The 54727-nt window shown below is 38.4% G+C and overlaps 5 protein-coding genes across 5 annotated transcripts; all 5 read right to left on the bottom strand.

Annotated features, from left to right (window-relative positions):
* Window positions 1-10187: 10187 nt before the first annotated feature.
* Window positions 10188-11075, bottom strand: LOC148721392 (dopamine receptor 1-like). Its single transcript, XM_088736159.1, has one exon. It carries the CDS (start codon window positions 11073-11075, stop codon window positions 10188-10190), a length of 888 nt encoding a protein of 295 aa, XP_088592285.1.
* A 5914-nt stretch (window positions 11076-16989) lies between these two features.
* Window positions 16990-20057, bottom strand: LOC148721391 (adenosine receptor A3-like). Its single transcript, XM_088736496.1, has one exon. The coding sequence runs from the start codon at window positions 18536-18538 to the stop codon at window positions 17633-17635; it is 906 nt and encodes a 301-aa protein (XP_088592622.1). The 5' UTR covers window positions 18539-20057; the 3' UTR covers window positions 16990-17632.
* A 341-nt stretch (window positions 20058-20398) lies between these two features.
* Window positions 20399-24577, bottom strand: LOC148721390 (sorting nexin-14-like). The gene is made up of 10 exons (XM_088736158.1): window positions 24503-24577; window positions 23729-24017; window positions 23525-23581; window positions 23129-23222; window positions 22299-22369; window positions 22050-22080; window positions 21845-21909; window positions 21586-21677; window positions 20949-21005; window positions 20399-20707 (listed from the first exon to the last, which is right to left on the bottom strand). The coding sequence occupies exons 1-10, from the start codon at window positions 24575-24577 to the stop codon at window positions 20666-20668; spliced, it is 873 nt and encodes a 290-aa protein (XP_088592284.1). The 3' UTR covers window positions 20399-20665.
* A 12234-nt stretch (window positions 24578-36811) lies between these two features.
* Window positions 36812-38300, bottom strand: LOC148721389 (adenosine receptor A2b-like). The gene has a single exon (XM_088736729.1). The coding sequence runs from the start codon at window positions 38226-38228 to the stop codon at window positions 37353-37355; it is 876 nt and encodes a 291-aa protein (XP_088592855.1). The 5' UTR covers window positions 38229-38300; the 3' UTR covers window positions 36812-37352.
* A 5491-nt stretch (window positions 38301-43791) lies between these two features.
* On the bottom strand, window positions 43792-45028 carry LOC148721388 (melanocyte-stimulating hormone receptor-like). Its single transcript, XM_088736728.1, has one exon. It carries the CDS (start codon window positions 44887-44889, stop codon window positions 43948-43950), a length of 942 nt encoding a protein of 313 aa, XP_088592854.1. The 5' UTR covers window positions 44890-45028; the 3' UTR covers window positions 43792-43947.
* Between the last annotated feature and the right edge of the window lie 9699 nt (window positions 45029-54727).

The following is a 54727-nucleotide window of genomic DNA, read 5'->3' as shown; positions in this document are numbered from 1 at the left end:
TTAGTGTAATAGAAAAATCCGAGCCATTTCATCTTTACATGCTCACTTTGTAAGTTGGGAATTAAAAGGAAATGAATGCCTAATTACCACTGAAAAAGAGGATAGATCACGCAGGTGGCCCAAGCGTGCTATGTGTGACTTTTGGGTCTTACAGCCAATAACATCACGACAAAACCAACCGATCATTTCACACGAACTGTAATAAGAACATTCTACTGACAACAATCATTCATTTCTTTTGAGTCTTACAGCCAATAACATCACGGCAAAACCAACCGATCATTTCACACGAACTGTAATAAGAACATTCTACTGACAACAATCATTCACTTGACTCTGATGATGACTTCCGCACAGGTTGTCGAAACGTCAGTCACTACCACCGACAACAGTCCTTCTCAGGACTACACTCACTCGGACGATCAGACTACACTTTCACATGTTACCCCCGGGTTCAAACCATTTACTGCATTTTGGATGTAAAGTTTATTAACGGCAATAACTAACATATTAGGATCGAATTTCAAGCATACGTGTGGGCCGTTAAAAAAAGAAAAAATTTAAAAAAATAAGAAAAGTTTAAAAGGATAATAAAAGCGAGGAATAAAACATGTGCAGTCTCCTTACCTTTTTTCCGTACCTGCTTTGTTGCCAACGGTCGTTTTGACGCTGTTTTGGCGACTTTCTTTGTAACGCGTGTGGTGCTACCGGTCAACTGCGTACAAAAAAACTCAAGGCTGGAAACTTCAACCGGTCCCGAACACCAATCATCGCCACTCGAAGGCCGACAAATTGCACAAAAGTCGACCGATCTCTCTCAAATTTCCACCCGTGAGAGCGCTTATTTATTACCCCGTCTTTCCAGCGGCAAAAGTTTAGTTTACCGATATGATAAAGCTGACATTAATGGTCTAAGAAATACATTCTCTCACATTTTATGGGATTCCTACATATCCTGTGAGGATATTGACTCAGGTACGGCGAATTTCCAAGATCTTGTTCTCGCGGCAGTCAATCAACATGTACCAAAGATGAAGCTTAGACGCAAGCCAAGACCTCCATGGATAGATAAAGAGGTCTTAAAGTTAGTGAGGAAAAAGAAAGTCTTGTGGAAGCGTTTAAGGGCCAATGCTTCTCTTGAGGTGACAACAAAGTTTAAACTTCTTAGGAAACAGACCAAACGTCTTATCTCCTTTAAGTATTTCCAGTACTTAAAGTCTCTATCGGATAAGCTGAAGACTAATCCAAGGAAGTTTTGGTCTTTTCATTCTCTTAAGTCCAAGAGCAAGAGACTGCCAGAAGTAATAACTTACTCTGGCAAAGCCAGGTCTGCCAAAGATCCTGTGGAAAAAGCTTCCCTGTTCAATGAATTCTTCAGCTCCGTTTTCTCTACAAAAACATCAAACTCTGGCAGCTCTCATGTTGATGTGATTAATCCTAACTTATTGATGGATGTATTCACTTCGTACAGTGAAGTTAAGAATATCCTCTGCAACTTGGACATTAATAAAGCAACTGGAGTAGACGGCATTCCTGCGAGGATATTGAGGGAATGTGCAGAGGAGCTATCTTACCCATTGGTTCTACTGTTTAACTTGTCGTTCAGGTGTGGGAGAGTTCCTTCTTCATGGAAAAGAGCTAATGTCACTCCTGTGTTTAAATCAGATGCTAAAGATGTGGTAGAGAATTATCGATCTATATCCCTGTTATCGATTCCAAGTAAATGCCAAGAGAAGATTGTATATAATGCTATATATTCTCATGTGGCCCCTTACCTGACAGATTGGCAACATGGTTTCATAAGGGGTCGCTCGTGTGCTACCCAGTTGGTATTAACACACCATCAGTGGACAAAGGCCTTGGATGATGGACTACAGGTGGATGTCGTGTTCTTAGATTTTTCTAAGGCATTTGACAGAGTATCACATGATATACTTCTTCTGAAGTTGTGTAATTTCGGCATCTCTGGTAGCCTACTAAGATGGTGCGAGGATTACTTGACCCACAGAGAGCAAAGGGTTGTTATTGAAGGACAGAGTTCTACCTGGTCTGTTATCCCATCTGGTGTACCACAGGGCTCCCTACTAGGGCCATTATTTTTTGTAATATTTATTAGTGATTTGCCTGATGTGGTTATGCCTGGAAACACAATCGCACTGTACGCAGATGATTGTAAAACATCAAGACTGATAAACTGTACACCAGACCAACATGATTTTCAATCTGACCTGAATAATCTACACATCTGGAGTCAGCGAAATCTAATGGATTTTAATGTAAAGAAATGCAAATTGATGCGTATCACGAAAAAAAGTATGCCTTTTCGTTCTGACCTTAAGCTGAATGAGAGCTCTCTGGAAGAAACATCTGAATTCTGTGATCTTGGATTAGTTACTAGTAACAAGTTGTCCTGGAATGCTCATGTTGACAAGATATCAAGCAAGGCTAACAAGATTCTTGGCCTTATTAAAAGGACATGCAAGGGTCTGAAAGATGTTAACATGTTAAGAAGGCTGTACTGTGCCTTGGTAAGGTCCCAATTGGAATACTGTACTATTGTCTGGTCACCCTTCACGGCTAGAAACATTAATAAATTGGAAAGGATTCAGCGAAGAGCCACCAAGTTTATTCTAAAAACTGATGATGATTACAACACTCGTAAAGAAAAACTGAACCTGTTATCTCTAGAGGACAGACGCTTCTTTTTTGATGTACTATTTTTTTATAGAGTTCTTAATGGGTATATTAATTTAGATATATCCTCTTATATCCAATTTTATTCACTTTCGGAAAGATACTCGTTGAGGGGTAAGGATGAACTTAAATTAAAAAAGAACTACGCGAGGACTGATACTTTTAGGTTTTGCTATTTTAATAGGATTGTCCACATGTGGAATGGGCTGCCACTATCGGTCCGTCAGGCTCCAAGTGTTTTTTGTTTTAAAAGGGGTGTAAGGGATTATTTGACTGCAAGATTTGATTGATTTTAGTTTGGATTTGTTTTTTTGTTAAAGGTGGTCTGCCGTGCATGGGGATTTATCTCTTTTGCGGACCATCCTTATGGCACCTTTCTTTTTACTCTTTTGTATTATTATCTATTAATGTAAGTAAGTAAGTAAGTAAGTAAGTAAGTAAGTTATATGTGTCATTAAATTGTAATAAATAAAAAAATAATAAAAAATAAATAAAATTCCGCTGCATCGATCCGAGAGCCGCTCCGTTTTACCACCCATTCTGGCTAAATCGCTTTGTAGGTACGCGTATCCTTTTGCCCTTACTGCGGGATTCAAATATCAAAGCGCATCACAGCTAGCCTAAGCTCTGTCACAGGCTCTTTCACAGCGAATAATTAAAGAGTTTGTACAGTGGTTTAAGTGGACTTGCTTTTGAGCTCCGTAAATGTAAAGTTGTGTGAAATAATCAAAGAAATAAAGTCTTACCTTCGTAGAGAGTAGTCTGTGTTGTTCTCCTCGCAATTTTGAGGCTGTTTTGATGTGTTTTAGCTTGACGCCCTAAATTACCGTGCATAAAATACGGGAAGGTCGGAAACTTCTGTTGACACATGCTCGCCAAAATCGCTCGAAAACAACACTTAAATACTTTCCCTCGAATCAAAACTCGGCAGCACGAAAGCCAAATAGTTGCCCTTTAAGTCCACCAAAACAAATCCCACAAAAGTCGGTTTGTCGAGCAACCAACCCAGCGAGAATTTTAAATTAACGGCCGTTCTGAATTCTTCTAATGCGTGGAAGGAACTTCTTGTGCAGCTGAGAGACCGTTAATGCGCGGTCAACCTGGACCCTAGTCAAATCTCTCTCAACGGGTCCTCCCCATAGTCTTCTAACACCAACTCTTCACACATACTAAGGTAACCCAGGTAAACTCATCGACTTGACTAGATCGTCGGTACTGTCCATCTTCACTGTTTTCAATGGATTTTTACAAATATCCTCTTACCCGGGGTACCTTGTTAGACGGACTATGGGTAGGACCCATGACGCTGAGATGTGAAGCGGTGCACAGAGTACATATCATGACCAGTAGTGGGGTGGATGCCAAGGTATCGCCGTCTGCCGTGTTTTGCTTGGACCGAATGACAATAAGTAGGATATATAATGGCTGAGCTAACAAACCAGCGATAAAGTCAGAAACTGCTTGCAAAACACTATTTGCAGAAAGTATTTGCAAACAAGCCGAGATTAAATTTTTTCATTTCATGGGCTTGAAATCTTTAAGAAAACATTAAAATCCAGCTGAAATGGGATGTGTTTTGCAAAATTTGGCCAAAAAGTGAAAAGTGCGAGCTCTTGTAGAGCTCAACTCAGGCTTAAAAACAAGTCGGGTGCGAGTGATCAGTGAACCAGTCTGTCAGCCAGTCATACGCCAGTCAGTAAGCAATAAGTCCTTCAGTGAACCAGTCAGTTAACCAGATAGTCAACCAGTCACTCAGCTGGTCAGGTACCAGTGAGTCAGTGAGTCAGTGAGTCAGTGAGTCAGTGAGTCAGTGAGTCAGTGAGTCAGTGAGTCAGTGAGTCAGTGAGTCAGTCAGTGAGTCAGTCAGTCAGCCAGTCAGTTCCCCAGTCAGTTAGCCAATCAGTCACCACTCGGTCAGTAAATCAGTTAGCCAATCAGATAGCCTTGAGGTGCCGGTGAGACACTCAACCAATTAGTCAGACAGTCAGTCGCCATTAACTTAATCAGTCAGTCAGCCAGTCAGTCAACAAGTCAGTCAGCTAGTCAGGTACCAGTGAGTCAGTCAGCCAGTATAAGACAACCGGTCAATTAGCCAGTCGCCAGTCGCTAGCCAGTCAGGCACCAGTGTATTAACCAGTCAGTGAACAGTCCGTCAGCAAGGCAGGCAACCAGTCAGTCAAGGACTTTGAAAGGAGCCGGTAAGGATGAAGTTGTCCTTATCGGGTGAAGTCTTGGACTGATGGCGGTGAAGGATTTGAAGGCGTTCAAGACAAGATTAACGATGTACGAGACTTCCATTCTGTGGTCGTAAAGAAAACTGCTGTGAGCGTTGCCACAGAGATGGTCCGCTTTAATGATGAACAGCTGCTCACAGAAATTATTCCTAAGAATTCGTTTTGTTTGCTTGATACTAAAATTACCGCACCCTTTTATCTGCTGATACCACGTCAAGTCGATGCCTTTTTTCTATCCTCACAAAATCAAGATCAACAGGAGAAGCTTCTGTAATTTTTCCATCGCTGATATCTTGTAATATTTCAATGACTGTTTTTCTTCTTTCTTTTTGAATGAAGTTTGTCAAATTCAATTTGTAAAATACGTGCCGGATTTTCATTATATTTCATTAGCATAGCGGTGAGGTGAAAACCGAATTTAGACTTCAGAGTCGGAATAAAATGTTGGACTGAAATTTTCGAAAGTTAGGAATACATTCAACTGTCTTTTTCATTTCATTTTCATGAGTTTGTGGGAAAACTTACTCATGAGAAAAAGAGAATAATTCTGAACTGTTTTATTTTCCCTAAAATCATATTATTCATCGCAGCCGATTGTGAGTAGTAATAAATTCAATCAAGGGCGGGTTCACCTACCCTTCTTAAAATTAGCTTTTTCCAATGAATAAACAATCGCCGCCCGAAAACCATTAAGAAAGCTTTAGTAAAGAGTGTACTGAGAGAAGAAGTGCACTTTGGCTTAAGGTAACAACTATACTTTTATTTTATTCTGTTTGTATATCTGTATGAGTGGCCAAAGACGAGGAAGAAAACTTTCAAACTCATAATTATTATTTCTGCTTTAATTAAGTTTGCTCCATTAAAGACCTGTTGTGACGTTTTTAACATAATTTATGTTTTGGTTCATTGACATCTCTGTCGATTGCAGTATAAAAGTCTTTTTTAAAAATCTGATCGCGGCAGCTTTATTCAGTTAAATTATGAACGTTTAGTCAGACATTGGACTTATTCTGTACATTAACGTTTTAGGTGTTTTTTTTATTAAAAAAATTATGTTGGGTGTTCATTTTTGGGTAAAATAGTTGGGTGATCAATTTTAGTTCGGTTTCTTCTACGATGAAAGAGTTTTACTGACTAGACAAGCGTCGCGGTATTTATTCAGAGTAGAAGGATTAATTGGTCTCCGAATGCATTTATGATATACGTATGTGAAGTAGATTTATGATGGCTCCACACGTCGAGACCGATTTTTCAGCGGAAATAATCAACCTTACTTTTCTGCCCCTAGGAAACACTTATGGCAGGGACAGTCACACTCAGACGATAGTGATCTGAGCGCACATTCTACTGAGAACACGCGGGTAGTGCGTGTGTTATACGGCGGGTTTTTTATTCTGCGATTCAGTTTTCCATGAAAGTAAATGACTCATATTTTGAGTAGGGGATAATTTCTTCTTCCATAATATATAGGGGCTTTCGATAGAGGCTCTGTTCAGCTGTGAGAAAATAAACAAAATACCGTTTTTACTTCAAAATATTTAATAATTTTTTTTGTGATCTTAGAAACAGGCTTGTAAGGATGAAAGGGTAGTCTTTGCATTTTCCTAGCTCAGTATATATCGCGCTCTACTTTTATGTATCGAGCACTGTAAAACGGAAAAATCGGAAATGCAGACTTCTTAATAGTATTTTTGTGTGGGAAGAGGGTTGTTTGGTATAATAAGCTGTGGGCTGTGTAGGCGGAGGGTTGGCTTGAATGACAATAAACTGCGGGTATGTTTGGTCAATTTAAGGAGGCTCGAAAGGGTTATTTTGACCGCGCGGAGAATGAATTCCAAGATACACGCAAGCAAATTACTCGCGAGAGTAATAAGCGATGACGCGCGCGATCAGATCCGCGGCCGAGTTGTAAACAAACATGGCCGCCATGAGCGTTTCAAAATTTCCGGGTACCTCTATTGTTTCCATCGGAAGTGGTTGTTTGAGAAACAAAAATGGAAAGTTTACTTCTTGAAAGTAGGTAGGAAAATGTTTTGATGGCAGGACTTTTGCCGAAAGTGGTCAAAAAAGTTTATTTAATGAGCTAAAAGAGGATGGTGAAGTCAACACCTCATCAATAAAGTCGCGACGAGCGTATTCGGTACGTCTTACTTTGTTCCGCGAAAAATTTAAGTGGATACTTCTGAGTGCAACGATTTGTTTTGCATTGGATTTGATTCGTATTAAAATGAAATGACCAAGAACTTTCCTAGGCAACTCACCGGAAGATGAAAAGCAAAATGAAATCATTGTTGGATCCAGGATGGTAAACATTGAAAGTATGTTTTATGAACGGAAATGAAGAAGTGTAAATGGTGCCATTAAAAAAAAAAAAAAGCATAATTTTCAGTAAACAAGAGATCGTTAAAATGTAGATGAGACTTTAATTCTAATTCAACCAGAAACGGTAAAATTAAAATAAAATATTCATCTTAAACTTGTGAGAAAGATTGTTGATATTTCACTCGATAAACTGTAAATTACAACTACGAAAATGCAAACTCGCATTTGTTAAGAAAGCATTGCAAATTTTTTTTTTTGTTTTCCAATTAAAACGGAATAATGAAAATTCACGGCCATGACAGTGGCAAAGAGAAAAAAAGGAAAATGAAGCCAAGGCTTGTTCATACCCCTAGTAACTTGAAAAATATAGAAAGTCGCGAAATCTGTGACGACCAACAAATTACTGTTGTATGTGAAACCCTGATTTCCGCTTAGTTTTACGTTCATGACAATCTGGAAGACGTCAAAGCAAATTCTTTTAACTCCAAATTGTTTTCACTCCTCCACTTCAAATTGCACACAAACAATTATAGGGTCCATCATGGTAAATGTGCATCGCCGAATGAGGCCTTCGATCAAGCCATCTTCTCGGAACAACGACAGGATACCATCCAGACGTCTGATGGAAAGCTTCATCTTTCGACAAACATGGTCCAGAAGCTGGCAGAGGCTGGTTTGTCTCATGTTACACTACAATCTGTGTACGAGAAACTCAACATTAACGGTCTCAATGTTGTACTGGCATTGGCACCACCTTCAAAATCAACTTGTCATCATATATCGAATTCCGCTAGAGAATTCTCTCCGGAACGTTCTTACATTTCCAACTGTCGTAACGGTAAGCAGTCTGAGTCTCAAATGATGACTTATTTTTCAGGAATGTGTAAAATCATGAAACAATGTGAATCCATCTTCAGGATGTACGATTTTTTCCACGCTGAGGGCATTCACCGATTAATCGCGCGGACATGGACTCATCCTCGCGAAAATGAGCCCTGGAGTCAGCGGTATCGTTTAAAGCGCGTGACCAGATATAAAAGTGTGAGCTAAAATTGTAAAAACCGGAAATAAAGCTTGCTAAGTTGATGAAGTAATATCTCGAAAATTAGTTCGGTGACCTACCCTGATTTTTTGTGTACAAATTATTTTCATCATTACGCATTCCTGAAGGAAATTTTAAAAAAATTTATCAAGTGGAAATTTTTTACATTTTAAAACAGCATTTTCCTATATAATTCAAGTTCTACTAGTTACTTTTTTTTTTTATGTTACTTATACAGATCGAGAATGTGATGATGTTAAATAAATTTGAAAGAAAAAAACTAGGTCACCGACTTGGTTATTTAGATATCTTTCAAAAACTGAGTTTTAGAAGGTCTTTTAGCACTACTGTACTGTTGCCATGGCAACAGATGATGCCTGACGAGCCACCTTAACAGATTGCTTAACATAGTGTTAAGCACATGTCAAGTCATTATCCCGATGATAAGTTTGACAGTCCTGATATTTTTTATTGATTGGCACTTCCTGTTAATTGTGGAAAACCCTTTCGAGCCTCCTTAAACCGAAATATTTTGTAAGCATGCGTGCCATTCACAAAATCTAAAAACAAACAAAACAAAGGGGTGCATTACTCATAACTGAAGAAATTTGAACCAACTATGATCACTAAGTCCTCTGGGGTACTTAAAACCGAATAACATTTTCAAGGCCCGTCTAAACGCACGCAACATTTCAACGCAACATTGTTGGATCGTGCGATAAAAAATGTTGTGAAGAACCTGGCCAAACGAGAGCAATATTTTGCAACATCCAAAAATGTTGCACCAAAAATTTGACCGCTTGAAACAACACCAACCAACAATTTAATGCGGTGGCCAGAGGTGTGGAACACGTTGCGCTCAACAACGTTGCAAGATCTTGCGTTGAAATTTTGATAGCGTTTGGCCGAGCCTAAGTTTCATGATGATTTTTATTTTTACATAATCGATGCCAAATAAACACTTTTATAAATACAAATTTTGTAGGCATTATCCGGTTAGTGGGTTTCCTCTTATTTGTTTATGTCCAATAACTGCTGCGAGAACTATGAGACGTGTTTATCGAATGTCATTTGGATTCGTTTGGGAAGGAAGGGTCAGATAATAAATTCTGGATCTTTATTTGTTTCAAGATTTGTAAACCCGAAGTGTAAAACAACCGTTAAAAAAGCGTAAAATGAAAATATAAAAGCTTCCACTCGAGGAAAAGCGACAGAATTTGAATAAAAAAAAAACACTTTCCCTGAATTCATTTCGCCAGAGAGTTGTCGGCGTCTACTGTGGAAGCAACTAAAAGGTCAATTCAAAGTTTAATTATATGGTTTTTGGCTGAGCGACAACGCTGTATCAGTCAAAAGTTCTTTGTCTTTCCATCGATGCAAAATTATTGAGCCATGAAAATTGAGGTGTTTTTTGTTTGATTTTTTTTTTATGTGATAGCTCTCTAATATATTGTAGTACTAGAAAAAGTAGATAGCTGAAGCTCTCTATTCTAATTCCAATTATCACCATGCTTAAAATTTGTATTCAAATTACATAGAACTTTCCTTTTAAGATATGTACAATAGCAACCGACACGCTTTGATGTGTGCCTTTTCATGTTGCATCTAAATTAGGCTATCATAAATACAAAGCACTTATTTTCTGTGCCAATGTCATTAGCAGAGGAGCAACAGCAAAAATTGCACCAATATTCTCGTTTAGACAGGCTCCCTACGGTGATTTTGTCCTTATTACTAGAGATCAATTTTGAATATTACAAGTAAACCATTTTATTACTACTTTATGCAGGCTGTTAGTTCAAAAAGCTTATCAAGTTGTGTTATTGTATCCACTCACATAATAACTGTCAGGTGCAATAGCCATAGGAGTTCGACTTGTTATTTTTCTGTGTCGCTCACTTTCCGCACGGGTGTAAATTTTTGAGAGTGTTAATGATGATGTGTCGAATGTGCCTCATACTCCAACAGTAAATAACGGGGTTTAGCGATGAATTCATACACACAAGAGTCCAACTGTAAAACCTAAAAGTTTTCAAAGCAACGCTAGGCTCGTTATTGGCAGTAGCAGCAATATTAGTGCAGTATTCAGGCAAATTACAGACCATGTACACAAGATACACGTAAAATGCAGTAATAGCAATTTTCCTCATCCTTGCGGTTTGTTCCATGTCACTGTCATCCTGCTCGGCTCGCCGCACTCGCAAGGACTGAATTTCCCTCGTGTGGCGTCGTAGAGCAAAATAAATGCTGCAGTAAACTAATCCTGTGCACACAAAACAGAACCCAAGGACAACAGGAAGGAAAATCAGAAGGGAGGGAGGCATCCAAAAATTGCCAGATACTCCAAGAAATACACTGAACATCCAGATTGATATCACAGCCAAAACAGAGTGTCTGTGAGTGTTAAGCTCCTGATATCTGAGATGAAGATGTACAGCCAGGAATCTGTTCATGCTGAGGGCGAAAACACTGAGAATTGAAACTATGGAGAGGGTATCCGCCATGGCAAGCATGGCTTTATTTGTTGATTCGTCAATAGGATCGGCGCTTTTCAACCCTCTAACTAAAAGCACGACGTAATAAGGTTGTACAAATATACCAACACCAAGATCTGAGATAGCAAGACTCAGTAGAAATGTCCTTAACGGCCTCGGTAGCGACGAGGTTTTTCTCATTGCGTAAATTGTTATGATGTTCAATGTGATGGCGGTGTAGGATAACAATGCGTTGAGCACACAATTGGCGACCATCGATGAACGATAGGGACCCTCAGCGCTTGTCATTGTTTAGGACGCAGATGAAGACCGAACGCGTGGATAGTAGAACAGGAGACTAGCAGTGGACAAAATGGTAACTTCTCGAGAGCGAAAGCAGCTTTAAATTATCTATGACTTCCCAGCGATCTTGACTGATAATTTTGATATTAATTGCCATCTACCAAACCATTTGGGGGCCTACCTCCCATGATCCTGCAAATATAAATTTGGGAAAACCTTTTTCTCGTAATATGCCCTCCGAGTACGATGTTTATAAAGCAAGGGAGAAGGCCAGTTGATGAAGACTCTGAGATTCTTTATTTCTCGCTTGTTTTCGTTTTATATCAACACCCGAAAATGAAAAGAAAATCGAATTGCCTTTTGAATTTACATAATAATGACAACAAAGTCAGTTTGAATTCTCTTACGCGGAAGTATTTCTAGGGTTGAATTTTCATTGAAAACCCATTCTGTTTTTAAACAATGATAATCGATCACTATACGCGATAAATTTGCTGAAACCGGCAGTTTGAAAAGCGAGATTCACTGACTTTGATGGTCAGATGGTCTATGCAAATTTGTTATGCCCCGATAATCGATAATTTTACACGATGAATTTACTGAAAATCGATGACAGTTTCAAAAGCGGATTCATTGACTCTGATGGTCAGATGGTCTATACAAATTTGTTATGCCACGTTTATTCCAAGTTAGAACAAAAGTCAAAATCAATTAGACAATAAGGGTACCTTTGTCCTGATCCCTAAACTGATCACACGGAGGCTTTTTCAAGTGCAACGATGTTCCATTTTGGCTGTAGAAATTTTCAGAAGAGTTTATAATAGCTTGATGTGCATGAACAATATTTCCGCGTAAGATCACTGAAACTTAAAGATGTTCTGACAGATGGTTTAAATGTTTTGAGTTGTAAAGTCATATATAACTCAGTTTTGATTGATCTCCACAGTGAAATTTATTATGATTTTTAGGTAGTTTGGTCTGGTGGTCCGGCTCCAGGGTTGAGAAAGTTTATACAAAGTCTTTCACGGAGTATGCAAGACTATGTCATGTTAAACGTCACTCTTGTGTATAAAAAAAACAGTATATCGTTGTGATCTCGTTCACTTGTGGCTTTGGAGCTTCTGAATTGTTTTCCTCTTCACAGGACCCAATAAATATCTTCAAATATGGAACTTTCTAGCAAAATAATTAATTTTAGAAACTTTTCAACGTCGTTAAGGTATCACACTACTTTTAATTTGAATTTACTCGAGCTCAAATTAATTGACCATCTTCGCAGATAAAGATATCTGAAACAATTAGCTTTTTTTCAGTGACTGAGCAAGTGTAATTTATCGCATCTTGCGGTTTCTAATTGACCTGTAAAGTGGGCGGAGTTTTCTAATCTTGCCCGCGTTAGTGTGTTGCTAGCACATCCAAGCTTAAAAAAATATCAATCTTCGCAAATTCACCAGTATTGAGAAGACTATATGCAATAAAACGCCGACCAATATCATTATTTTGTTTTGTTGGAGATGAAAGAATGCAAACAATCATAAGTTTCAATGGACATAAAGGAGGGTGCAAAAGATTAACATCTTGTTCAGAAATTGATGAACAATCAGTCGTTTTTTTTGGCATGTCGGAACATCAGAGGAGACCTAAACGGAGGCATTAGCATAATAGCCTCAGAATTAGTAAATTTTGTCTTGAAACAGAGTGTATTGAGTTTGACGCCTTGTACCATACCCAAATTCTGCCAAAACTACTTTGTTTCATTAAAACCCGCCAAGGTTTAAGAGTTTCTGGATTTTAACTGCGTATTGTTCTTTTTAAAGACAGAATGGCCCTTAAATGTAATAGCCTGTCGACTGAATTCATATTAAAAAATCGATAACATTCACCGTGAGTGTGTGCTTAAGCCTCGTAGTGTGTTTCTCGTACAGACACGCTACCCAATCTTAGATGATTGTTTTTTTTTCTTCCTTTTTCTTGTGTTGTTTTGAGAGTTTCCGGGTTTTAACTGCGTATTGTTCTTTTTAAAGACAGAATGGCCCTTAAGTGTAATAGCCTGTCGACTGAATTCATATTAAAAGATCGATAACGTTCACCGTGAATGTGTACTTAAGCCTCGTAGTGTGTTTCTCGTACAGACATGCTTCCCACTCTTAGATGATTGTTTTTTTTTCTTCCTTTTTCTTGCATATTAAAAATGTAAGGTTTACCTACGAGTATCAGCCCCTGATCAGTTCGTCAGCATAATAATTATCAACTATGATGATTCTCTGATCGATCCGCTTGAGCAGTTGTATTTAAATGAGAACGTGACTCTTCCCTGTATTTTGTCCGATCAGTGGGTTGACAAAATTCTGAAGGTTATTCTACAAGAAAAAGGTCAATTAGGCGCCGTACCACATAACCGTTGACTATTTTCAGTAGGTAATACGGAAATGCCTGGGTTAGTTAAGAAATAGCACAAGATCACGATGATAATCACAAAGATTTACAATTCATTGGCCCTCCAACTAAAAAAATTATATAATAAATACAAGATACAAATGTAAAAAACCATGTAAAGAATGATATAAACCACTAAAGATATGGTCGATGCTCTTTAAGACAACTGATTTCAAGTCTACAAGGAATTAAGCTCAATGAATGTATTAAAACTAACCAAAGGTCATTTCTAGTTGACAAAGCTCCGAAACAAGTAGAATTTCCAAGTTGTGGATTGTTGCATTATCTCAGCAAGTAGTAACTTCCTGCCGCCTTTAGTGTAACAATTGAATTTTGGACAAGAACCACTCGTAAGTATACTGCATCAAAAAGAAAGGACATGCCTTTTATTTCTTTACCCATGCTCGTGGCTAATGGGGGAAGTAAAATTATTCTCAAACACAGCCGTTGATTTTAACTGGCCCGTCGAATAATATAATTGAAGTGTAGGCGATTGTGGTTTCCTCCGCAAAACATATTCCATCTTCTGGTTAGCACACAAATATGAATGAATTTGCGTATTGCTTTAAGAACTTTTGATTACATCAGTTGTTGTCGGTCGCAAAAGTACTTGCATGGACGGAATAATTTGATGGATATGCCAGAGATCTGGAAAAATAATCCTTTCGGATCCGGGTTGTAGTGATTGCCGAGTTGCATGATGTGATATTTTATGCCTGAGTTTAGTTTCTATTCATATACGTTATGTTTGTGTAATGCCTTTAAGATTATTACCTCTCAGTTTTCCCAGTGGCCATGGTGGGGAAGTTAAAAGAGTTACTAACAATATAATTACATGATAAATAGTGAAAATTTTTAAATAAGCTATAGTTAGAACTTAGTGTGACTCTCATTACAACCAATGCAAGGTCAGAAGGGCGACGAGGCACCAAATTATGGCAAAACTTCTTATCCAGCTCGGTTGCCATAGGATCATTAGTTATACTGTGTAAATACTCACCTTCCAAATTTGGTTCCAAATCTAAGAAATTCTTAAGGCGTTTGAAAACAGCGACTGATAAGAGGGCCGCACGAGTTTGATATCAGCGAGTTAAAATCAGTAAATTGAGAATATGAATCCTGCTTTTCAAAATTTCGAGTCGTAAGTTTACGACTTAGATCTGTTAGCAGCATTCAAATTAGAATGTAATTACCTTGGCTAGAAAACGGATGGCAATATTGAAAGTGGATGGCTTCTAGTTTTCTACTAATAATACATGTCACCTTTGACAAAAGGGTTTACCATGTCTATTGACAAGCAATCTGTCAAAATCAACACCCACTCAACTTCCTTGAACTTCATCGAAATTGGTAGATTGTTTATAAAAGCTCATCCTAAAAAGAGTATAAAACAGATATTTCTGGGTCACATAAATTTCCGTTCGATGCAAGCCGCAAAACTACCTTTCAAGGTCCATGAAGTATTATTAAAAATGAATATTGGGTACTTTTGAGGTGTTACCTCTAAAAAAACAGATCCGGGCTATTTTGTGATTAATTTCATACGTAACTGCTCCAAGACACTCCTCGGCATTTTCAATACAGCTACAATTTTCAATTGGACATATTCTGCAAGGTTTCATTATCAATATTGATTATTGTTTTTTTAACTGTTACCGAACAAAGGCTTGAAATCGCCTTTCATGACTGAGTCTGTTGACGAATGTTTGACACTTAGAAATTTCTGTCATTTCACTGCTGTTCAGTTGACTTTCCTCAAACAGATCACATGCTCCCTTCTATGGCAGTCTTCTAGAGAGTGTAAACTCAATTATTAGTCGTTCTGATATTGAAATGTCGTAATCATCCAGTGAAGAGGAATTTAATTTCTTCGAAGCTTCAACGCTTTTTTCCACCTCTAGTACACGATAGAGAAACTTAGCAGTTCAAAATTTCGATAAAGAACTCCTCCAATCGAATACAGATGAATCGAATTTCTATTTTTAGTGTAAAAAAAAAAGCGATGTGAGGTCTTGGTTTTACAGTACGACGCTTTGCTTCCGAATTAGACCATGTCACAAACAATACTGCTGACCTGCGGCAGGCATCACCTGTAATCAGTGGGTGGGAATGCTACTGAGATTTCGATTGAGAGCTTCAAAAATGTTACCGGAATCGACTGCTGATGAGCAATCATTCAAAAGTGCTGTTTGAGTGACGAGCTATAGTAATGATAAGATCGAACTTGAACCATTCAACAAATTAAGCCAAAAATCTAGCATATTTTGAATACAAAACTTTCTAGATTAGGTTCTGTGCATTTTTTCAAACGTTGGGTATTCAATATAAATCCTCAACTAGATTTGTAAGTTGTTCTCTGTGTGAAGAGGCTATGTGTTCCTCTGGGGGACCCTCAGGGGGTGACCGATGACGTTAACAGCTATTGTTTTTGTTTTATTAGATATTTTTGTTTACCGATAAGTTAGCCAGAAATTGATTCAAACGAACGCCAATTACTTAGCTAGAGGGTCTTTAATCAGATAACTCCAAAAACGAAAAAGAAAAACAAGCCTATTTTAAACTTTGAAATAGGAATATGACACGTAAAGACGATAAATTAGGAGCATCTCCTGCTTAACATGGTCACTTAAAGGTGTTGATTTCATATTTTGCTGAAAGATTATTTTCGTAAGTACACTGAGTGATTCTGTGAGAGTATTGAAAAGATAAATAGATATTCGTTTATACACCTATGAATTTTTGTCTCATTTTAGTTTCGACTGAATTACTTATACCTTATCCTCTCGTATACCAAAATAATAATTCACTTCCACTTCGGTGAACAAATGTTAACTAGTTCCAGTCAACGTCAAAGATATAATTTCTAATTTTTTATTTTTCATTTTATTCTTTTTTTTTTTTTTTGTAGTGAAATAAGTCTTTTAGCAGCTTGTTGCTAAATGTTTGTTTGTTTCGCTCAATAGTCTATTACCCCTCCCCCCACAGGGTATCACCCTAATGATCCACTAATAGACGATATGGGTTAAGCTGAGTCTCTGAGATATTACCGTTACTTCATGTTTTACGAGAAATCATGTCATTTGTTATTAAAAATTTACATAAAAAAAGGATCACAGAAGTTCAAGGAGTTCGAACTTTTGACAGCACGAGCGCTCGTTTTGCAATTTGCACTGCCGTTACGACTAAGAATTCGTTTTACATGAAAAAGACACTCGTTTGCAGCCAATCAGAAGCGCGTAATTTTTTCATGTGTATTATTACACTATGAACTCAACTGAATGTGTCTATACAGTCGAACCTCGATTATCCGGACCTCGATTATCCGGACCTCGATTATCTGGACAATTCGATTATCCGGACCTCAATTATCCGGACCTCGATTATCCGGACCTTGATTATCCGGACCTCGATTATCCGGACAATTCGATTATCCGGAGTTTTTTCTCTGGTCCCAGTTTTGATGAATATTAGTTAGTTGTGACCTTGAAAACTTAGAGTCGCAAAAAGCCCACTAATCCTTTCAAAAGGCTGTTAAAACAGCGTATTATCCTGTGCGCTTTTCAAAATTCGCAAGTGCGACGAGACAAAGAAATATTCTGATGCGTTATTTGTTGATACATACAGGCTGTGTAGCTATCACAATTAAAATGATGTTTTCTTTGCTGTATACCTTTTGTTTACATTTCTATCTTATTAATTTTCATATTTTCGATTATCCGGACTATTTACCACACTGAAGCAAAAAATTATTTGTTTATTCTGTCAGTACACCGACAATTAATCAGATATTGAACTCTCGACGCGCGATTTTGCCTTATCTGCTGCTCGAAGGTGAATATCACTTGTTAAACACTTTTCAACCAACCAATCAGTGCGTGCGAGAAGCTCTATTTACCTGTGTGGTATATTGAGACCTAGATTACAGTTCCACTCCGCTAGGCCGACATGTAACCAATGAGACCATGATTTTTACCGATGTTTGTATTTCTAACTACCTGAAAGGTTTGAATACATCAGCGAATGGTTGACATATATCAGGATAAACTTCATGAAGAACTAACAAACTTCAAATTAAAATCAAAATGTTACAGCTTCACTTTCTCTTTGTGAAACCTCTCCATGTTCCATCAGCTGTGAATTCCATAAACATTCCGTAATATATTTCGAAGTATGTCCACTATAGTGTGTCGAATATGTTTTATCCTTAAGCAGTAAATAACAGGATTAACAGAAGAATTTGCAAACACAAGAGTAAAAGTGAACAAATCCAAACCTTCTAAAAACATGTTTGGTTCACTCCGTAACACATTCAGGATGGCATTACAATAGTCTGGAAAGTAACAGATCATAAATACCACATATACATAGAATGGGCTAAGAGCAGATTTCTTCAGCCTCGAGAAATGAAGGTACATTTCGCCATTTTGATTCTGACCAGCTTGCCCTAGGTGTAGAGCTCGCATTTGGATTTCAAGGCGTCGTACAGTGTCATACATTCTGACATAAAAAAGTGTCACACTAACAAAACAGCAACTGAAGATGGTAATTTCCAATAAGTCAATTACAAAGTCACTCGATAGCCACAACAAAGGTGAAGAAAGAAATGTGCTCAAAAGCCAGATTGAAATGACCAAACCAACGACACGTTTGTGAGTCACAAGTTCTTGATATCTGAGATGAAGATGAACAGCCAGGAATCTGTCTAAACTTAGAGCTATGAGACCCAGAAACGAAGCGTAATAAAATACACTCGTGATCACGTCGAAGATCTCGTTAAGTAGATTGTCTTCCATGTCTTTGATCCACTTTAAAAGAACTGCGATATAAAGAGGTTGAGCCAGCAAACCAACTCCAAGATCAGAAACTGCAAGACTCAGCAGTAATGTTTTCAGAGGCTTCGGTAACGACGGCGTTCTTCTCAGTGCGTGGATAGTTAAACTGTTCAACATGATTGTGGCATACGACGAGAAGGCATTAAGAATGCAGTTCACAACGTAAGATAAATATATTGGGTCTTCACCTTCTGTCATCATTTAATGGAGTTATTTAAAGTGCACAAATCGGTTCTTGTTGCTTTATCCTTTAGATAATGAAATTTCGTTTTCTCTCCCGCTCACAGCTAATACAAATTTGCATAAGAGCCAAACTTATTTTCAACACAACTACACTGGGTGCCGATTATCTGTTCACGAAAGAAAAAAGTTCCCGACGCTCAGGCTTCAAAGTAAAACCTTTTAAGAGATCTTGAAGGAAATAAAATCTGAGGTAATCGGTGAGTTACCAATGCAAATATACACTTGATAGGTAAGTAAATGTGCTATATACGTTGTGGGTAAACTACTGATTTCTGATTGGTTTAAGTGAGTTCGATTTGGTCTGGAAAAATAACAATTTCCGAAAGTAATGAAACCTATTTGAAAATTGCTGAAGACCCGTTGTGTGTTTGTTAGATAACCTTAATTATTATCCAACTATACTTCGTAGAGTACAAATAACGCCATAGACGAGCACAAATATCACGCGGTATTTGTACTGTAGAGTACCGGTTAAACAGGTTTTCTCACATCGGGCAAGCGAAGAATTGAACTGTAGTTACAAAAAAAAATTTGGCGGACAATTTGAATCACATTTCTGACGACGAAGAGTCAGAATGGCTAGGAAATATACATCCAAGTTTATTAGATGAACCAAACAAAGAAAAACAGCTAGACGACCTGGAAATTTCCTTTATTTATTGAAGAAAAAAAAATACAGCAACACGTCAACGCGCCAATTCCGTTCCGCTTCGCATACTATTGTCACGCACTCCCCGTAAATAAATATCCGCGAAATTCGCCCGCACTGAAATAACAGTTTGGCGTGTTGGATAATAAATAACTTATTAGACGTTTTGTTGTGTAGTATCGCTGAGTATTTTTACTCTTTATTTGTATTTTGACTCGCCCTACGGGCTCGTCAAAATACGGCACAACTCGTAAAAATACTCAGCAATACTACACAACAAAACGTCTAATAAGATATAGGTATTTTTTTCATCATTTGAACTTCCTTGCTCCATGTGCATTATTTCTTTATAATTGGTGGTAAAGCATCTGGCGAGTTGTTATAAATGCGGGAGGTTGACTGATTTATTTATCCAGGTCTATGTTTTTTTTTCTTCTCACTCCCGAGGAACAAGACTGATATGTTTATAATCCTGAAGACCCTTTGCCATGTTTAATATTTATTTGTGCTAGATGATTAGCGGTGTGCTCCTGGCTCCTTTGACTTTCTAGTGGCGGGAGCAAAACTTTGATCAACCAGAAAGAAAAACATCAAGACAAAGAGATTAATTTAAGGTCAGCCCAAATTCTCTTAATGATATATTTCTCCTCCAGAAGGAAAACTTACAATATGTGCCTCGAGAAGGGTTAACGTAATTGCCTGCTCTTATCTCCTGCAGAACGAGGCCGAGTTAAATAAGCGAGGCAAACATATACAGTGTTATATTTAGAACAACCTTTTGTCTCCATGCCGATCATCTCAGCATTTCAGAACCCATTTTCACCTGAATTCAGCATTTCTATCAAAATCAGAGGTTATGGCAACCGACGATGAATAGAGGGAGCTCTTATATTGTGTGTCAATGTAAAGTTAAAATATCATAGGAAAGGTATGCTGTCTTCGCTGTTTAACTATGCAACAATACACCAGTAACAACAAGTTAATACCTTCCTGTAATGGTGGACGACCACACTGCCATATGTTTCATGATTAAAAACGAAAAGAATAAAATAGTTGCATTTTCGTTAAAACAAATAAAAGAAAACATTATTGTGGATGTTACTTTCGCATGTCAATTTATTTTGCTTACACAGTGACTGATCACAAAAAAAGAGACAGAAGCAATCACAAATTTTTCAAAAAATAATTTTATTAATTTAGTGATTCAATCTTTCCAGTATTTTGTGGAAAACTTTTAAATAAAAGAAACATACAAATTACCACATTTTTATCATAGCTTTTGATGACTAAATTTCATTTCTGTTACGTAAATATCTATACAGTTTAAAAGTTACTCGTCCGAATGAAATTCTTTCCTCTTTTCTTGACTCAGAAGAGAAACTTTGTCTCAGTTTGTCTTGCATTCACTGATTTTCCCTTTTTTAACATATTTTGATTCATTTGCGACTTGGGAGCTCTTCTGCTGGAAACAACTCACTCTGCGGAAAACGAAATGCGACAATTCTAAGAATTTAGCGAACTGGTTACTAACTGATAAGTTTTATGCTTCCGTCAGCGTAGAGAAATAAAAATCTTTGTCTTTGCATACGCGAAAATTGTGTCACGTTGAATGTGAATAAATTATAGTTCTAGACCAAAACGTACGGGCTATCTAAGCTTAAGATGTTAGCTTGATGCAGAAAAGAAAGAAAGATACCGGGGAAAGAGCAAGTGTCATACCTCCTTTAGCTCTGGAAAAATCTCACCCATCAAACAATCCAGGAGAACGTACGTCAGCTAAGAGACAAACGAAAAGCTACATCATGATTAGGATACTCGGGTTCATAAACAAGTCAGCTCCTGAATCGTCTCTTATATTCACTTTGAACCATCTGCCTTGATTTGGAACCTTTGTTTGTTCTCTGGCTTTTCATTGAATGATGTAATTCTTCATCCTTACATTCATAAATTGACTTCCTTGTCTCATATAAGGTGAAAATTAAAAAGACAAAAACAATATTCAACACAAAGCAACGAAAATATATCAGGAAACAAACACGGCTGTAAATATTTTCGAAACTAGCCTTGCACCGCAATTATTCATAAGTTTCAAGCGTTCGGTTGTAGAAAACGTTGTTAGATAAGTCATGCTCAAATATTCCGCAGTTTATTTTCCGTCGCTCTCTTATCAGCCTGCTTTATTTTATTTCTTTTTTTTGGGCAAAAAGGAGTTGATAAAATGAGTGAACATCTGGAACAAACTACTTTAAAAGCATGACGTGGCGCAAAATACCTATCATTCCGGAACGTTGAGAAACTACTTTATTACATTAACCAAACGACTCCTTCATTTGAAAGCTCATATGAACACACCAACCTGTTTGTTCAACCTGGGCTGCTGAAGGAGCTCAAACAATGAACTAATCCCAGCTTTATGTCTATCAGCTCCAACAACACGCACGGCCATATCTGTAGACAAGTAATAAACATTGTGCACTTAAGCTAAGTTTAACACTATTGCGCTGCAGCATGTAGGTGATTCAGGTGCAATTTGGGTGGAGTAAGGGTAGAGGTGTGTTTTTTGTCCAAAGCCACCCCCTATGGTGGGTGGCCTCCTGGTATGTTAACTCACAAACCTGGTATGAACTCGAGTATTTCCTTCAGAGTCTTTTCACGTCTTTCTAACTTCTGTGTATCCGTTCTAGGAAAAAGAAAGAGAAGTCAATCATACCAACGAAAAAACGTAGTAGTACATAGGAAATTAAAATAAATACCAAGTAATTAAATTGGCATGCAATGAAACTAGTTTAAAAAATGGCATTTTAAGACATTTTATTTTACCGTGGGGGATCTTCATCAAAGAAAAGTGCATCTACGAGAGAAGAAAAAAAATGTCATAGGCGTGCCTCTGAGTAAGTAAAATAATTCAAATTAAAAATTTTTAAAAGTAAATTTTCTTCCTCTTGGCTTTGTATCTTTCACCAGGTTTTGATGGCAGTCGAGACTTCATTTGCGTTCGTGATGAGCTTATATCACATGAAAACAATTCCAAAAATATCAGATGGATCTACACCAGCAGTTCTCTGTCACCTCTTAGTAAATGTATTATCATAACCAGGCGATGTTCATTCGTCAACAAATCCACTTTACCAGCTAAATATCTGCGATACGAAAAAAGGGACGTAAGGTTGGCAATGGGGACGAAAGTGACCAGATTTCGCTGGTATTGAAATATTCGCTTTTTGGTGGGAAACATCTCTTTCAATATAACTCTATTTGTTTGAGAGAAGAGAGAGAGTTGAGGGAGAGTTGGCTCATTCTGTAGAAGTAGAAGTAGACATCTATATTTATACAGGATAGCCCCTTCAGTGTAGTAAACAATGGTATCAACGGGGGTCCTGTTACCCACCCATCCCACCCTAGGGGAGGACATCCATCACACAGTAATCTCGTGCGTGGGAAATTAACGTCTCTTGCCCCTAACCCTGCAGGAGACGGGACCTCCATTTATTCGTCCCTATCCGAGAAGACTAGAATATCTAATCATTTCTTGATGTTATAGAAAGGTAGAATATTCTTCTCAATTATTTTAAGACCCTGAGTGTTGGTCCGGCCGGGGCTCGAACCCTCGACCTCCCGCACAAATAGTCCAGCGCTGTATCCATTGAGCTAACCGGGAGGCTGTATTGTTTTGAACTCACTGTACATGGAAACATGAACATTCAATTTCTGTCTGGGCCAGTATGTTGTGTTCTTAAGCAAGACACTTTACTCTCACAGAACCTCTCTCCTCCCCCGAGGAGTATGACTAGTTACCGTGGAACTGTGGGAGAAATCGAAATGGCCTCTAGCAGTTATGCCGATCAGTCTCATTTACAGAATTACTTGATATCCTGCCTAAAGTTAAGTTTTATGGGCACCTGTCAGCGTAAACATCTAGAGTCTCTTGAAATGCGACTTTTCCACAAACTAACAAGCTGTATAACCAGGCTGGAACATTGAATAGACGTTGCGCTGTAAGAAAAAAAAGATGACGATACATAGCTTGACTGGTGAAAATTCACCAGAAAAGTTTGTCAATATCGCTGCAGCAGCGACATCAATCTTCGTTGGCTGTTTTGGCTAATTCTTCGTGAGCTACAGAGCCAATAATTACAGATAACTTGCGACTTGACTTATTTCAAGAAACCGAACTAAAAAGCACGCGCAGTGGTTTGGCACTTTGGCAATCTATGGCTAAATTCGCCCAACCATTAGTAAGGCAATGAATCACTTCACTTTGTACACGCTCAAAGAACGAATTTCATATGACTTACCGAGGAACAAGATGTAATCGGTGACACCGGTCACTGGTATCTGCGGCTTCCCTGATGCTACATAACAACAAAGATTTCGATGATTATCAGCTTTATCCAAAACTCGTGTCCTACTATGATCCCATGAGCTACACCATGTAGATACGAATAAAAACAACAAACAAAGCGATTTAAAATCTTATAGATTACGGATCAAAAACTCACCTTCTACCTTCAAGCGTAATGCACTACTCCTAAAAAGGGGAAAAAACAAAAAATTATTACATAATATTGTTGATTTAAGTTGTTGTCCTTCTCGAGAATAAAAAGAAAGGTTTGCGAACCACGCAATACTCACAATGCCGGTTTTCTCCTTCCTGGAAAAAGTCCCTCCTAGATGCAATTCAATAATCAAATGTAACTCGTTAAAATGATCAAAAGGTTTCAAATCCGAAAGTACAAAATTGTTTGAAAGTGTAACATTGAGGGCTGGTAAAAGCGAGTTCAAAGCCGTCTACACAAAAACGCTTAATCAAATACAGAAAACAGATATGGAGAGAAGAAAATCATGTCTAAAATGTAAGCGTACCTCGCCTCTTCTTGATTCATCTAGAAGACCCCTACAATAGATAATACCCAATATTTACCACGTCAATAAAATAGCACAATTTTGGCTTACCTTGAATAGGCTCCATTAAGCTAAGAGCATTTGTTTTTGTTTTTGTTCTTTTGTTCGAGTCACCAGTAACCAGAGGTGAATAAAACAACTGGTTTCTGTTAACTATTTTGTGACTCATGTGACAAGATAAACTGGAAAGAGAGGCTCTGCTCGTTGCCTGTGATTATACAGATAGTTTGCAAGATCGGTCTGAGATTTATGGTTGATAGCTTAAAACAAAATCAACATGAAGAAAATGACTAACTTTGGTAATGGCTTCCTTTTTGTTGGTTGTACGGTAAATGATAAGAACGACTGCAAAAATGGATCAAGGTTCTGACCTTTCTGTAGAGAGAAACAGCAAGGTTAACAGTTTTACCCAGGGGGCATTCATTGTATACCCAGGGGATATCCATTGTATACCCAGGGGACATTCATTGTATGCCCATGGGACACTCCTTGTATACCCACGGGACATTTATTGTATACCTACCGACTGAATACTTGAATAGAACTCAGTATAAGAATCAAGTAATTCACTTGTCTTTAAAGCATCGCCGGCTTACCTCCTTTTTGAGTATTGTTGTCATTGACTTGATCTTTTTACCTGCGAAAAATGCAGAATAGAGAAATTAGAACAAAAAGTATGGACTCCAACAGCTAAAACTGCAGGAGGGTGTCGGGAATATTCCTATGACAGAGAATCACGTTGGGCAAACAACCTGTCACACTTGACATTGTTTTCTGATTAGCTTAGATTGACTAATTTATCAGTCCTATAACCCCTCTTCGCTGTAAGTATGTTTCAAAAAAGCTTTTTTTTGCTTAGCAACGTCACGTTGCTTATTAATCTATTCTTCTATTGATTTCATCCTGTATTCTTTTCATTCTATCTGTGTATAGGATATATTAGTGGTGCAAAACAGTATACAACTTACCCGCTTTATCACCCATCTTGTCAGGGCCAAACATTTTACTGAATTCCTTTTCTGGTGAAAGGAAGTTGAACAATAATCCGCTTCCCTTTAGCAGCGGATTAGAACACAAATACTAGACAACAGAAAAACAACAAATTATTCGAAGAATTCATTCCAAGCCTCGAGATTCATTCATGCCTCATTCTCACCTGTAAATATTTCTCAAACTGAACTCTGCAAGCATCGAAATAAGTAACTGTACTCTTCTGCGAAACTGATTTTAAAGAATTACGCTTCGGTGGAAGAAGCGAGTCATCGATTGAACCTGCAAGAGACAAAATGAAATGAAATCATATGCACGAAGTACTTTTTAGGAGTGTCGAACGGGAAAAAAGACTCGTCTAGTGGGTCTCATGGGTGTTTCTCTCATCTTGCGCGTGCTGGCTGATAAAAATGACCCTGTGTCTATGCCTTTTAGTTCGGTGTGATATTTCCAATGGAAATAATTCAAAGCAAACATGGATCAAACTCCAATACTTACCGTGGAATTCTTGTAACTTGCTTTGAAGAACAAAGAATTCCTTATACCGCCTGTTGATTTAAAATGAACATCAAAGGGCGATTAAAACTGTTAAAACCAAGTCTGTAAAGGTCCAACTTCCTCTTACAAGGACTTGCACGATAGTTCCCTCTTCGCGACTATTGTGGGTAATATGAACAAAAAAGGAAACGATATTACCAGTGCCTTCGCCACTTTCAAAATGGAAACGGTAAGAGAAATGTTTAGCAAACTACGATTGCTTTGTGAAAAAATGTCAAAATCGTGAAATTCGTTTAGTTCCTCAACAAAATATAGAATGGAAGGGCATCTGTATAACTTGAACTCCCCTTACTAACAGCAGTCTCTGCTTTTCGGTGAAGTTCGTCGCACGAGGGGAAAAAAATCAGTGCGCCTCGCACCTAGAGTTCTGCGCGGTGCGCTAACACCGTTATTTTTTTCACTTAATTTGTTTTGACTCGTGCGACGAACTACGCCGAAAAGGAGAGACTGCTCGTAATCTGGGAAGCTGATGACAAACAGTAATTAAAACCTACCGTGCTACATCCCATCGGGTCACTACAAAGAAAAGGAAAAAAAGAAATATAAGTTCACTGCTTGAGCTTTCCCCCTTTTTTACCAAAATGCATGCATTTCTAAACCGCTTTACCAGTACCGTACCGTTCCTCAAGAAAGTGATAAAACGAAAACAGGGATTTCTTTCATTTGGATCACTTTCACTGCTCCTTTAACGGGTCACTGCTTATGTAAACTCTCAAAGCGATTTTGTCATATGCGTGGGTTCTGGAGGAGCTGGGGTGCCTTGAAGGCGTCAGTTTTCAGAGGTAGTGCTAGTTTGGTATCCATTGAAACCGTTTCACACTGGACTAAAGAAAGGTGTAAGGGACTGAGAAGGATACGCTCATAATCAGAAATACACTCGCAAAGTAACTGTGGAATATGATATACATATGTGAAGTAGATTATGATGGCTGCACACGTCGAGACCGATTTTTCAGCGGAAATAATCAACCTCACTTTTCTGCCCCTAGGAAACACTTATGGCAGGGACAGTCACACTCTGACGATAGTGATCTGAGCGCACATTCTACTGAAAACACGCGGGTAGTGCGTGTGTTATACTGCGGGCTTTTTATTCTGCGATTCAGTTTTCCATGAAAGTAAATGACTCATATTTTGAGTAGGGGATAATTTCTTCTTCCATAATATATATGGTCTTTCGATTGAGGCTCTATTCAGCTGTAAGAAAATAAACAAAATACCGTTTTTACTTCAAAATATTTAATAATTTTCTTAGTGATCTTAGAAACAGGCTTGTAAGGATGAAAGCGTAGTCTTTGCATTTCCCTAACTCAGTATATATCGCGCTCCACTTTTATGTATCGAGCACTGTAAAACAGAAAAATCGAAATGCAGACTTCTTAATAATATTTTTGTGTAGGAAGAGGGTTGTTTGGTATATTAAGCGGTGGGCTGTGTAGGCGGAGAGTTGGCTTGAATGTCAATAAACTGCGGGTATGTTTGGTCAATTTAAACCGAAATATTTTGTAAGGATGGTGTGACGAATCCGCGCCACAAAGGTGGGTGCCCCCTAACACAAACAAAACACAGAACATAAACGAGTCCGAGAACACACGCCACAATACAACTAAACGTAGGCCTAGAGATATTTATTATGCTAATTAAAACAATAAAGCGACTAACAATAACGATAATACAATGATCTAATTAATTTACAGGAATACGCTAACTTAAACTACAGTACACTAAAACTATTTACAAGATTATTACTATTAAGATAAAAAAAAAAAGGTTTTTTTTTTTTAGTTCAGTTCGGTTGGGTTTCACCTTACGCCCGCGTCCGTGTTCTTCTCTTGTCCACAAATCACCACGCTCTACCAACAAACAGTGCCCTGCCAAACCAAACTCCCGTTTCTCCAACCAGGTTCCTGTCTCACCAGTTCTCAACTTTGCTCGTTTCCTTCGTTTCACTTTGCTTCGTCTTCTGACAACTTTGCAGTTTTCAACTTTTTACTTCTCGTAACTTGACTCGCTCAGACTTGTTATTGAATTAGTTACTATCTCTTCTTACTTTAGCTCACAGTCTGGTAGATTCTTTGCACACCCGTTCCCCCGCAAATGGTTTTCTACCGTGAAATGGAACGATTGTTCTGAATGAATTTCTCAGAAATGATACTGTGCCGAGTCTCCGTTGACTCAAATTTTTCCACGCTCTTCGCTCGTAACTCACAAACCTTCACCTCACTTCTTCAAAAAAAAAAAACCACACCGTACCAAACCACCCAAATCCTTAAATACACATGGACGCAAGGTGCCCGAAAAGAATGAAGAAAACTATTTGATATACACAATAAAGGTTAATTACACAACAGTTTACACAAGTGAAGAATAAAAATTACGTAACAGATACAAATAATCACGAACTACACTGATCCTAAGAGAATAAAAAAAATAATTTACATTTAATAAATAAATTCCTAACACTTCCATGACAGATGGGTGCCATTCACAAAACCTAAAAACAAACAAAACAAAGGGTGTATTACTCATAACTGAAGAAATTTGATCCAACTATGATCACTAAGTCCTTTGGGTTACTTAAAACCGAATAACATTTTCAAGGCCCGTCTAAACGCACGCAACATTTCAACGCAACATTGTTGGATCATTCGATAAAATACGTTGTGAAGAACCTGGCCAAACGAGAGAAATATTTTGCAACATCCAAAAATGTGGCACCAAAAATTTGACCGCTTGAAACAACACCAACCAACAAATTAATGGGGTGGCCAAAGGTGTGGAACACGTTGCGCGCAACAACGTTGCAAGATCTTGCGTTAAATTTTGATAGCGTTTGGCCGAGCCTAAGTTTGATGATGATTCTGATTTTTACATAATCGATGCCAAATAAACACTTTTATAAATACAAAAGTTCTGGGCATTATCCGGTTAGTGGGTTTCCTCTTATTTGTTTATGTTAAATAACTGCTGCGAGAACTATGAGACGTATGTATCGAATGTCATTTGGATTCGTTTGGGAAGGAAGGGTCATATAATAAATTCTGGATCTTTATTTGTTTCAAGATTTGTAAACCCGAAGTGTAAAACAACCTTTAAAAAAGCGTAAAATGAAAATATAAAAGCTTCCACTCGAGGAAAAGCGACAGAATTGAAAAACAAACAGTTTCCCTGAATTCATTTCGTCAGAGAGTTGTCGGCGTCTACTGTGGAAGCAACTAAAAGGTCAATTCAAAGTTTAATTATATGGTTTTTGGCCGAGCGACGACGCTGTATCAGTCAGAAGTTCTTTGTCTTTCCATCGATGCAAAATTATTGAGCCATGAAAATTGAGGTGTTTTTCGTTTGTTTTTTTTTTATGTGATAGCTCTCTAATATATTGTAGAACTAGAAAACGTAGATAGTTGAAGCTCTCTATTCTAATTCCAATTATCACCATGCTTAACATTTGTATTCAAATTACATAGAACTTTCCTTTTAAGATATGTACAATAGCAACCGACACGCTTTGATGTGTGCCTTTTCATGTTGCATCTAAATTAGGCTACCATAACTACAAAGCACTTATTTTCTGTGCCAATGTCGTTAGCAGAGGAGCAACAGCAAAAATTGCACCAATATTCTCGTTTAGACAGGCTCCCTACGGTGATTTTGTCCTTATTACTAGAGATCAATTTTGAATATTACAAGTAAACCATTTTATTACTACTTTATGCAGGCTGTTAGTTCAAAAAGCTTAGTAAGTTGTGTTATTGTATCCACTCACATAATAACTGTCAGGTGCAATAGCCATAGGAGTTCGACTTGTTATTTTTCTGTGTCGCTCACTTTCCGCACGGGTGTATATTTTTGAGAGTGTTAATGATGGTGTGTCGAATGTGCCTCATACTCCAACAGTAAATAACGGGGTTTAGCGATGAATTCATACACACAAGAGTCCAACTGTAAAACCTAAAAGTTTTCAAAGCAACGCTAGGCTCGTTATTGGCAATAGTAGCAATACTAGTGCAGTATTCAGGCAAATTACAGACCAAGGACACAAGATACACGTAAAATGTAGTAATGGCAATTTTCCTCATCCTTGCGGCTTCTTCCATGTCACCGTCATCCTGCTCGGCTCGCCGCACTCGCAAGGACTGAATTTCCCTCGTGTGGCGCCGTACAGCAAAATAAATCCTGCAGTAAACTAATCCTGTGCACATAAAACAGAACCCAAGGACAACAGGAAGGAAAATCAAAAGGGAGGAAGGCATCCAAAAATTGCCAGATACTCCTAGAAATACACTGAACATCCAGATTGATATCACAGCCAAAACAGAGTGTCTGTGGGTGATAAGCTCCTGATATCTGAGATGAAGATGTACAGCGAGGAATCTGTCCATGCTGAGTGCGAAAACAGTGAAAATTGAAACTATGGAGATGGTATCCGCGATGGCAAGCAGGGCTTTATTCGTTGATTCGTCAACAGGATCAGCGCTTTTCAACACTCTAACTAAAAGCACGATGTAATAAGGTTGTACAAATATACCAACACCAAGATCTGAGATGGCAAGACTTAGCAGAAATGTTCTTAACGGCCTCGGTAGCGACGAGGTTTTTCTCATTGCGTAAATTGTTATGATGTTCAATGTGATGGCGGTGTAGGATAACAATGCGTTGAGCACACAATTGGCGACCATCGATGAACGATAGGGACCCTCAGCGCTTGTCATTGTTTAGGACGCAGATGAAGGTCAAACGCGTGGATAGTCGACCAGGAGACTAACAAAGGACAAAATGGTAACTTCTCGTGAACGAAAGCAGCTTTAAATTATCTATGACTTCCCGGCGATCTTGATTGATGAATTTTGATATTAATTGCCATCTGCCAAACCATTTGGGGGCCTACCTCCCGTGAACCTGCAAAAATTAATTTGGGAAAACCTTTTTCTCGTAATATGTCCTCCGAGTATGATGTTTATAAAGCAAGGGAGAAGGCCAATTGATGAAGACTTTGAGATTCTTTATTTCTCGCTGGTTTTTGTTTTATATGAACATCCGAAAATGAAATGAAAATCGAATTGCCTTTTGAATTTACATAATAATGACAACAACGTCAGTTTGAATTCTCTTACGCGGAAGCATTTCGTATGGTAGAATTTCCATTGAAAACCCATTCTGTTTGTAAACAATGATAATCGATCACTATACGCGATAAATTTACGGAAACTGATGACAGTTTCAAAAGCGAGATTCACTGACTTTGATAGTCAGATGGTCTATGCAAATTTGCTATGCCCCGATAATTGATAATTTTACGCGATGAATTTACTGAAAATCGATGACAGTTTCAAAAGTGTATTCATTGACTCTGATGGTCAGATGGTCTATGCAAATTTGTTATGCCACGTTTATTCCAAGTTAGAGCAAAAGTCAAAATCAATTAGACAATAAGGGTACCTTTGTCCTGATCCCTAAACTGGTCACATGGAGGCTTTTTCAAGTGCAACGATGTTCCATTTTGGCCGTAGAAATTTTCAGAAGAGTTTATAATAGTTTGATGTGCATGAACGATATTTCCGTGTAAGATCACTGAAACTTAAGATGTTCTGACAGATGGTTTAAGTGTTTTGAGTTGTAAAGTCATATATAACTCAGTTTTGATTGATCTCCACAGTAAAGCGTATTGTGATTTTTAGGTAGTTTGGTCTGGTGTTCCTCCAGGGTTGAGGAAGTTTATACAAAGTCTTTCAAGGAGTATGCAAGACTATGTCATTTTAAACGTCACTCTTTTGTATTAAAAAAAAAAACAGTATTGTAGCTCCCCATTGCGGGCCTATGTTTACGTGAACATCTGGGCAATCGCCTATGTGCTTTGATGGGGAAAATCGTCGCGTTCATTTCAAAAATGTTTTGTTCCGTATATTGTGGTTGTTTGTAAATCCTAAGCTCGAACAGTCGGCGAGTTTTCATTTCAGTTGTTTATGTTGTAATTTCGTTTGTTTTAAGCGTGTTTTCTCTTTGCAGAAAACCTCTCCTTTACTGGTTAGTCGAGTTTTAATAATAATAATAATAATAATCAACTTTATTTAAAGAGGGTAAAACACATAACAGTATAAAACTGACAAACCAGTGGCCCTCTTAAAATATATTACAAATCATTATTGAAAAAGATTAAAAACGAATTAATTATGGAAAAAGATCAAGAGCTAAAAATCTAAAATTACAAAGTTTCTAAAAACTATAAGATAAAATGTTCTAATCGTTTATAACTATTCTTAAAAAAATCTAACATGGCCTTCTTAAAACATTTGATAGTAGGTTTCATTCTTATGTCCAGTGGTAAGGTATTCCAGAGGCGTGAGGTGGATACTGTGAAAGACCTACCTCCCTCTGACTCCCGTTTGAATCGGGGACAGACGAGGTTTAGTTGTCCATGTCTGCTGGATCTTTCATTTATGTCTGCATTTCTTACGAGCATTTGGGACATATAAGGTGGACAGTCCCCAGACAATCGTTTGTACACCATTAGTGACCTATTTACTTTTGCCTCATGAGAGAATGGAACTCAATCCAATTTCCTAAACAGTTGTACGCTATTCGCTTTGGTGTCAGCTCCGAGAATTACACGTGCCGCGCGTTTCTGAAGTTTAAAGACTTTCTGCAAATTCTCAGCAGAACAAGATGTCCATATGGTTGATGCATAAAGCATTGTCTGCTTGATCATAGCATTATAATAAAGTTTCCTTTGATCAATGGGCAAAAAGCGTCTTATTTTTCGCAGCGCGGCAATTCTCTGCGATAACTTCGTGCATAGATTTTCGACATGTTGGTCGAAAGTAAGCTGGCTGTCAATCGTGACACCTAATAGTTTATGCGAGTTCACTTGTTCAAGTTCAGTAGAATTAACGTTTAACTGCAGGGTGGACTGTTCCATTTTCTTGGCTAACCGTTTACCAGTGACAAGCATAGATTTGGTTTTGGTTTCATTAAGGATCATTCTGTTGTCAGCTGACCAATTCAAGATTTCATCAATATCCGTCTGAAGGCCGACCGAGATATCATTAGGAGCCTTCGTATAATGGGTGGAGTAGCTAATAGTTGTGTCGTCAGCATAAATATCAGCCACTGAGTGCTGAAGTGTTGCAGGTAGATCATTAATAAAAACAAGGAACAAGATTGGACCTAATATGCTGCCTTGTGGGACTCCCAATGTTAAGGTCCTTTGGGTAGAATGGTGTCCGTCTATATTCACATACTGGCGTCTGCCACTCAGATAGTCACGGAACAGGGGTAGACTGCTCTCACCCACACCAAGAGCCTTCAATTTTGACAATAGTAGGTTATGGTCAATCAGGTCAAACGCCTTCTTGTAGTCAATAAAAACAAGTCCAGTGGCTTTATCATTGTCAAGGTTAAACAGTAACTGGTCTACCAATCGAATAAGCGTAGTTTCAGTGGAGTGCGATTCTCTAAACCCTGACTGGAGAGGGTGGAATAAGTCATTCTCTTTCAAGAAGTTAACTAGGTATTCACAGATGTGTTTCTCCAGCACTTTCGAAAGAATAGGGAGCACAGAGATCGGTCTATAGTTGTTCTTTTCATTCCTACTGTCGTTTCCTTTAAAAACAGGGGTAACTTTTGCGATCTTCCAGGCATTAGGGAAGAACTGTGTAGACAGGCAGTGGTTCAGTAACTTCGTCAGCGATGGAGCAATTGCTGGAGCTGCAATTCTTAGTATTTTGGTGCTGATGCCGTCATCTCCGGTGGCCTTATGGGTTGGGATAGATAACAGTAACTCTACAACTCTCTTCTGAGTTATTCTTGGAAGGTCAAAAGCACTATTGCTTTGTCTGATAGAAGTCATCGTTGGGGGGTCAGTCAGCGAGCCAAGCCCAAGTGCAGCAACCAGTTTCTTCGGTTGATCAACAAAAAACGAGTTTAGTATCTCAGCAATGCTTTGCTTATCCGAGATATTTATCTCATTTTCAACAAGTTCCTTTATGCCGTTCTCAGCCCCTTTGTCGTCCTTCGAAAGACACTTGATTAGATTCCAAAGTTTCCTGGAATTGTTCCTGTTTTCAGTGACTTTATCTTTGAAGTAGGATTGTTTTGTACTTCTGATAAGTTGAGTCACTGTGTTTTTCGCTCGCTTAAACGCATTCCAATCCCTTTCTGCTTGGCTTTTTCTAGCTTTGACAAGAAGTTTGTCACGAGCCTTTATCCCCTTCAAGATTTCGGTGTTAAACCATTTTGGCTGAACTTTGCGCTTTACTCTCTTTTGTTTCAAAGGGAGGTGTTCGTCGATAATGTCATTAAATACTTTATACCAGGCGTCGACAACATCACTGGTATCCTCGAACACAAAAGCACAGTCCCAGGGGGCCTCTTGAAGCGATGAAACAAATTGCTCTTTGTTAAGACCTTTAATGTCCCGATAAGTTATCGTCGTGTGTTGATCTTTATTGTTCTTTGGACATGTAATGAATTTCCTTGTAATAATAACTGGGAGGTGATCAGATATCCCAGAGGACATGGCCCTCACATTGTGAAGCCGCTCCGGATGACTACACTAAATGTGGTCAAGGCAGGTTTTTGACACGGGCCTGGTAATAATATGCACAAGTTGGGACATATTCAAATTATGCAGTGTTTTTACAAGCGAGTGTTTCTGCACTTTTTTTGCACATAAGAAATCAATATTAAAGTCGCCTAAAATAATGATTTCTCTGTTCAGCAGATGTACGTTTCCGATATTCTTTCCAAGTCTCTTGTCATCAGCCGCTTTATATGAAGGAGGACGGTAGACGCCGGCAATAAGTAGGGGCCTCTTCGACTTAAAAGGACAGGTCTCAAGCCACAAACACTCTAAATCAGTTTCTTCGAGGTCTTCGCGCCGTTTGACTTGTAGGGAACTGTTTACAAAGGCAAGAATCCCGCCACCAGATCTCCCGATTCTATCTTTACGATGCAATTGGAATCCTGGGATAAAATAAAAGGAGTCAGACACTTTCGCTGAACCAAAGGTTTCAGTTAAAATCAGAATATCAGGCTTATCTTCTCCGTTGTTTGAGTTTGTCAATCTGACCCTGATCTCCTCCAGTTTGCTATCAGTGAGATGCTGAATATTCCAATGGCAAACTTTTAAGCCCACACCATGACAGGCCGCGCCAGGTCCGGGGTTTTGAGCGATATCTCCACATAAGATAAGAATATTTACGAGCAGGAGGTCTTTCGTAAAGCGTAGAATAGCACTTGCCTTTAGGTAATTACCAGTCGTGGTAATGGCGGACTGTTTCGTCGATTGATTTCGCACAGGAACAACACTTGATAGTTCCCTTCCACAAGATAATTCAGCTGCTTGACCGTGCACATTGTAGTCAAAATCACCAACCTTGTGACCTTTTTTTCTAGAGAAGGCTAAGCAAAAATACAACCTGGACGATTTTTGACGGAACGAGTGAAAGTCGTGCCATGATGCGACCAACACTCGCACTCGATCGAGTTTTCGACACAAGCAAATGTTTCTGTGAAATAAACAACAAGTATATCGTTGTGATATCGTTCACTTGTGGCTTTGGAGCTTCTGAATTGTTTTCCTCTTCACAGGAAACAATAAGTATCTTCAAATATGGAACATTCTGGCAAAATAATTAATTTTAGAAGCAACCTTTCAACGTCCTTAAGGTATCACACTACCTGTGACGTTTGGTATTCAGAATAATTTGCAAAGTTAGGTAACTAAGTCACGCTCCTCAAAATTCTATTTCAAAGTATTGAGGCAATGCATGTAAAAGTTAAATGTACAAAAAATAAATAAATATTTTGAAAGCGCGCTGTAGCGGATGAAACTTCACCATCTTTCCAGCGCTTTGTGATGACGTTATAGTTTATGAATTTCAGATGGTAATATATTCTCATCCAAGTGTATTTTCTATTAGCTAGCATTAAATTAGCTATATGGAGAGTTATCGGAATCACGAATAGAAGATCTCGTATATACAATTTTACAGGCATTCCAGTTTTATAAAATCAATTTTAGGCGTTATGGCTGATTCAGCTTGTCAGCGGCATGGACACACGCGTTCAATTTGATTTGTACCACTCCTGATATGTCACATGAGATTTTGAACAAATTTCGATGGTTACCGGCGGAACGGTTTAACAGAGTATGAGCTGAGCGAATAACAGTTTAGCAATATACGGTAATGTTTTATGCCCAAGCCAAGCCAGATGTCTTAAGTTGCTGATAGGAGCATGATGGCGTTATGAATAAATTCAAAGCGACAGTTTGCCGATTAGTAAGTTCCTAACTAAACTGGTGAGATCCAATGAATTCCCGTTCTAGTCTGTTTTTTTCTTTTGATGTCGCCCCACGCTTCGGGTGCAAACATTTATATTCATAAAAGATTTGAAATGAGACTGAATTAGATGAAGAGTAAATGAGTAATAATGCCACGTTAGCCAATGAGCAGCGCTGAAGGCAGACTTTGAGGCCTTATGAATTCATATCGCATAATTTTATTCTTCTAATTTATCCACAGTGTCTTTGAACCGAACCCCTTCTATAAACTGAATCACAAAATGAACAGAAATTTGAATCAAAAAATTACTTATAAAACATGAACCATCACAAAAATAGACAGCAGAATGGTTTGCAATTTTCTAGATTTAGAAATATCGAGTCAGTTGAATTGAAAACTTAATTTTTTTCAGAACAGCTTGTGCTGTCAGAATAAAAATAAACAACAAAAGACAAACTTTTTGCTCTGACTCATCGGTTCGCGCAGAGCCCTTTAAGTGTTAAATTTCTTGTGGTTCCTTTATTCAATTTCGTGCAGTGTTATCAACACGGGGTTCCACCAAAGTTAGAACCAAAGTATACGTAGAGCCAAAGAGTCGCGCTAAATTCACAAAATTTCCCACTTGTGTTCGAGAGAAGTTCCGCTCACACTGGTTTAACAATCTTGGACTGCAAAACTTTCGCTCAAATCGGACTTTATTCTTCACAATTCAACTTTGTACTGTCTACGATCTATCCATCTCAAGGTTACAAAAATGCTGCATCTATTAGCTAAGGAAGTCCTTACCCAAATGCGTAATTCCTGATGAGAAACAAAGCTTGATCAATTTCTAGAAGAATTAATGTGCACTAATTTCCTATCACACGTCAGTTTATTCAACAATCATATCGTGCTGCTAATCCATATGTGGCTAACGCCTTAGAAGTACCTGATATAATGCAGCATTCTTTAATTTTATGCCGCTACGCTTCCTGTTACATTCTTCAAATCTCTTTTTTAGCGGGAGCGAAATTACGGCTTACATGATAAACAGACGAAAATATGATCATGATAAAGCAAGGAAATCAATTTTGAGCGTACAAACGCTTCACGTGCTCAACATTCGTATCTTAATGTTTAAGGGTTTCATTCTCTTTTTTTTTTCTTTTTTAGTAAGGCCCTCTCAGTACATTTTATTATAATTATAAAAATGAGGTATTCAAGGGAGAGGTGTATTTTAAACGAACATTTGAATTTTTTTCAGCTTTGACTATTTTTTACTCTTTGTTAGGAGCGACTTTCAATGCACTGTAACCGAATTGAGAAAAAAAAAAGAGAAAAACCGCCTGGGAAAATTAAATAATAAGAAGAAATAAGTGGACTGGTATAGGCAATATATAATATTCCATGTTGCTTATCCACATTTTAGCCTTGCAATTATATTTTGCATTAGGTCCTTTACAGAGTGTCGAACGTCGCTCATTCTCCAGCAGTAGATAATTGGATTCAGAGATGAATTTACAAACATTAGGGTGCGACAGTAAAGAGTAAAATCCTTGTACCAATTTGAATTGAACTCAAAGAATTGCTTGGCAAGAAGAGAACAAAAAAAAGGCAAATAACAAACTAAAAAAACAAAATATACATAAAATGTGTTGACGGCGGATTTCCTCAGCCTGACGGTATTTGCTAATTCACCATTGTGTGCGGCTTGCTGTACTTGTGAAGCCTGAATCTGGTTTGCATGGAGTCTTACTGCAAAGTAAAGTCTGAAGCTTGTAACAGTTACAAAAATGAAGCAAAGACTCCAAAGGATGATTTTGATGTTGACTAATTTTGATCGATCATCATTGATGATCCAAGCGCAAACGAATGAAAGAATAGCACCGAGCACCCATGCTAAGATTACCAGACCAAGAACGCGTTTGTGTGTCACAAGTTCTCGATATCTGAGGTGGAGATGAACAGCCAGGAATCTGTCCAGACTCAGTGCCGTGATGCCAAGGAACGAAACGTCAACGAGTGCAAATTGGATGGCCCATAAAATATTTGTAACACGGCAACCCACTAACTCAAATGCAATTGACAACGGCTGAGCTACTAGACCAACAGCGAGATCAGAAACGGCAAGATTCAGCAGCAATGTTTTGAAAGGTTCTGGTAAAGAGGAGATTTTCCGTATGGCTTGAATTGTTAGGCTGTTGAAAACGATCGTTACCAGTGGTGAAAGGGCGTTCAAGACAACATTAATGAAAAACGTTGAAGCACGTGTGAGTTCATTATCTGCCATTTTGCCACGAGGGAAGTTGCAATTATCGATAGTTGATCGTTTATTTGAAAAGTTCAATTCCACGCGGTTTTATTCAAGCTGGAAGCTTGTCAATTTGAAGATGCATGCAAATATTTAGTCTAAATCAAGCCAGATGTCTTGAGCTGCTTTGAGAGGAGACATGCAAAATGAAGAGCTGACAGCATAGGATATGAATTTAGTGCCCTAAATAAAGTACTAATATTCAATGTGTTTCTAATCTACTCGATGTTTTATTGTGATATCATTCCTGGTTTCGATTTTGAGTCTTTATTTTCACGCAAGATTGGCAACGAGACTGAGACAAGGTAAAAATAAACGAAAAAAGGAGGAAACAAAGACGGTCATTGATAGAAAATGAGTATGAAATGGAAAAGTATAAAATTGAGGAGCTCCTGCTATGGGTATCAAGTTAAAACTAAGTGTAAAGAATAATAGCTTCTGGCTTTCAAACATATACCAGACTAAAAAATTACGACTTAAGACTGAGGAGGTTTTACTAATCATCAAAACATGGACGATGTTGTCCATAATACGAATGTCATAATCAGACAGATGAGTGATATTCTCCTATTCAATAACCAAACTATTTGCATAAAAGCCATTCTAAGCTGAGTTACGTCTTTTTCTTTTCATTTGTAACAGAAGGCTGCTTTGTTGTCAGAGTAAAAATAGAACAATTACTTAACAACTCTTTATTGCTCGTCATGAACAACTCTTCATAAGTTAAAAAAAAAACCTATGGAAGTCACATCCATTTTCTTTCCTTTGCTAAATTCATCTTGAAAAATTTTCGCTAGGCAACTTGGGAAACGGCGGGGGGGGGTGGGGAAGGGGGGGAGGGAAGGGAGAATTCTGGTTGTTGAGTCAAGATAAATTCACCAGATGCCCCTATAAGGCTCTGTAATAGTCTTATAACCCCCTACGCTCATTGACAGTAAATTGTTAGTCAGTATTCTATAGTTCCCCTTTATACTCTGTTGACAACGACCGATCCCTCCTCCTCTCTCCCTGAAAAAACCATGGGATCCCCTTGGAATCTCCCACTCCCTAAGGCAATAAATAAGGACTGGTCCCTTGGGATTAAGGAGTCTTAGCTCCTAAGCTTTATTAACCATAGCTGCTTGGGTACCAGATTGGGTCTTGACATCTAAGAGGAGTCAGTCTTCAGTTTGAGGGGGCCCGTTAACCGGCATTCGATTTCAGTTATTTTGAATAATCACTTTACTTTTATCAGTTTTAATTTCATATAATCTTTCGCGTCAATACTCCACTAAGTTTTACAAACTGCGCAACCTTCTATAAACTAAAGTATGCATGTAAATTCTGCTTTGTCCAACCCGACAAAAAACTGTGTCATTGTCAGTTTTGCCTGATTAGCTGTAAAGTTGATGCCAGTCAAGAAATGAATGATTTATAATCTTCTGCACCAGCAATGATCGTAAACCGGTAGAAAATCTTGTGGTCTTGAATATTTCCTCTTTTTACCATCCAAAATTTATTTCCAGGGGTGTTGCAGTCGAATAATTTTGTTTGGGATAAGGCTAAAACTTGCGTCCGTGAACTAGTTTCTTTTCAAAGGGAGGGTGGCTAAAATCGCTTGACACAATCACTGAATACATACAAAAAGCTACAGGGTCGGTACTTTGCTAACTTTTCCAAAACGCACCCCGAATAAGGAGGCAACAAATGTATATGATTGAATTCTGAGCGAAGTTTATACTTAAGTTACTAAGACATTATTAACCTTTCCAACCTCAATTTAGTAGGTTTAAAAGTCACTGTTACATAAATTTAAAGAAGCAAAATCTTAAAAAACTTAGGAATTCAAATGTCGTAGACACATGAATGGAAAGCCGAGTCAGTTCTGTAAAATTTTTCTATCTTGATCATCCATAATTCTGACATGAAAATATCTGTCGCAGTATGCCAATGGTAGAATATCGAATGTCTTTCATTCTCCAATGGTAAATAATTGGATTCAACGAAGAATTTACAAACATTAGAGTCTGAGAGAAACAATAAAAATGATATGATGCTGTGCTGCTGAAGCGATGTTTCCCAAAATTTAACCGGACAACAACACTAGTAAGAATATATTGGCATGTAACAAACTATGAATACAAAATATAAATAGAATACCCTGACGACTGCAGATTTTCTCAGCTTCCTAGCATCGTCCATTCACCATTCGGCGCTGCTTGTTGAACTTGTAGGGCTTTAATTTGATTTTTAAGGCGTTTTGCTGCAAAATAAAGTCTGCAACTTATAACTGCTATGCAAATAAAACAAATACTCCAAATTACGAGAACTACAACTTTAACGTGGATCCAATTCAAGGAAACTGCTGAAAAAACAATATTTAACACCCACGGTAAAATCACCACACCAACGACACGCCTGTACGTCACAAGCTCCTAATATCTGAGATGAATTTGAACAGCCAAGAATCTGTCCACGCTCAGAGCCATGACACCGAGGAACAATGTGTTAGAAAGTGCATGCAGATTTCCACCGAACAACTTGACAGTAAATGGGCTATAGTACCTTGAAATCTTCAATGCAATAAATAGTGGCTGGGCTATTAAACCAAGAGCAAAATCAGAGACAGCAAGACTCAGCAGTAATATTTTTAGAAGCTTTGGCAACGACGACAGTCTTTCTCATGACGTGGATTGTTAAATTGTTCAAAATGATGGCTACGGGGGATGCTATTAAAACTGGTAACGGGAAAGGGATAACGGGGAACGGGGAAAGGGGAAAGGGGAACGGGGAACGGCGAATAGGGAACGGGTGTACAACGGTAACCCACCTGAGAATTCAAAATGGCGGCGTAAACGATGTTTACAAACACTGATTTTATCGCTAGGTCGCCGCTTGCAGCGAAATTAGATGACTCGCTTTTATTTAACTACTGCCCAGGCGAAGCCACGAAGCCTAGTATTCCGAGGCGAGTATTCGAAGTCAACGTTTCTGCAATGGCTGCCACCCTTTGTTCTGACGTCCCTCTTTGTTTCTCCTTCTTGAAATTTGCATCTTTTGGCAGGGTTTGGGTATGTTGGTTGTTTGCATTGCCCAACAGCATTTTTTGTTGATAAGTAGCAAGGAGGTGATATTTTATATTAACAAAAATGAGCTAGGAAACGTAATAACCAGCCTAGTTATTAAAGTTACTACATGTAGATATCTGCTTACCTTACCGCAAAATAACATCAGGAACATATCATTGTATCAACCCATAAACTTCCATGTAAACAATAGAGAAATCAAACATTGACAGAACTTTTAGTAACATTTAATTTAACAGGAAAATATCAGTTATGTCTTCAAGAATGTAGGTGTATGAATTCACATTCATGCTAATGCTTACAATAATATTTACACTGCATTGATCATATTCAATAGAAAGTGATTCCCATAATGGGCGTGAAAGTCATTCAGCTGTTTGCTTTACAACATTATTGACATTGCTAAGTTGTAACAGTGAAGATATTGTAGGTAAACTTCATTACCTTTCAGTACAATTACTCTATGAATATAAGAATAAATGCCGCGAGCTTGTAGTTCTGATTTGATTGTTCAAATGTTGTGCATGAATTGTAAGATACTTACCTCTCCGAGGATTTGATTTCTATGCAACCTGCAATGTGTGCCAGAAAAAAACTAAATCTATGAGGCACTCGACATTTCAAAGTAAAGTCCTTCAATAAAACCTACTCTTACCGTCCGTGCTTTTTGCTCCGACGATCGCGTTCGAAGAGCACATACTCAAAACTAGTTGCCAGACACTTTTAGTTCCCTTTACTCCGCCATTTTGAATTCTAAGGCGGGTTACTGCTGTACACCAGTTCCCCGTTCCCCGTTCCCCGTTCCCCGTTCCCCGTTCCCCGTTCCCCGTTCCCCGTTCCCCGTTCCCCGTTCCCCGTTCCCCGTTCCCCGTTCCCCGTTCCTCGTTCTCCGTTCCCCGTTCCCCGTTCCCCGTTCCCCGTTCCCCGTTCCCCGTCCTCCGTTTTCCGTTTACCGTTCCTTTTAACCAGTTTTAGTAACATCCGCTATCGGGGCTGATGATGCGTTCAAGTCAAAAGTAACGATGCTCGCACTTGTCAGGTTGACTCTTCTTTCTTGCATTTCTATTCTGTACTATGTCAAACACTCTCCTGTGTTTCACGGTGGCGAGGAGCTGTGCTTAGTGGTGAACCGGCGACCACTCGACGGGGAGCTACCGATAACTTAATCTTTGTTGACGAAAGGCCGGTCATCAAAATTCTGTATCAATAAGATCCACATCTCAAAACGTTTTAATTAAAATTCGCAAAAAGCATTCGCGTCCTTTTTCTTGAACTGACATAAATTTCTAAGATTTAAGTAAAAGAGTTTTGAATTTCCTATATTTCATGAAACGAACCTCTACTTTACATGTTGGGATTGTCTAATATGCTAATGCATAGCGGGGGCAGCGAGACTCACAACTCAGGTTTAAAACGGTGAATCAAACTAGAATCAAATTAAAGATTACCTATTTAAACAGTGACCTGAGAGGATGACAGTTTGGAAAATTTGTTCCAATGAAGTGTGCCAGATGATCATACGTCACTCAGACAAATTAAACGGTTATTTTTTTCATTTTGTTTTTGTGAAAAATTGAAACGAGACCGTAACTCTACTGTACGAGTCCCAAGTTTCTAAGTACCAACTGATTTCCCTTCAAGAAAAAATATTTCTGTTTCAACGCTGCGGTCTGAAGCATTAATACTTCCTCTACCAGGTGGCAATGACGCAAAAGAACTTGATTACGTACTTCAGTCATTTCCGTCAAGAAAAACCACAAAATTCATATGGAGAATTGTCAGCATAGCGTAACTGTTCTGGACATTTTTGAAAACACAAGGGCTACAGGAAGAAGAATGAAACCAGTTCTAACGCGCTTGAGTATCAACCAATTAACTGATAAGCCGCTACAGAAAGAATTCCCATGACTATCGCGTAGGAAATTAACTCTGAACTCCCGATTAAAGGGTGCCTCAGAGTTTGGTCTAGCTTGACCAATAGGAACACAGTACAACTTAAGAAAAACGACTTTCGGCTGCAGGTGTGCGGAAAAACCTGCGAGGCACTGAAAGCTTAAGCGATATTGATTATTCAGAATTCATCGGTGTTTCTCCGAAAGGCTAAGCCCCATTTCCTCTATTTTGATAATAACTTCAGACTCAGATTTTCATCATGAAAAATGGTTTATTTTCAGGAATATTTGCATTGAGGCGCGGGGAGAAAAAAAAATTTACACTATATACGCTTTGCATGAAGTATGTCAGTGTCAGATAAAGAAAAGAAGTCATCAATGAGGCTTCAAATATGTTATCTTCATTTTCTACTAAACGTCGTTGCAAAGGCTTTATCAAACACTCAGATTCTAACACAACAAAGATTGTCACAGAAACCCACTTTTACTGTCACGGTTTTTCTTTTTTTAATGGCACATTGAGCATCAGTAACCCACAAATTTTTCTAACAAAATCCGATCGAAACCAGAAGAGCATAGATATGATTCTTATTGGAGCGCTTAAAATTAAGATTTTTATTCCAAGTATTCATGTGTCTTATGATAGAACGCATTATTTTTCATAACGATTTTTGTTATAAGTGCTATACATAGTACTAAAAGTGTACTAATTACTCAGTCAAGATTAAGGTCACAACCGCCTCAACTTTCTTGTAAATTTCTCGTAGTGTGGATGCCATGTGCTGTTCTTGTTCTTTCATGCGAAGATTTCGTTGGCACTGATTCTGATGCCGACTTGCATGGGAATATGTTCCGCAGTACGTCCATCATGGTTTGACGAATTGGTCTTATCCTCCAACAGTAAATAACAGGATTCAATGAAGAGTTGAAAAACATAACGGTCCGTGAGTAGCGAAGGAAACTGTCTGCACTTCCATGTATTGCAATGAAAATTATACAACAATACATTGGCAAATAACAAACTAAAACTACAAGATACACATACAGTGTACTGACTGCAGATTTTCTCGGCTTTGTAGCACTTTCTACCTGGCTATGCTGTGCTACTTGCTGTACATGTAAGCTTGCCTGGATTTGGTTTCTGTGGCGTTTGATAGCTTGATATAGTCTAAAATTAACAATTGTCATGGAAACGAAACAAAGACTCCAAATTATTGCGACGAAGGAGAAGGCTGTATACGCCTTCCTCCAAATCCAAACTAGTGAAATACCCACACTTGATATCCATGTCACGATCACTGCACCAACAACGCGTTTGTGAGTCACAAGCTCCTGATATCTGAGATGAAGATGAACAGCAAGGAACCTGTCTATACTCAAAGCCATGACGCTGAGAAGTGAAGCGGTGCATAGAGCACATACGATGACCAGTAGCAGGGTGGATGCCAAGGAATTCTCCGAAGTGTCTTGCTTGGACAAAATGACAATTAGTAGGATGTACAATGGCTGAGCTAACAAACCAGCGATAAGATCAGAAACTGCAAGACTCAGGAGAAGTGTTTTGAAAGGTCCCGGTAAAGAAGAAGTTTTCCTCATCGCGTAGATTGTACAAGTGTTGAACACAGTGGTGGTGAAAGATGTTATGGCGTTCAAGACGAGATTAACGATGTACCAGACTTCCATCCTGTGGTCAAAAAGAAAACTACTGTGAACATCGCCACAAAGAAGTTTACAGTAAACTGACTTCCAGCTTTCTGACTGGAGATCGTCATCCTATCGATCGTGTAGTTTTCGCTCCCTTATAGCCAACGATATCACATATCACATAAAACGTCCGCCTGTTACTTTCTGTTCTCATAAAATTACGTAGAAACAGGTGACATATTTGCTTAGCTTTATATTGCCTATACCCGGTAGTATGCGAATGACTGAACTCACTTCAGTTCAAAGTTAATAAATGGCAAGATGAATGACCTTCTCTCCTTAAATGATTTAACGACTGGTTCATGCTTAGCGTGCGTTTATTGAAGTATAAATTGTTCCGTTTTATTTCGGAATACCTGTCACAGTTTGTAATAAAATTAATAAAGCTTGTCGCACTCTGTATTAAAAAAGCTGCCATAGTTTATAACAAAGCTTGTCGCGCTTTGTAACAGCTCGGTCTTTCTGTGGAAGTGCAGATAGTGTCGGTTATGGCGTAAGTCCTGTATCACCATCTTCGTCATTATTATTAATTTTCTTATCGTAGTACTGAACTTCAAGATGCTGAGCTAATTAAAAAAAAACAAAACAAAACAAAACAAAAAAAAAAAAAACATAGGACGTAATAACGTAACCTATGTTCCTACCGGGATTATAACTTCCTATAATATACAACGTGCAGAAATGGTGGGAAACTAATAAAAAGAATTAAAACAGCTCGTGTTCCTTTAAAAACCTAGTTTAAAAACGACGTCTTAACATTTGCTAGAAAGACTGGCCACTGGTTACTATCAATTTTGCTAACTATTTACCATCTATTAGCTATCGTTGGGTCTACTTGCGCTCCGACCGTCTATACCGAGTTTATTATAAAGTGAGCCAACTTAATTTATTACAAAAGGTAATGGTGTGTTAGAAAAAAGTATGACAGCTTTTTAATGAAAAAGCGAGACTATTCTATTATAATGTGCGACAATTTCATTTCAAAGTGAGATGATTATTACAAAGAGCTACAGAACACGGATGCACACAGGAAGTTTAGAGAGCGCCATAGAAGCTTAAAAGTTGCTCGAGGCATAGCCGACAGCGATTATAGCTTCTCTAGCTTCTCGCAGCTGAATTGGACTGGAACGTTGCAGCTAAATTTGACTGCATACGCCACGATATATCCGCGCGGCCGTAGGTATTAAGAGATTTATACCATTGTAACTCAATAGGAGTGACATTGGACAAACACACGTGCTGTGTTATAATGCATTTTAGGGTATGCACTTTGTAAGAAGCATTACGGATTTTTATTTAAATCTATTTGCATACTGTTGAGCACCAAATAAACGGAATTTGTAATTCAGAATCAGAAGCAGATGTGAGTTTCCTAAGTTAGAAATACATTTATTGAGGTTTTGACAGTTTGTTAACCTTGAGGTTCCCTTGCTGGACTCGTTAAATGGCTGAAATTTTGCGCAATGGAGAAAATTTTGAAACTTTTATATTACTTTAATCAAAACAATTTATTCATCATTGAAATTTTGAGCACTAGTCAGTTCGAGCGGGGGCGAGCTCACCTGCCTTTCTTAAAGATGCACAAAGAAACATTAAAAAAAGGCTGGGAGAAGAGCGTGTTTAGCGAATAGCACACCTAGTCTTAAGCTACGAATAGAGCAACACAAATGATATTTGTTAGTTCCTTCTCTTAGCATTCAATTACCGTGCATGACGAAGAAAGGAAGAGCTTATGTCAAGCTTATATCTCTTTCTATTAGCTTCCGCGATGAAATTTACTCCTTTTAAATAGAAAGAACACTAACATGTTTGTGATAATTTGTCTCTTGTCTCACCTTCACACAAGATAAAGTTGGAGCAAGTGAAACTGATCTCAATACTGATCAATTTTTTAAATGTAGGCGCGTAAATACTGAAAACTTTTCAAAATATTAAGAATCGACTTAGTTCTTTCAAGTCACTCCTATTTACCCTGAATTAAGCTCTTATCGAATAAGTTACGAAAAATTGCTAGCAATTTTCGAAAACCATACATGATAAATACCTTTCAGTTCTCAAAAACTTGAGTAAGAGTCATGTTAAACTTCAGAGTTCGGGTCATCACGGTCGTGTCTTCGTCTGAAAAGCATACTACTGTGCTTTAGGTTTATTCGTGATAGCTTACAAAAACAGCTATAAATAGCTATGATAACAAAATGTGTTATGAGTTATCATGTCGCCGCGATAATTGGCTATTTTACCAAAGAGATTGTTTTTCCATATAATGAGGAAAATGTCTGCGATTCGCTGCGTGTAAGAAGATTGATCATGAACTCATTTCAACTCTCGATATGGAGAGAATTGAAAAATCGGCAATGAAAACAGATACACAGGATGAATTTTAAAACTGACTAACTGCAAGTAACAATAGCTGTAACATTGGAAACCGAATGCTAATATTTCTGTCTACGTAAGTTGGGAAGTAAGAGGAAATGAATGCCTAATTACCACTGAAAAAGAGGATAGATCACAGGTGGCCCAAGCTTGCTGTGTGTGACTTTTGGCTGTAAAGTTTATTAATGGCATTAACTAACATATTAAGATCGAATCTCAAGCATACGTGTGGGCCGTTAAAAAAAGGAAAAATTAAGAAAAATAAGAAAAGTCTAAAAGGATAATAAAAGCGAGGAATAAAACATGTGCAGTCTCCTTACCTTTTTTCCGTACCTGCTTTGTTGCCAACGGTCGTTTTGACGCTGTTTTGGCGACTTTCTTTGTAACGCGTGTGGTGCTACCGGTCAACTGTGTATAAAAAAACTCAAGGCTGGAAACTTCAACCGGTCCCGGACACCAACCGTCGCCACTCGAAGGCCGAAAAATTGCACAAAAGTCGACCGATCTCTCTCAAATTTCCACCCGTGAGAGCGCTTACTTATTACTTATCCTTTCCAGCGGCAAAAGTTTCCAAATTCCGCTGCATCGATCCGAGAGCCGCTCCGTTTTACCACCCATTCTGGCTAAATCGCTTTATAGGTACGCGTATCCTTTTGCCCTTACTGCGGGATTCAAATATCAAAGCGCATCGCAGCTAGCCCAAGCACAGGCAGCCCAAGCTCACTACTTGAAAAGCGGACGTGACTCATAACGTGTTGCGCAACGTCTTATATTTATAAAGGTTTGTATGGGTTGTTATCGGTTTGCCTTAAAAGAGAGGAAAAAATGTCTTGTTTTGAAATAAAATGGGCTTAGCTTATTGCTTTGTTGTTTTCTTTTTTGATTCCGAGCAACTCAGGCCATTTTGAAGCGTTTTCGGCGAGTTATCGCTATGTTGGTGTTCAACTGCTAAAAGAAAGACAAGGCCGGAAACCTATTTTAAAAGTGTCCGTCGCCCGAAGCGAAGAATTCCGCCAAAAAATTACCACCAGTCTCGATTCCTCCAGAAAATCAAAGCAGAGATGTTGCAGTTTCATTTCCATTCACTCGATTCCCAATTCCTCCCACTGATCTTTCACTAGCGATGCTTTCATCTCCAGATCGATCGGCTTTCCAATTTCGAATTTGGCTGCTTGAACCATTTGCGGCCCGTTGGCCGATCGCACAGTATGTTGGGTAACAAAAATAAGCCCGGCGAGGGTAGCCAGCGACCTGCAGTCCACAGACAAACCAGTTAGCTCCCCTGGTCCCCTCGAGAGGTTTTGTCAAGACGGCATTGTTTTGATCACACATTTCCATTCGTACACACATTTCCATTCGTACACACATTTCCATTCGTACACACATTTCCATTCGTACACACATTTCCATTCGTACACACATTTCCATTCGTACACACATTTCCATTCACACATTTCCATTCACACATTTCCATTCGTAGCCGATGGGGTTAAGGAAACCCTCTACTAATTGGGGACACAATTAATAACCTATCAACTATTTTCTAATGGAACTATTAAAAGAAGCCTAACAATATAATATAGTTAAAAACCTATTAACTAACAACTAATGGGACAACTTATCTAAAACGATTAAGAATTACAAAGGATGCAATTGGTTCCTTTCAATACTCAACTAAAATATTCCATTCGAAGGAATGACGTGGAAATCAGATGTTAAAATGTAGTACAGAACTTGCCTAGATAGATTTCCACCAAAGGATTCAGCGATGAATTTACAAACATTAGCGTGAGGCTTGGTGATGATGATTATTTAACTGTTCAACATGATGTCTGTATTAAAAATGTGTTCAAGACAAGATCAATATTGATCAAATCCATTAAAGCGATTGCTGTTTCTTCCATTAGATTGAAATCGGGTTTCATTATGGGTCTCTAGAACCAAATTAAGACTATCTATGTAAAAAATGAACTGAAGTGAAGACTGTTTGGAAGATGTGTTCTGATGAGGTCTATCGGATGATCATATGTTGCTCAGATAAACTAAATAGTCTTGCGGGTTTCTTTTTAATGAGACTATATATTAGCTTTGCTCCTGGGTTTTTAAGCATCATCTAAACTGTCTTAGAGGAGTAGAAAATAATTTTCCTTAAAAAAGAAATCCTCTTTTTTTTTCGATTAAACTTCTTTTAAAAGCCTTTATGCTTCCTCATCAAAGCGGCAGTGAATTAAAAGCACATGCCTTCCGGTTTATTATTTTAGTCAAGAAAAACAGGTAGACGATCATTAGTGAAATTTTTCTGATAGCTTATAGGCACAGACATTTTTGAGACACGAGGTAACGACTTGGCCGGTTCGCTGTGAAATCAACCAATCAACTGGAAAATCTTGTCTTATTATTTAAACCAGTCACTACACTCAAAATTTCTGCAAAAATCGCCTAGAAAAAACCTCTGAATTTCAAACTACTTCTAACCATGGAGACGCACCTAAGTACGAAGTGTGCCGCAAAGTATGATCGTGATCATCGTATCGTAAACACGGTTTGACCAATAGGAACACAAGTTGATAAGAGTGGCTGACGGCTACAGATGAGGGGAAAAACTTGCGAGGCACTGAAGGCCTAGATGAGTCCATTACTCGGCACCCATGAGTGGAGTATTTGGAAGGCTTCGCCTGACCGTCTCTACTCGGATTAAATCTTCACAATTAAATTGTCATTTATTTCCCACATATTTTGTCATTATGTGCGGAAAAAAAGGTAAGGCTCAAATATCGCTTTGCGTGAAGCATGTCTGTCTAATAACGAGAAGTCCTTTGTTAAAAGGCTTTAGATTTGCTATAATTTTCCTCTGGTTGGGCGAAAGCTTTACTCAGCACTCAAACTTCAACACTGTGTGTGATGCTTTTCCTTCCCCTGATTCACATGACTAAAAGTATCATATTTCAAATTACCTTTTGATAAAGGCAATATATTTCGCATTAGTTAACGATAAATAACACATTAGATTCAGTCAAGTCGAATTCCCCTTTGGATACCATGTGTTGTTATTGTTCTTTTTTGCCGTAATGGCGAATCTTTTGATATCAATAGGGACCTTAAGCAATCAAGACGGCAACCCCAAGGAAGACGTCCATTAAAAAATTAATTTCAACTTTTAATAAGAATTGGAAATTGACTGCATGTGTTTACTGTCTCGTACAGCGCCACACCTCAACCTCAACATAACGTATAAAAGTAGCGTACAGTTCCAAATGGAGATTGATATAATTTGTCGTCGCTGTTTCGGTTAGCAGACGACGAATAATTTGTCATCGCGGTCTCGGTTAGCAGACGACGCAAATTTTGGTGAAAAAGAAATGTACAAAATTTTAAAACGCACGTGCTGGGCTTTTGTTCTGCCAATTAGATCTTTTGTTTTTCCACGTCCTCGTTGCCGTCGCCGTCGTGGTTTGCTTAAGGTCCCCAGTATTAATGACAAGAACGAACGATTGAGACCATTTTAGATGATGAATATTTTGCGATAAAAATCCATCATTTAATAACGAGGTTACCCTTAATCCAATCAACAAAGTTTTTCTTTCCGGTTTTCTTTGGTTACGACTTGCATGGGAATATGTTCCGCAGTTCGTCCATAATGGTTTGACGGATTGGTCTTATCCTTCAACAGTAAATAACAGGAATCAGTAAGGATTAGAGAAGGTAATTGTCTGCACTTACACGTCTTACAATGAAAATCATGCTACAAATAACAAACTAAAACTACAAGATATACATACAGTGTACTGACTGCAGATTTTCTTGGCTTTGTAGCACTTTCTTTCTGGCTATGCTGTGCTACTTGCTGTACCTATAAGTTAGCGTAAAGTTGGTTTCTGTGCCATTTTATAGCTCGATATAATCTAAAATTAACAATTGTGATGTAAACGAAACAAAGACTCCAAATTATTGCGACACAGCAGAAAGCTGTTCATGCCTTCCTCCAAGTCCAAACTAGTGAAATACCAACACCTGATATCCACATTAGAGACCTTAAGTAAACCACGACGGCGACGGCAACGAGGACGTGGAAAAACCAAAAGAACCAGTTAGCAGAACAATAGCTCAGCACGTGTATTTTAAAACTTAGTACATTTCTTAGCCGTCCTTTGCAAAACAACAACGTGAAATCACCAAACTTTGCGTCGTCTTTGAACCGAAACCGTGATGGCAAATTATTTTGATTTCCATTTAGAACTCAACGGTCCTTTTATACGTTATGTTGAGGTTGAGTTGTGGCGCCGCATGAGATGGTAAATACATGCAGCCATTTCCCAAATTCTAATTAAAAATAGAAATTCATGTTTTAATCGACGTCTTCCTTGGCGTTGCCGTCCTAACTGTTTAAGGTCCCTAATAAGATCATTGCACCAACAAGGCTCCTGATATCTGAGATGGAGATGAGCAGTCAGGAAACTGTCCAGACTCAAAGCCATGACGCCGAGATGTGAAGCGGTGCACAGAGTACATATCATGACCAGTAGTGGGGTGGATGCCAAGGTATCGCCGTCTGCGGTGTTTTGCTTGGACCGAATGACAATAAGTAGGATATATAATGGCTGAGCTAACAAACCAGCGATAAGGTCAGAAACTGCTTGCAAAACACTATTTGCAGAAAGTATATGCAAACAAGCCGAGATTAAATTTTTTCATTTCATGGGCTTGAAATCTTTAAGAAAACATTAAAATCCAGCTGAAATGTGATGTGTTTTGCAAAATTTGGCCAAAAAGTGAAAAGTGCGAGCTCTTGTAGAGCTCAACTCAGGCTTAAAAACAAGTCGGGTGCGAGTGATCAGTGAACCAGTCTGTCAGCCAGTCATACGCCAGTCAGTAAGCAATAAGTCCTTCAGTGAACCAGTCAGTTAACCAGATAGTCAACCAGTCACTCAGCTGGTCAGGTACCAGTGAGTCAGTGAGTCAGTGAGTCAGTGAGTCAGTGAGTCAGTGAGTCAGTGAGTCAGTGAGTCAGTGAGTCAGCCAGTCAGTTCCCCAGCGGATCACCACTCGGTCAGTAAATCAGTTAGCCAATCAGATAGCCTTGAGGTGCCGGTGAGACACTTAACCAATTACTCAGACAGTCAGTCGCCATTAACTCAATCAGTCAGTCAGCCAGTCAGTCAACAAGTCAGTCAGCCAGTCAGGTACCAGTGAGTCAGCCAGCCAGTATAAGACAACCGTTTAATTAGCCAGTCGCCAGTCGCTAGCCAGTCAGGCACCAGTCTATTAACCAGTCAGTCAACAGTCCGTCAGCAAGGCAGTCAACCAGTCAGTCAAGGACTTTGAAAGGAGCCGGTAAGGATGAAGTTGTCCTTATCGCGTGAAGTCTTGGACTTGATGACGGTGAAGGATTTGAAGGCGTTCAAGATGAGATTAACGATGTACGAGATTTCCATTCTGTGGTCGTAAAGAAAACTGCTGTGAGCGTTGCCACAGAGATGTTTACAGTACTGTCTCCAGCACCGTTCTCGGGCTGATGAACATGGTCCGCTTTAATGATGAACAGCTACTCACAGAAATTAATCTTAAGAATTGGTTTTGTTTGCTTGATACTAAAATTACCGCACCCTTTTATCTGCTGATACCACGTCAAGTCTATGCCTTTTTCTATCCTCACAAAATCAAGATCAACAGGAGAAGTTTCTGTAATTTTTCCATCGCTGATATCTTATAATATTTCAATGACTGTTTTTCTTCTTTCTTTTTGAATGAAGTTTGTCAAATTCAGTTTGTAAAATACGTGCCGGATTTTCATTATATTTCATTAGCATAGCGGCGAGGTGAAAACCGATTTTAGACCTCAGAGTAGGAATCAAATATTGGACTGAAATTTTCGAAAGTTAGGATTACATTCAAATGTCTTTTTTATGTTATTTTCATGAGTTTGTGGGAAAACTTAATCATGAGAAAAAGAGAATAATTCTGAACTGTTTTATTTTCCCTAAAATCACATTATTCATCGCAGCCGGTTGTGAGTACTAGTAAATTCAATCAAAAGCGGGTTCACCTGCCCTTCTTAAAATTAGCTTTTTCCAATGAATAAACAATCGCCGCCCGAAACCCATTAAGAAAGCTTTAGTAAAGAGTGTACTGAGAGAAGAAGTGCACTTTGGCTTAAGTCAAGTACTATACTTTTATTGCATTCTGTTTGTATATCTGTATGAGTGGCCGAAGACGAGGAAGAAAACTTTCAAACTCATAATTATTATTTCTGCTTTAATTAAGTTTGCTCCATTAAAGACATTTCTCGGAAGAGGAACGTGTTGTGACGTTTTTAACATAATTTATATGTTGGTTCATTGACATCTCTCTCGATTGCAGTATCAGTCCAATTGCGAGTGAACTGAGCATATATTTAAGAGAATACTCATAATTATTATTTCTGCTTTAATTAAGTTTGCTCCTTTAAGACATTTCTCGGAAGAGGAGCCTGTTGTGACGTTTTTAACATAATTTATGTTTTGGTTCATTGACATCTCTGTCGCTTGCAGTATAAAAGTCCTTTTTTCTTCTCAGTCCAATTGCGAGTGAACTGAGCATATATTCAAGAGAATACATTTTTATGTTTTCGTAGTGATAACAAGAAAGTATATTATCTGGAAGAAATTAATTATTTTCCTTTTCAGGGCAACTTTTGATTTAAATGATTTTTATGGTCTTTTTATTTACTCAGGGAGTGAAACTGATTTGAATGCGGAACAAGCTTTTCCTATATTTGGACTTTAGTAGACACTACTGTCTGCCCTATTAAACATTCATGAAGCTGCGGGAAGTTTTCGAAACTATACACATAATAGATATTTTTCTCAAGACGACCTGAACGGATATCATCACCCACTCAGCATGTTGAGGTGCCTATCATTTGTTTAATCTGATCGCGGCAGCTTTATTCAGTTAAATTATGAACGTTTAGTCAGACTTTGGATTTATTCTGTATATTAACTTTTTATGTATTTTTTTTTTTATAAAAAAATTATGTTGGGTGTTCATTTTCGGGTAAAATAGTTGAGTGATCAGGTTTAGTTCGGCTTCTTCTACGATGAAAGAATTTTACAGACTAGACAAGCCTCGCGCTATTTATTCAGAGAAAAAAGGATTAATTGGTCTCCGAATGCATTTATGATATACGTATGTGAAGTAGATTATGATGGCTGCACATGTCGAGACCGATTTTTCAGCGGAAATAATCAACCTCACTTTTCTGCCCCTAGGAAACACCTAACTCAGTATATATCGCGTTCTACTTTTATGTATCGAGCACTGTAAAACGGAAAAATCGAAATGCAGACTTCTTAATAATAGTTTTGTGTGGGTAGAGGGTTGTTTGGTATAATAAGCTGTGGGTTTTGTAGGCGGAGGGTTGGCTTGAATGTCAATAAACTGCGGGTATGTTTGGTCAATTTAAACC

Source organism: Stylophora pistillata, chromosome 10 (assembly GCF_964205215.1).
Source record: "Stylophora pistillata chromosome 10, jaStyPist1.2, whole genome shotgun sequence".
NCBI lineage: Eukaryota > Metazoa > Cnidaria > Anthozoa > Scleractinia > Pocilloporidae > Stylophora > Stylophora pistillata.
The sequence above is the reverse complement of the archived record's forward strand: the minus strand, read 5'-3'. Positions and strand labels throughout refer to the sequence as shown.

Bases quoted from the DNA above. Each gene is read 5' to 3' on its own strand.
- LOC148721391 (XM_088736496.1), bottom strand. From the start codon at position 18,538: ATGATGACAGAAGGTGAAGACCCAATATATTTATCTTACGTTGTGAAC.
- LOC148721389 (XM_088736729.1), bottom strand. From the start codon at position 38,228: ATGGCAGATAATGAACTCACACGTGCTTCAACGTTTTTCATTAATGTT.
- LOC148721392 (XM_088736159.1), bottom strand. From the start codon at position 11,075: ATGACAAGCGCTGAGGGTCCCTATCGTTCATCGATGGTCGCCAATTGT.
- LOC148721388 (XM_088736728.1), bottom strand. From the start codon at position 44,889: ATGGAAGTCTGGTACATCGTTAATCTCGTCTTGAACGCCATAACATCT.
- LOC148721390 (XM_088736158.1), bottom strand. From the start codon at position 24,577: ATGGATATCCCCTGGGTATACAATGAATGCCCCCTGGGTAAAACTGTT. The intron at 21,678-21,844 runs GTTTGTGAGTTA...ACTTGTCTACAG, and splicing joins AATACTCGAGTTCATACCAG to ATATGGCCGTGCGTGTTGTT. The intron at 20,708-20,948 runs GTATGACACTTG...CGTTTTCCGCAG, and splicing joins TTTTTCCAGAGCTAAAGGAG to AGTGAGTTGTTTCCAGCAGA.